The 72089-nt window shown below is 35.5% G+C and overlaps 1 protein-coding gene, 1 long non-coding RNA gene and 1 pseudogene across 7 annotated transcripts; 2 read left to right on the top strand and 1 right to left on the bottom strand.

The window, feature by feature from the left end:
• The first annotated feature begins 32807 nt into the window (after positions 1–32807).
• LOC149187667 (uncharacterized) lies at positions 32808–44140 on the top strand. 5 transcript variants are annotated; one of them, XR_016255786.1, is made up of 3 exons: positions 32808–33463; positions 42364–42391; positions 42577–42824. It is a non-coding gene; the product is annotated as an uncharacterized LOC149187667 (long non-coding RNA). The 5 variants fall into 5 exon arrangements; XR_016255784.1 differs by having other exon boundaries at positions 42574–42824; XR_016255783.1 differs by lacking the exon at positions 32808–33463 and adding an exon at positions 40616–41493.
• LOC149187668 (heat shock factor protein HSF24 pseudogene) lies at positions 36658–40613 on the bottom strand (annotated as a pseudogene). The gene is made up of 2 exons (XR_016255580.1): positions 40455–40613; positions 36658–37788 (listed from the first exon to the last, which is right to left on the bottom strand). The product of XR_016255580.1 is annotated as a heat shock factor protein HSF24 pseudogene (transcript).
• A 10792-nt stretch (positions 44141–54932) lies between the features above and the next one.
• On the top strand, positions 54933–57930 carry LOC149187666 (uncharacterized). The gene is made up of 2 exons (XM_089411437.1): positions 54933–55127; positions 56218–57930. The coding sequence occupies exon 2, from the start codon at positions 56470–56472 to the stop codon at positions 57652–57654; it is 1185 nt and encodes a 394-aa protein (XP_089267563.1). The 5' UTR covers positions 54933–55127; positions 56218–56469; the 3' UTR covers positions 57655–57930.
• The last annotated feature ends 14159 nt before the right edge of the window (positions 57931–72089 follow it).

The following is a 72089-nucleotide window of genomic DNA, read 5'->3' as shown; positions in this document are numbered from 1 at the left end:
TGTTGCAGGCCCATAATCTTCCTCTTAAGAAATTTGTTTTGAGCTGTCAATTTCTTGTTTTTCTTATACCACATACCAAGGTGTAGCAGGATTTTGTCATTCTGAGTTCTATGGATTTCATTTTGTTTTTTTATTACTTCATTCTCCTGCTTTAGATGTATATTCAGTATTTCTAATTCATAAATTTCTTGTTTGAGAGTTTCTTCAACTTGATGTCCTTTTGAGATATTAAAATGGACTGCTGCATTTTATCCTTGATTTGGGGATGATGCTATGTTTTTATATGTAACTTTTCTTTCCAAAGACTCTATATAGTCATAAATTTCCTGCTGCGTGGGATCAATCTTTGGGGTTCTTCTAACTAGACTGACAGTTTTGGGTGATGGCATCGGTGATGATGGAACTATAGGTTCTATTTATTCTTTCTCTAAATCAAAAAATTATGGGGATTGTCGAGGTTTTTCATGCAATTTCTTATTGAGCCTTGCACTTCTTCTTATAGAAGATGATGGTTTGGATGACAATTTAGTAATAAGGGGTTGCTTCTTAACCTTTCCTTGCTATGTTTTCTCTTTGGATGAACTTCCTTCCTTAGTGCTAGTTACCTTTCTCTTAAGATTTGTCTTTTTAAGATTTACTAACATATCTGCGAGAGGAGTCTCATCTTCTAAATTTTTCTCTTGTTCTGGAGGTGAATTGTCTTTTATGGGCATCTTCCTTATACTTATCTTATTTTTACCACTAGGCTCTTCTATTTATTCTTCCTATAAATGATTTCTAACTAAGAAATATTCCCAATTGTCTCCAATGTTTCTAAGATGTGCTTGAATCAATATTTTTACTAGACCATGATGATATAGAGCACTATCAATAGATCAATTTTTTCTTTGAATGCTACCATCCATTTTTCTTAAGCTTTGAAGTAGAAAATATGCTAGGTTAATTTCATTTCCATCTATAAAATTCATCATTAATATTTCATGATAAAAGAACATATTACCAAAGATCCCTTCACAAGTTATAAAATTTTGAATGATTAGCAGTAGGTTTCTCCATTTATTCTTCAAAGTCATGATTTATATTCCCTATTTAAACTCAGAAATATTCATACCTAGATTCTTGAGATTCTTCAATTATTTTGTTCTTAAACCAACTTTCTCCAATTCTTGGCAATCTTGTCGCTTTTACTATGAAGGATTACGTCAACACCATATTCATTTCCCTAATTTCTACTTTGATGTCGTCATATGCCCTAACAAAAGATTTTGTTACCTCCTTCTCATGGCCATCAAATTTCTCCACAAATTCTAGCCATCAAGCTTGCTGCAACATTTGTTTGACCTGTGGATATCCCTCCATAAACCTAATTCCATTTGGCTCTGACCTTACAATGACCCCCATGGTAGAGGAATTCTAACCCACAATCACTCTTTTGACAGGTTTAAGGAATGGGAAGGAATTTGAGTATGAAACGATTTAGGAAAACAGAGTTTAGGTGAGAACGGCCTCGGCACTAAAACAGGGTTGAGTGAAATGGAAGTGTTCGGCATGCAGAGGAATGATGAATGGAGAGGTGAGGGTGATTATATCACAATTAAACTCTGACTTGGTTGACAATACATTGATATTTTCATTAAACCAAAGTCGTGTGAAAACAATTAAGGGAAATCATTATGCAATATGACAGCAACATTGTTTACTCATCTTTTTATTTCATAATTCAAATGTTTTACATTTATTATATAACTCAATATTTACATACCTTTGCTCCTTTATCTTACTTATTTTTATTTTTCTTTTGTAGGTTGTCCAGTTGCTTCAGCTACAATCTTCATTGGATTTTGATTTTATCATCATTTCCATTTTCTCTAGTCACAATCTGCCAATTCAACTGCAGAATTTTGTTAGAGCTGCATATTGTTGACAATTCCGTAGCTGCATTATTTCAAATGAGAAAAAGAGGAATAAAAAGAAAGTGGGACTAGGATAGGGAAAAGAAAACCTAAGCTGCCAAGATCTCTTGGCTTTCAACTTGGATTTTTTGTATAAACATGCCAACAATGTTGGTTTTCATGTTTATAAAAATTTATTATTATTATTATTATTATTATTATTATTATTATTATTATTATTATTATTTGTGTAGATTTTCTTCCGGACCCATCGCATTCAATTTCTTTTTAGATCGACATTTCGAACTAGCAACAGTGGTTCATCTTCAGGATGTGAAATAATTAACTGCAAGACTGGTCTTATTTGTCAAATATATATAGAGATGCAAGAGATGCTTAGCTGACAAATCTTTAAATTATTTTTAATTGTTCTATTTAATTGTATTATTGTTAATTTTATTAGTATTAATTATTTCATGTTTTAATTCTATATATTTTAATTATATTTGCTTTAATTAATTTAATAATATTTATTTTTAAATTAATTGTTTCTTTTAATTATTTTAATTTTAATTAATTTATTAATTAAAATTAAAATACATATTATGTTTGATGAATTAATATTTCAATTAATTAAATCCTAATTAATTAATTTATTTTATTTTATTTTATTTTAATTAATTTTTTTTTTAAGAAAGTAAAAGACTAAGTTGGAGGGGAAGAAGAGTCTTCCTTGATCAACTTCAAATCAACATTATCTTGCAAATTTCTTATGAATTCCTTCCTTGTTAATGGTTTATTATATATTTGTAATCTATGACCATTTACAAGGAAGGCCACCTTCTCTTCATCATTGGTTTTGATTATGGCTGCTCCATTATCAAAGATAGATTCAATATAATATGGACCAAGCTAATGAGTTTGAAATTTTCCTTGAAAATATTTAAATTTTGAATCAAAAAGCAATGCCCAATCACCAAGCTGAAATTTTGTTTCTTTGATAAACTTATCACGCCACCTATATCTTTATTGTTGGACCATATTGGTTCTTTGAATAGCATCTTGTCACATCTCATCAAGTTCATTCAATTGCTCCATTCTTTGTCTTTGGGCTTTTGATAAATCAAGACCCAATTTGGTTGTTGTTTTAAAAGTCTTTATCTAGAACTCAATAGGAAATAGGACTTGTTTTCCATAGATAAGTTCCTCAGGTGCGTGTCAAGTTGTATATCTCCATGTGGTATGATATGCCCACAAAGCTTCTGGAAGCTTTTTTTCCCAATCCCTTCTATGAAAATGCACAATTTTGGTAAGAATTTCTTCAATTACTTTGTTGGTAGATTCAACTTGTCTATTGGCTTGTGGATGATATGGAGTTGACTTTCTATGTTTGATTTTGTATTCCTCCATTATCTTTTTTACCAGCTTGGATGTGAATTGAGTGCCTTGATCTGTCACAATTTCCCTTGGAACACCAAAACGAGTGAAAATATCCTCAAAAAGAAATGAAATTACAACATTTTCAGTAGCAGAAGAAAGTGCTTTAGCTTCTACCCATTTTGTGACATAATATGTACAAACAAGAATATACTTTTTTTTTCTTAATGGTGGATTGATTGGACCAAAAAAATCCAAAGCCCATTTTTCAAAAGGTTCAATAAGTACCTGAGGCTGTAAAGGCATTTCATCTGAAGGAACATGTTTTCCCATTCTCTGACAACTGTCACATCTCTTAACATATTCCTTGGCATCCTTAAAAACAGAAGGCTAGTAATACCCTAAGAGAAGTACTTTATAAGTAGTTCTTTTATTATCGAAATGTCCTCCACATGGTTCATCATGACAAGCCTTCAATATTTCTAGTACTTCATCTTCTCTAACACATCTTCGAATGATTAGGTCAAGTCCTATCTTGTACAATTCTTCATTTATCCATGAATAGGTTGCACTAGTTTGAATAACCTTCTTTTTCTCTCAAGGAGACAAATATGATGGTAACTTCCCTGTAGCCAAATAATTAGCAATATCTGCAAACCAAGGAGATTTAATAGATACTGCAAAAATATATTCATCGAGAAAATTATCCTCTATAGGAACATCATTATTATCATTTTAGATTCTACATAGAAAGTCAATAATTGTGTTTTGTTTTCCAGGTTTATCCAAAATATTAATATTGAATTCTTGTAATAACAATAGCCATCTTGTAATTCTACCATTAGTAATTGGTTTATTCATTAGATATCTAATTGCAGAATGATATGTGTGTATGAAGGTTTCATAACCAGTGATGTAATGTCTGAATTTATTGATGGCATGTACAACAACTAAAAACTCATTTTTCTATTACAGTGTAATTTAACTCTGCAGGAGTCAAATTTTCACTGGTATAGTAAATGGCATAAGGAGTTAAATCCTTCTATCCTAATACAACTCCTAAAGTTGTATCTGAGGCATCAGTTGAAATGTGAAAAGGTAGTTTCCAATTTTGTCCTCTTAAAATGGGTGCTTCAGAGATATTTTCTTTCAATGTTTCAAAATCTTTTTGGCAGTCAGAGTTCCAAATGAATTCACAATCTTTTGTGAGAAATTTGAAAAGTGGAGACGCTTGTAAAGTTTTTTATGAATCTTCTCTAATAACCAGTAAAACCAAGAAGACTTCTAACATCTCTTTGACAAGGTGGAACTAATAATTTAGAAATAACTTCCACTTTAGATGTATCCACTTTAATTCCATTTCTTGAAATATGGTGTCCTAAAACAATTCCCTCAATAAACATCATAAAACATTTTTCATGACTTAACGAGAGATTTTCTTATTTACATCCAATGAGAACTTTCTCCGAAATTTTAAGAGCTTCTTCAAAGGAATTTCCGTAGACAATAAAATCATCTATGTAAACTTCTACCCAATCATGAATTAAATCAAATCAAATGCCTAAAACTGCCCTTTGGAATGTTGTGGGTGCATTACATAAACCAAAAGGAAGTACTCGGTAACCATAGGTTCCCCATGGACAGGTAAAAGTGGTTTTTTCCAATGTATCTAAAACTTGATCTATAAAAGGAAGTGGAAAATGATCTTTTAAAGTAGCTTTATTCAACTCCCTATAATCAATGCAGACTCTCCATTTTCCATTATTTTTCGAAACAATTACCAGTGGTGAAACCCACTGGCTATCTGATATTGGATAAATGAAATTCACATTTAATCATTTTGTATTTCCTCTTTAACAATTTCCCTTAAATTTGGATTCATTATTCTCTGGGGTTGTCGGATTGGTTTGGAATTTTCTTCAATATATATATGATGTATACAAGTGTTAGGATCAATTCCTTTCATATCAGTGTATTCCCATGCATAAGCAAAGGAATGTTCTTGTAACATCTTTATCAATTCTTCCTTTTGATATTCTTCTAGATTATCATTAATATTTAAAGTTTTCCCTGGAAAATTTTCTATTAAATAATTGCCAAATTTCTCCATAGAATGTAAAGACATTTGACGAGATGATAGATATTAAATATTACATTGTTCTTGAAAACTTTGACTAGATTCATAATATGAAGAAGATTCATTACTTTCCATTAGATTCAAAATATGATCTTCTTCATCTATTTGTGAAGTAGTAAATATTTGTCGTATATCAATATCATCATTTATCCATTCTTCACTCTCTACCTCTGTTGTTGTTTTGTCAGGAGGATAGAATGTGAATTTATTTGTTGAACTTCCATCAAAGATAAACATATCACCAGATCTACAACTTATAAAAGCATCAATTGTAGCTAACCATGGTATTCCTAGAATCAATGGGTGTGCCCCTAAATTATTCTTGGGTGTCAAGATCATAAAGTCACCAAGATATTCCCAAGTATCTAAGGATACAAATATATTTTCTAACACACCATCAGGTTTGATAACAGATATATCTGGTAATTGCAATAATGTAGGTGTATATTGAATATTAGGGAGTTTCAATTGATTAATAGTGTGTTTGCTCATGATGTTTATGGCTGCTCCTAAATCAATCAATGTGTTGGAATTTCAATACCATTGATGTGTGTTTTCACAATGGGACTTCTAGGATTAAGATATTTCTGAATTGTTGTTTTTCCCATCGTGATATCTACAATTTTTCCGACTAACTAAATTCTTTTTACTTATTTTCTTTTTCTTCCAAGTTTTTTATACTTAACTCCCTAATTGTCTTTACAAATATTGGTATTTATTTGATAGCTTGTAACAAAGGAATTTTTATGCAAACATTCTTCATTTCATCTATCATATCATAATCAGGAAACACAATATGTTTTTCTACCCCTTTATCAATTTTCAATCTTTTAGGAAAATGTGGTGTTTGAACAGAAACTGAAGGTTGTTCTATGATGGGAGTTGATTTTATTGGAACATCATCAGGATGTGCAGGGGTGGTTTGTTTTTGAGAATTTTCCTCTTGATGAGGAGATGTCTCTTCCTCAGAGAGGTTTTCTTTTTTAGATTCCTGAATAACAATAGATGGTGACTTATTTTCCAATACTCTACCAGATCTAAGTTGAACATTGTTTAGATCTAATGGAGTTATCATGTAAGTTTGGAAATTTTGTCCTTCCATATTGTAAACAGGTTGTGAATTTTTATTATTATTTGGATTTGGAATTGGTTGGGTAGTAAATTGATTTGGTCATTGTGGAAATGGTAATGAAAGTTGTGTATTTGAATTTTGAGGTTGAGATGGTTGAACAGGTCCAGGAAAATATTGTGGTGGAAAAGCAGGATAAGGTTGTTGAAATTGAGGATATTGAGGATACTTGCCATAAGGATTTTTCCATCCTTGTTCCCAAGTTTGAAACCAAGGTTGCTAAGGCATGGGTATAGTCCAATTACTTTATGATGGTTGTGCATATTCTTGAGTTTTGAAACCCTGAGTCATATTTGATTATGGATTTTGCCATGGTCCCTTAGTAATAAAACAAAGGGGTTCTACTTGATTTGGTATTAATTCCTCTTGATAAACAAATTTAAGACCTCATATTGAAGGACATTCCTTTGATTCATGATTTTCTACACATATAACATAGGTTTCTACACTTTCTAATTCAAGAGGGCATTCTCTTAAGGCATGCTTCTTTCTTCCTTTTGGAAAAAGATAGATAAAGCAACATTTTCAACCTTTTGCTTGTTTTGTACTTTAAGGGTATCTATTTTCTCACTAAGACTCCCCAAAATATTTGTTTTAAAATTTTCAAGTGAATTTCCTATTTCATCCCTACTTACTATCCTAGTTGTAGATTTATTAATCCTAGACATAACAGGATCTCTTGGATTTTTCCCAATTCTTGCTTTACCTCTTGAAATGTGTATGCATAATTCACAAATATATCCAAATGATAACTGAGAATATTTCATTTACCCATTATATTGAGAAGACAAATCCACTCATCTCTAATAGATTTTAGTAAGAGAGATTTCAAAGTTTCTTCATCTAGATTATGCATTTTAGCCCTTTTAACATTATAAGAAAATATTTCAATGAAGTCTTCAATATTTTCATCTTATTTTTGCATCATTTTAAAGAATTCATCCTTAAGATTATGAGGAATACAGTAATTCTTGTATTTCTCTAAGAATGTAGTTTTCATTTGTTCTCATGTTCTTACGGAATGTACTCCTAAGCCCATAAATCATTTTAATGTTGCATCCTTAAGAGCGGCTGGAAACAATTTTAACTTCTAAGAATCAAGTAGGTACTCATAGGATCTACACAAGACTTTAAATTCAAAGAGAAATGTTTCAGGATCCTCATTCCTTAATCCATGAAAATTAGGAAGGATGGAGGGTGAGATATTTTTCATTGTAGTTGTGGTATCTTCATTGAGGATGGGAAATCCAAAGGTTTCTGGATCTCCTTTAACTCCTCCTCTTACTCTTCCTCCACCTCTTCCACCTCCAATCCTAGGTTGTTCGCCATGCACATTATCTGCTTCCCCTTCCCCTTCTCCTGCCATTGTAGATTCCTCAGAAATAATGTGAGGTTCCAAAATTGGATTTTCTAGTTCCTCTTATAGCTCCTCTGGTTCTTCTATCAATGGAATATTAAAATAGGTTCCTTCTTCTTCCTCCTCACTAGGGATTTCAAGTTATTTTCCTAAAATTTGTTCTCCGGTTGAAGATAGAAAAATTACTCCTTCTGTTGAGGATGTAGGATCCTCTTCTTCTATTATGGCTTTAGTTGATGAAGTTGGTGAATCTCTAGGTTGAATTTTAGATTTAAGAACCTCAAGAAGTTTTTGTCTACATGCAATGGATGGAATATGAGTTTGGGTGGATGGTGTGGCACTATGAGGTTGTGGTGGGGTGAGTGATGATGTTGGAATCAAATTTCTACCTCTACCTACAAATCTATCTCTAGAATATCTTTCCCTAATATGCATATCATTTTTATTATCTTTTAATTTTTTTTAAGAAAAGAAAAAGAAAAATACTCCTATATACACTTGCCCAGCAATAGCGCCAAATTTTTTGGTAATTTAATTGATGTTAAATTACTTACATGAATTATCAACCAGGGCTAGTAAACTGATGAAGTGTATGTGCACTATATGTGCTAAGAGTCTTTGTCACTCATTTAATTCCTAAGTTAATTTGAGTTATCGAAATGCACATGTTTTTCTATAGTTATGTAACTTATACAAAATGAAATCAATTCTACTTTACTTGCTTGAATAATGATCACACTCACACTTGCTTTAAAATAAAATCACTCTTGCTCTTAAAATCACACTTGCTTAAATATGAAAAATCACTCTTGAAAACCATAACTGCTTAAATGTAAATTACTCTCAAAACCACACTTTCTTAAATATGAATCACACTTGCTTGAATGAAAATCAGAAAACCACACTTGCTTAAATGTAAATCACACTTGCACTCAAATCAAATCACTCTCTGCAATAAAATCACACTTACAAATGAATATGTTCTAACTTAAAGAAGGATTAGTTCTGTAATTGAAAATCACTACAATGTAAAGCTTATACTCCTATTGCTATGTTAGATTGTACTCTATCCATTGGCATCTGAAATCTCTATTCACCTTAGCAATAAAATGATTAGCAGAAACAATCTCAAACTTAAATGAATTGACAGAAATCTATAGGAAATATAAATTGAAATACTAATTGTTAATGAACGAATACCTTACTATCTCGAGGGGGGACTCCTACAAGAAGAAGGTAGGACTATCAAGCTTTCACAAGTTAATTATCCACGCATCGAGATTGTACATCAAAATGGAATCGAAACATGGTTTTTTTATATAACAAAACAGAGTGCTTACAAATACAATTCGAGTATGTTTTAGCCATGTCGAGAGGCATATTTATAAAACCCTTACGCAATAAATGTTTTCAGAGATTTACGCCTATGCTAATTGACATTGGCTATAATTAACTGAAGAGATAAGATATCATAATCTTTGCTCATGATTTTCTATTAACGCAGCAAATCATGAGGCGGAAAATATGCATCTCACTTGCTCAATTCGCCTTTCACGAGAGTTGACTTATCCTTTGACCAAACTGATATAGTGCCTTCTTCATCGATCCATCTTCTGCAAATAGGAACAAATCGTTGTCGTAGTTAATTGGCAGCTACTCATGTGCCTTGTTTCTCAGCTGAGGCTCCGCAACCTATCGAACCTTGGACTTAGCTACAGAAACATTCATCGGCTACAGAATCGATGTAATTTAGTAGCTCAAGTAGATATTAAGTTAAATAATAAATACAAATGACATTTATGAAATATAATATGGTCATGTGCCTGTTATGCTTTCAAACTTGTAATTTGATACCCAAATTGCAGTTATGAAGGTCAAAAAGGAAGGATTTGATTGAAAAAGGATTGTAAAAAAGAAGTAGTTCCGGGGTTCAACAGAATGCTTTTTTTATTACTTTTGATATTTTTATTTTCAGTCAATATGTTTATGATTTCAATTAGTTTTGTTCCCAATACTTTAAGCATTAAGAGGTGGTGTGAGAATGTAAGGTTGCTTACATGTGTAATAAATTCATTTGAGTTTACTTAGTCTATAAAAGTTAATTTTTTACATTATTATTGAATTTTAGAGTTTTGTGTTTATGTAATATCCCCAATTAATAATTTTGCTAAGGGAAATTCTCAATTTTGCAATTTTCGCAAATAATAATATCTTTAGATAATAAAAAATAGGAGAAAAAAATTGTGTAGGTATTAAATAAATTTTGGAGAAAAGGAAATGGTTGGGACTTAGGAAAAGAAGAAAAAATAAATTGATCATAAGTTGTGGAGGTGACCAAAAAAGGAAATCAAACCATGGGAAGAATAAAATCATGGTATCAAAGCATAGTGTGAGAGAAATTGAACCATGATATGAGGAAGGGAAAGAAACAACAAAAGGAAGGCTAAAGCCTCATTTTGATCATTATATTTTGGCATTTCATTTAAGAATTGGAGAGTTTACTTGAGTTGCTTAGCTAATTCAACTAGTGTTGTTTATTACAAGGAATTTCTAAGTGGAGTCCAATTCAAGATTTCCACGGAGTTTTATTGCAAGTATTCATTCAGTTTTCCACTCCTTCGGCACAAAGGAAGTTTGAGTTCTTCATTGGAGGATTAGCTATTGTGGGTTGGATTTCCAACTATTTTGTAAGGGTTTGTTTTGTCGGGTATTGGAGCTGATTTTGATTGAATGTTCAAGGAAGAAATTTTGGAGGGATTTGGAGGAGTTTCCCTTCAGGGAAAGTGTGAATTCTTACATCAATTTGACTTTTGTAGCTCACTAGTAGATTATGAAGGGTTACACATGGATTTTGGGGTTTCAACAATTGGTGGATTCAACCCAAGAATTTTCTAGGTTTTGTGAGAGAAGTTTGTGGTTAATATTTCAAAATTTTCTCGGCGATATTTGGTTTGAAATCCTCATTCTTATAACAAGGTGAATTGTTGTTTTAGCTGGGATTTTCACACTATTTGAGCATTTCGAGTTAGCTGGAATTAGCTCAAAATATTTCAAGATTTTATTGGTTGTGGTGTGAGGAGCCTATCTCTAATTTTTTAGAATTTTTTGAGCAGTTTTGAGGGGTCATTTTGCAGTTTGCCTCTAGCATCAACAACATTTTTTCCTGGGTTTACACATTTTGGGGCTTTCCAAACCAGCTGAAATTAGCCCAATATTTTTCCGGGTATGGTAGATTTGGGTGAGAGAAGCCTCCAGTTAATTTTATAGAATTTTTGGAGCAAATTTGATGGCATAAATCATAGTTCACCTCTAACAACAACAAAAACAAATTCTAGGCAATGTATTGGGACAAATTGAGCCATTTCAATTGGAGTTTTTTTAGATCTTCATCTGGGTATTTCATGCTTTCATTAGAAATCATACATTCTATCATTTATTTCCATTTATGTACTCATTTTTTTGTATTAATAAAATGGCGTAGTTGTTTGGCTCAATTTCTTGTGTATTTTGATGTGCATATTTGGAATTTGTTTATTGTTATTGCTTCCTTGTACATGTCTCTGTTATTTGAAGTAAATTTGAATTTGGAACATTATAGTGGTATGAGAGCATGATCTTGGCTAGTTGTGGGGAAGTTAGCAAGACCATGGAGGTGTTAGACATGTATGCATAGTGATTGGTGAATTTATGGACATTCCAATGACACAAAGAGGGAAGAGTACATAGGGGATCATGGAGGAGTTGGTGAGGCAGAAGCAGCGTATTCTAGGGATGATGCAATAAATGGTGAGAATGCAAATAAATAACCAATAGAAAATCCATGCACATGCACACCCAATCCAGCAGAACATCACCCACACCCATGGCTAGCTTAGTCGACCTACCATGCCTCATTTTCTAGATGAAACAGATAAGGGGAGGAAGCCAATCACCTTTACAGATTTGATGAGGTCCTTTGTAGATAGGATTGATAAGTATGATGCGTCATACCCCAAGATTAGAAGGGATCTCATTTGAGGAGCATAGATCAGGAGCAGGATCATCATATTGGTGCACTAAGGGCAAGGCCCACTACATGGAGTTGATTCTAGACATCAAGCATGAGGAGGAGAGTGTGCATGAGGTAATCAACACTAGTGGTTGTGAGGAGGACATAGATTGGCCTAGCATGACTCCAAAGTCACCACCATTGGATAGCCCAATGACGGTTCAGTTTGAGCCATTGGCAAAGATATTAGAGCATGCACCTGTCGGGCCATCCATTGATGAGGTGCCAGTAGGCACAGAGGTACCCAGAGTCATGATTGAGTTTCCATACGACAACCACCTACAACATGGAGGGTCGTGAGCTATATGAAGAGTTTATGTAGGATGAGTTATCTGTGGAGGTGTAGCATGTGACTCATGTTGAGAGAATGGTGGAGGAGGACAGGAATTCATATTTTGGGCCAACCATCGATGTAGAGCAGACAAATGCACAGGTCATTAGCAAAGCTGCAGTACCTCAAAACAATATCTCTCTTCAAGCCTATATAGATATGGCTTACAACATTGTTAGGTTACCTCTTCACAGTGGAGAGAGAGAAACAAATTTACGTAGACATTTCACATACGTTGATCAGGTTGGTGGGATGAGGCGACATGAGTTGCGTAGGGCGCATCGGTCACAGGTTGGAGTTGTTGCATGTACAAGTGCACGTGCATTTGATCTTTCCCTTGAGGTTGGATGGCGAGAGATTTTGAGTTGGTACCCAGTGGAGTGCGCTAGATTTATGGAGATGGTGGTAGTCGGGAGTGAAGCTCAGCAAGAGCTTCTAGACATTGGGAATACTAAAGGCCCAGGTTAGAATTGGGATCCAGGAGGGGTTTCCTACCATATACTTGAGATATAGGATGATGGTTTTTTGGATCTAGGTGATATTATCCACCACATCATGGATGTAGGTAGTGGGGGCATTGGCAGTGTGACAGATCTAGTGACTGAGCATCCACAGGGTTTTGGTTCTCCATTAACATTACTGATGGGTTGGGTTGATAGGGAGCAGGTAGACCCCACGAGTTGTTTAATCATGTTGGTTGTGCATGGATTCACAGGATGATCAACATACTTTGGCGGGAGTTTGTGGGAGGAGGTGACATTGGAAGGACACCAAATAGTGTGTTTTATGGGGCTGAGGTTTCTTCCTAGTTATGTGGGGCACAATGGTCATGGAGGAGCGTCACAGTGGCATCGTCACTGATACATAGGGGGGTTCACCTCTCATGTCTCTCAAGGAGGTTTTGGAGGTGAGGTTCATACATCATAGGGTATGGTGATGCGACAGTGGAGGTGGCAATACCGGTAAGGTGTGGGCCAATATGTATTGTCTTAACTTTATATCATGGAATCTGGTGATCTAGACCTTGGGGGAGGCCCCCAAGATCTAAAAAATTGAAATGTCGGAAGAAAAGAGGAGAACATACAATAAACAAAACCACAAAGAAACCTGTTTTTTTATTAAAATAGAGAATAACTGTAAAAGATACATTGTGGTGGACCATTTGTCCTTTTACGCATCTTGTCTTGACATTCGAAACGCGTCGAAAAATGAATTTTGATGTGATTATCGCCAAAAACATGTCTCAAAAAATGTTACTTATTACATATAGCCTTTTTTAGTTACAATACCATAGGTAAATTCCATGGGTGGATAAATACCATGGGTGAATGAATACAATGGGTAGATTCCACTTACAATACCATGGGTGGATGCCACTTACAATACCAAGGGTGAATTCCACTTACAATACCATGGGTAGATTCTATGGGTGGATGAATACCATTGGTGAATGAATACCATGGGTAGATGCCACTTACAACACAATGGGTAAATACCATGAGTGGATAAACACCATGGGTGAACGAATACCATTGGTGGATGCCACTTTCCATTTGGGTCATTCCTCCCCCCTTAAGAAGTAATGGTCCCCATAATGTGAATTTCCCTTCTTAGAAGCCTTTGTTGAATATGAAGAGCCACTTAAGAAGGGTTTTGTGTGGCTAACCCATAACCATGATGAACGAAGATCCATGGATAGAGATACCCTGTGATGCTTGTGACCAATTGTGATACTGACAATGTGTAGCCTAGAAAATGGACTTTGATGAAGTGTGCATTTTTGGATGACCTATAACCATGAAAAATGAAGATCTGAGGAGTGAGACCCTATAATGCTTGTAACCAACTGTGATACTAACAATGTGCGGCCTAGAAAATGGACTTCGATGACAAGGGTTTTGTGTGGTTGACCAATAACCTTGGGTTTCTGGATGACCCATAACCATGATCCTTGTTAGTCTTCTTGGTAAAAGTATGGTGGCTTGTCTAGTATATTATCCTATGTAATGAGATGTTGTAAAGGTTTTTTTCACATTATAGACCTCTTGTTACAACTTTGTTGATAACTTCTACAACAGGCGATGAAATCAAATTCTTTCAAAAACCCATTTGAGGTATTGAATAGATATTTCTAGTGATATAAGACACTTGACCTTTGATGACCTATGGAGTGAGAAAATGAGTCTAGAAATTCATGGTACATGCGGTCGCACAACGTTCCAGACATGTGTAACTTCAATTGCTCATATCTCTCAAACCGGGAAACGAAATCAAATTCCGCAAAACACCTATTTGAGCTAACAGAAAATAATCTCAAATGAGTTATTTTGTAGCTTCTGAAATGATATGTGAAGGTCATAGCACTTGCATGAATTTTGCGGAATATTGCTGCAAAATTTTGAAACTAAAACATGCTTCAAACCCTCATTCCCGTGGAGTCGTAACCTGGCTCTGATACCATTGATCCGGATCCTGGGGGAGGCCCCCAAGATCTAAAAAATTGAAATCCCAAAAGAAAAGAGGAGAACATACAATAAACAAAACCACAAATATTTTTTTTTATTATAACGGAGAATAATTATAGAAGCTACATTGTGTTGGACCATCTGTCCTTTTACAAAATGACTTATTACTTATAGCCTTTTTTAGTTATAATACCACAGGTAAATACGATGGGTGGATAAATACCATAGGTGCATGAATACCATGGGTATATGACACTTACAATACCATGGGTAAATACCATGGGTGGATTCCACTTACAATACCATGGGTAGATTCTATGGGTGGATGAATACCATGGGTGGATAAATACCATGGGTGAATGAATACCATGGGTAGATATCACTTACAATACCATGGATCAATAAAAACCATGAGTGGATAAACACCATGGGTGCATGAATACCATGGGTGGATGAGTACAATGGGTGGATGCCACTTTCCATTCGGATCATCCCGTGGCATGTAGGAGCATGCATCATCGAGAAGTGGTTTGTACGTTAGCACATAGATGCATGGTGGTGTGTTATGGTGCGTGGATTTGTACCATGGAGTGGAAGGAGAGACTTACACCACATCGAGTTTTCTAGTGGAGTGATAGATGCATTGACACATATGGGATACCATATGGTACGTGGCGGTACAACAATGAGCGTTGGTATCGAGTGGTGCACAAAGTTGTGCCACGGAGTTCAGTGTTATCCAGAGGAGTGCAATGGTGCATATTTATATTCAACAAAGAATGATGATGCACAACAGGTCGTTGGAGTGTTTCCATCGAAGATATCTCCTAACGAGGATGCCAAGCACACCATTAGGTTTTGCATACCCATATTTGGAGAAGGAGTTGATCATAGGGTTAATCGTGAGCTTCCATTTATCACTCTCCGACATTGCACACTGACACAAGGGATTTGGCTCTTATCTCTTTATGCTCTCATCATTAACAATAGGACCTAGGAAGTTCATCTAAGATAGTTGGATAGGACATGGTGCCTCATGAGAGAAGCTTTCCAGCTATGGCATATGGTCAGGGTGTGAGTTGGTAGGTGCAGGCTTGGGGATGGTCCAATCTGCTACAGTGGTTGCACGTGCTCCACCCTTGAGCCCACATTTAGGGGGATGCATGACACCTATTCATTGAGACATTCTGAGATGTATCAAGAGAACATTCAGTGGTTGGTGTTTCGATATTTCAAGTGGATGTTTAGACTCCGGGCAGTTTTGGGTAGCACCTACAGGAGGCAGGATAGTAGATCTCACAATGTGGTATGTCAGGCACACAGAAATCTTGCACACACTAGACTAATTTAGGATGTATGGAGTACATGTTTTGATTGCATGCAGGGACCTAAGACGTGGTATGAGTTGGTGCTAGTAGTTCTGAGGACTTTGACACAATCGATATGGTTATGGGATCAAGGGATTCGATTAGATGATTGGTCACTCTATTTTGTGATGAGTGGGATCAAGCAAGAGAGTGACTCATGTCACTCTTGGTTTGACATATGGGGGAGCACCAAGTCCTTTGTCACATGGCAAGCCTAGTTTTCCTTGTTACTACTTTCTACCGAGATTGGCAGTAAATGGTTAGAAATTGATATCATGGAGATGTCAGGGCATGATGAGCTTGGCCTTCAAAAAATTTTCACCATAGGGTTCTAGGAGAGGAGGATACAGTCTGTGAATGATGGGCAGTATTTCATAGTTAGAGTGGTGCAACATCAGCATGGTGTCACCTTTTTTATACTTGTATGGGATCTGGGCATCACAGGATTTCACAGTTTAGCTACCCTTAGGTGTGATCCAGTTCCTACAAGGAGAGATCATTTAGATCTTCCATTGGGTTTTTGTGGTTTTCTATTGCCATGGGGGACTTCACCAGCATGGCAGGTTGGTCAGCAGGAGGATACCAGGGGAAGTTCATGTGGGAGAGACTACATCCCCATGAGGATTGTGTTGTGTCTTCAGGAGTTTACTCTTGGAGTGCATGAGGTGGACTACTCACTAGGGAAGCTTCATGGTGGGTTGGACACCGTTTTAAATTATCATGATGTTCTACTTATTACTAGTATTCAGACGGATTTTGGTACATGTATCTGGTTGGATAATGAGTGGAGCAAGGTGTGCTTCACATTGATTAGAATGGCTTGGGATTCCGGTATTTAGGGATTCCTTCGTGTCGAGACATTGCTGAGATTGGGGATGACTCAATCGTACATTTGGGACCCTAGTATTATTGATGGTTACAGTGGTGATCAACATTCAGAGAGGGAATTTGGTTAGGCACTGGTTGAGGACAAGCAATTTTTTGTGGGGAGGCTTGTAATATCCCTAGTTAATAATTTTGCTAAGGGAAATTCTCAATTTTTCATTTTTTGCAAATAATAAATATTTTTAGATAAATAAAATTAGGAGAAATAATTTGTGGAAGTATTAAATAAATTTTGGAGGAAAGGAAATAGTTGGGACTTAGGAAAAGAAGAAAAATTAAATTGATCATAAATTGTGGAAGTTACCAAAAATGGAAATCAAACCATGGTATCAAAGCATAGTGTGAGAGAAATCGAACCATGGTATGAGAAAGGGAAAGAAACAATAAAAGGAAGGCTAGAGCCTCATTTTGATCATTCTATTATGGCATTTCATTTTAGAATTGGAGAGTTTTCTTAAGCTGCTTAGCCAAGTCAACCATTGTTGTTTAGCACAAGGAATTTCCAAGTGGAATCCCACAATCATTTCAGAGAACTTTGAGTGCCTCCGTAGTGAAGTAATTTGGGGAGTCCAATTCAGGATTTCCACATAGGTTTATTGCAGGTATTCACTCAATTTTCCACTCCTTACGCACAGAGGCAGTTCGAGTTGTTCATTGGAGGATCAACGAATGTGGGTATGATTTCCATTTATTTTGTAGGGGTTGAGTAATAGTTTTTTTTCAGGTATTGGAGCTGACTTTGGCCGATGTTTGAGGAATAAATTTTGGAGGGATTTGGAGGAGTTTCCCTTTAGGGAAAGTGTGCATTCTTATAACAGTTTGATTTTTGTGGCTCACTAGGTGCTTGATCCGGACTTAAATAGGAACGCAACAAAATACAAAGATAACCATATACACAAAGATGCAGCGGAAATAATACTTCATTTCATTAATGTAAAATACTGAGATATGCTTACAAACAGAAAATGGACATAAACAGCTAAGGCGATGGTAGCTTATCTCTGAGAAGAGATGTGGTGGCTACATGCCTCTGAATTATCTTACAATGAGGCTCTAAGGCCTATTTATTGCTGAGAAAGAATGGAAAACACTTAACATCCCAAAACCTAACCCTAGAAGATGAAATGCCAAATTGTGGGCCCCGTTTGGGTAAATTGGTACATCAATTTCCCGGGGTCGTAACTTTGGCATACGATCTATGTTTGATGCGTATAATAGCTCGTTAGAAAGATCTATCTGAGCACTACCACTTTTGGAAGGGCAACATCGGTCCATGGACCCATGTTGTCCCCATATTTCCAAAAAGACGTCATTTAGGGCCTCAAAACGGCTCCAGAAGTTCAGGACCCGAAAAACTGCTAAAAATAGTAAACTGTGCTACAATTTAGGAAACTGAAAAACTGAAAGAGACAGTTGTGGGGGTCCAAATGGGATAGGTGGGTGGCCACCAACATCCACCTAGATCATTCCTCCCCCCTTAGGAAGCAATGGTCCCCATTGAGTTGAGTTCCTCCATTTGCTGAACTTGGTCGCTAGTGAGCTGTTCTGCAATCTTGGATGTGTCTAGTAATGGTGGGAAGCATGGTCGAGGGTCGTACACATTGAACACTTAGTGCATGCGAAGGAATGGGAGAATGTTGTGCTCCAAAGCATTATTTCCCACAGCCTTAGTAATGGTGTAAGGACCATGTCGGTGTGGTTAGAGCTTCTGATGGGCTCTTGTAATGTGTTTTTCTGCAAATGCAACTAGACTTTGTTGCCTACTTGAAGCCTGTGTGGTACCCCTATGGGTGAGGAGAAGTTGTTCCTATTTTCTGTCATGACTGTATTCCTTTGTTGCTTCTGTTGTGTGGAGGAATCCTTCGCGAGAGTCATGGATGTGGTGACGATCTTCCCCTTACTTTGGGAGCGAACCAGATAGAAAATAAATTTCCTAGTCTGTGAGATGAGCTTGTTGCCTTTCTTGGCAGTGATCAAAGAGGTGGCAGTAGGTGGGGCTACCTCCGGTATCCTGTATAATGAATTATTCAAAGAAATAATGACAGCATGAGGCCTTAACTCATACACAGCATGTCGCCTCCACAAGTATGGCTGGCCTAATAGTACATCACAAACATCTAGAGGCGTAACATCACACAATACCTTGTCTGTGAAGGGCTTGATGTTGTAGGGAAGGCGGCACTACTGGCGAACTTTGAGATCTCGTCCTTCATGAAGCCACCCGATACTATACGGCTGTGGGGTGTGGTGTAGTCGATAGGCCCAACCGCTTCACGACCTCTGTTGAAATGAGGTTCTTTTGGCTGCCACTGTCGACAATGAATTACAGCAGTGAACCCTTCACCCACATCTGTGAGTGGAAAAGATGTTCCCCCTCCTCTGGATCTTCGAGTTCATTCTTATGGATCTTGGTGGTGGCAACGGTGGTGCTGGGATCCGCATCAATGATCTGCTTCCCTTTTCCATTCCCCTTGTTGGGTTCTGGCTCAAGGTCGAAACATGCATCTGATTCTGAAGCCTTCAACTCGGCCACCAGCGACTGCTTGGTCCAACACTCACTTGTGTTATGAGTGGGACTCTTGTGGAACTCACACCACTTTCCTGTGTCCTTCTTTGGCTTCGTGGTGTTGTTCTTTTCTTGTGGCTTTGACAGGTTGTCTTGGGTCACCCTGCCTTGGCTTTGTCCTTTGGTCTTCTGCTTCGCAAATCTAAAGTCTCGGTTCTTTTGTTTGAACTTTTGCTCGATTTTGACAGCGTATCGGTACGTCGTGTCGAGCGAGGAGATGTTCAGGAACTCCATCTCTTCCTAGATGTATCTATGTAGGCAGCCGTGGTATTTTAGTACCAGATGCATCTCAGAATCTTTGATACCCAACTGTGTGAGAAGGGTATGAAAAATGTTGGTGAACTTTGGCACATCTTGGTCCCTTCCCTGCCGCAGTGTGGTCCAATTTATGTATTTGTCCTCGTAGCTTTTGATAGGGTAGTACTGCTCCTTGATGGCATCCCAGAATGAATCCCAAGTGGATGTGGCTGAAAATAGTGAGCCTGTGCTTTCATTCTTTTGCTTGCAGTAGGTTTCCCACCAGTCCTTGACGTGGGGGGCTGCTTTGAGAAGAGCGAAAACAATCTTTTCCTGACTCAAAAATTCATGAACAGAAAAATATCCTTCTAGCAGATTTAACCACTTATCTACGACATCTGCATCTATTTGACCCTCGAAGATGGGGATTTCAAAATTAACTTGTACCTTAAATGGTGTGGCATTTCCAAAGTAGCTATTGGAAGCTGATGTGTCGCCTCTAGGTAGCCGCTGAAGAATCTGCGCAAAGCTATCCATCATCGCGTTCCTTTGCCGCTCGAGGGCTTCTTCGAGCAAGATTTTGATAGGATCTCCTACCCCCTCATCTTTCTTTTCATCCGCCATGGGAGGCCGTCGAGATTTGCAAGGCTGGTCTTGCAACGGTTCGACCAGTTCAAGCCCTAACTCCTTATATCCTGACCTCGTTGGGGACATGCAAAGAAAAATAGAAAAAAAGCAGACCACTCTGATACCACTGATCCGGACTTAAACAGGAACGCAACAAAATACAGAGATAACCATATACACAAAGATGCAGCGGAAATAATACTTCATTTCATTAATGTAAAATACTGAGATATGCTTACAAACAGAAAATGGACATAAACAGCTAGGGCGATGGTAGCTTATCTTTGAGAAGAGATGTGGTGGCTACATGCCTCTGAACTGTCTTACAATGAGGCTCGAAGGCCTATTTATTGTTGAGAAACAATGGAAATCCCTTAACATCCCAAAACCTAACCCTAGAAGATGAAATGCCAAATTGTGAGCCCCGTTTGGGTAAATTGGTACATCAATTTCCCGGGGTCGTAACTTTGGAATGCGATCTTCATTTGATGCGTAAAATAGCTCGTTAGAAAGATCTATCCGAGCACTACCACTTTGGGAAGGGAAACATCAGTCCATGGACCCATGTTGCCCCCATATTTCCCAAAAAACGTCATTTAGGGCCTCAAAACAGCTCCAAAAGTTCAAGACTAGAAAAACTGCTAAAAATAGTAAACTGTGCTACAATTTAGGAAATTGAAAAACTGAAAGAGACAATTGTGGGGGTCCAAATGGAATAGGTGGGTGGCCACCAAAATCCATCTGGATCATTCCTCCCCCCTTAGGAAGCAATGGTCCCCATTGCATTGAGTTCCTCCATCTGCTGAACTTGGTCGCTCGTGAGCTGTTCTGCAATCTTGGATGTGTCCAGTAATGGTGGGAAGCATGGTCGAGGGTCGTACACATTGAACACTTGGTGCATGCGAGGGAATGGGGTAATGTTGTGCTCCAAAGCATTATTTCCCACAGCCTTAGTAATGGTGTAAGGACCATGTCGGTGTGGTCGGAGCTTCTGATGGGCTCTTGTAAGGCGTTCTTTCTGCAGATGCAACCAAACTTTGTTGCCCACCTGAAGCTTGTGTGGTACCCCTGTGGGTGAGGAGAAGTTGTTCTTGTGTTCTATCATGACCGTATTCCTTTGCTGCTGCTGCTGTGTGGAGGAATCCTTCGCGGGAGTCATGGATGTGGTGACAATCTTCCCCTTACTTTGGGAGCGAACCAGACAGAAAATAAATTTCCTAGTCTATGAGATGAGCTTGCTGCCTTTCTTGGCAGTGATCAAAGAGGTGGCAGTAGGTGGGGCTACCTCTGGTATCTTGTATAATGAATTATTCAAAGAAATAATGACAGCATGAGACCTTGACTCATACACAGCATGTCGCCTCCATAAGTATGGTTGGCCTAATAGTACATCATAAACATCCAGAGGCGTAACATCACACAATACCTCGTCTATGAAGAGCTTGATGTTGTAGGGAAGGCGGCACTGCTGGCAAACTTTGAGATCTCGTCCTTCATGAAGCCACCCAATACTGTACTGTTGTGGGTGTGGTGTAGTCTATAGGCCCAACTGCTTCATGACCTCTGCTGAAATGAGGTTCTTTTGGCTACCACTATCGACAATGAATTGCAGCAGCGAACCCTTCACCCACATCTGTGAGTGGAAAAGACGTTCCCCCTCCTCTAGATCTTCGGGTTCATTCTTCTGGATCTTGGTGGTGGCAACGGTGGCACTGGGATCCGCATCAATGATTTGCTTCCCTTTGCCATTCCCCTTGTTGGGTTCTGGCTCAGGGTCGAAACATGCATCTGATTCTGAAGCCTTCAACTCGGCCACCAGCGACTGCTTGGTCCGACACTCACTTGTGTTATGAGTGGGACTCTTGTGGAACTCACACCACTTTCCTGTGTCCTTCTTCAGCTTCGTGGTGTTTTTCTTTTCTTGTGGTTTTGATGGGTTGTCTTGGGTAACCCCGCCTTAGCTTTGTCCTTTGGTCTTCTGATTCGCAGATCCAAAGTCTCGCTTCTTCTGTTTGAACTTTTGCTCGATTTTGACAGCGTATTGGTACGTTGTGCCTTGCGAGGAGATGTTTAAGAACTCCATCTCTTCATGGATGTATCTGTTTAGGCAGCCACGGTATTTGAGTACCAAATGCAGCTCAAAATCTTTGATACCAAATTGTGTGCGAAGAGTATGAAAAATGTTGGTGAACTTTGGCACATCTTAGTCCCTTCCCTGCCGCAGCGTGGTCCACTTTATGTATTTGTCCTCGTAGCTTTTGACAGGGTAGTACTGCTCCTTGATGGCATCCCAGAATGAATCCCAAGTGGGTGCAGCTGAAAATAGTGAGCTTGCGCTTTCATTCTTCTGCTCGCAGTAGGTTTCCCACCAGTCCTTGACGTGGGGGGCCGCTTTGAGAAGAGCGAAAACAATCTTTTTCCGACTTGAAAATTCATGAACAGAAAAATATCCTTCTAGCATATTTAACCATTTATCTACAGCATCTGCATCTATTTGACCCTCGAAGATGGGGATTTCAAAATTAACTTGTACCTTAAATGATGTGGCTTTTCCAGAGTAGTTGTTGGAAGCCGATGTGTCACCTCTCGGTAGCCGCTGAAGAATCTGTGCAAAGCTATCCATCATCGCGTTCCTTTGCCGCTCGAGGGCTTCTTCGAGCAATATTTTGATAGGATCTCCTACCCCCTCGTCTTTCTTTTCATCCGCCATGGGAGGCCATCGGGATTTGCGAGGCTGGCCTTGCAAAGATTCGACCAGTTCAAGCCCTAACTCCTTATATCCCAACCTCGTTGGGAACATGCAAAGAAAAACAGAAAAAAAAAAGCAGACCGCTCTGATACCATTGATCCGGACTTAAACAAGAATGCAACAAAATACAGAGATAACCATATACACAAAGATGCAATGGAAATAATACTTCATTTCATTAATGTAAAATACTGAGATATGCTTACAAACAGAAAATGGACATAAACAACTAGGGCGATGGTAGCTTATCTCTGAGAAGAGATGTGGTGGCTACATGCCTCTGAACTGTCTTACAATGAGGCTCAAAGGCCTATTTATTGTTGAGAAACAATGGAAAACCCTTAACATCCCAAAACCTAACCCTAGAAGATGAAATGCCAAATTGTGGGTCTCGTTTGGGTAAATTGGTACATCAATTTCTCGGGGTCATAACTTTGGCATACGATCTTCGTTTGACACGTACAATAGCTCGTTAGAAAGATCTATTCGAGGAATACCACTTTGGGAAGGGAAACATCGGTCCATGGACCCATGTTTCCCCCATATTTCCCAAAAAATGTCATTTACGGCCTCAAAACGGCTCCGGAAGTTCAGGACCCAAAAAACTACTAAAATAGTAAAATGTGCTACAATTTAGAAAACAGAAAAACTAAAAGAGATAGTTGTGGGGGTCCAAATGGGATAGGTGGGTGGCCACCAACATCCACCTGCATCATTCCTCCCCCCTTAGGAAGCAATGGTCCCCATTGCATTGATTTCCTCCATCTACTGAACTTGGTCGCTGGTGAGTTGTTCTGCAATCTTGGATGTGTCCAGTAATGGTGGGAAGCATGGTCGAGGGCCATACACATTGAACACTTGGTGCATGCCAAGGAATGGGGGAATGTTGTGCTCCAAAGCATTATTTCCCACAGCCTTAGTAATGGTGTAAGGACCATGTCGGTGTGGTCGGAGCTTTTGATGGGCTCTTGTAAGGCATTCTTTCTGCAGATGCAACCAGACTTTGTTTCCCACCTGAAGCTTGTGTGGTACCCTTGTGGGTGAGGAGAAGTTGTTCCTGTGTTCTGTCATGACTGTATTCCTTTGTTGTTGCTGCTGTGTGGAGGAATCCTTCACGGGAGTCATGGATGTGGTGACGATCTTCCCCTTACTTTGGGAGCGAACCAGATAGAAAATAAATTTCCTAGTTAGTGAGATGAGCTTGTTGCCTTTCCTGGTAGTGATCAAAGAGGTGGCAGTAGGTGGGGCTACCTCCAGTATCTTGTATAATGAATTATTCAAAGAAATAATGACAGCACGAGGCCTTGACTCATACACAGCATGTCACCTCCACAAGTATGGCTGGCCTAATAGTACATCACAAACATCCAGAGGCGTAACATCACACAATACCTCGTCTGTGAAGGGCTTGATGCTGTAGGGAAGGCGGCACTACTGGCGAACTTTGAGATCTCGTCCTTCATGAAGCCACCTAATACTGTACAGCTGCGAGTGTGGTGTAGTCGATAGGCCCAACCGCTTTATGACCTCTGCTAAAATGAGGTTCTTTTGGTTGTCACTGTCGACAATGAATTGCAACAGCGAACCCTTCACCCACATCTGTGAGTGGAAAAGACGTTCCCCCTCCTCTGGATCTTCGGGTTCATTCTTCTGGATCTTGGCAGTGGCAACGATGGTGCTGGGATTCTCATCAATGATCTGCTTCCCTTTGCCATTCCCCTTGTCGGGTTCCGGGTCAGGGTTGCAACATGCATCTAATTTTGAAGCCTTCAACTCGGCCACCAGCGATTGCTTGGTCCGACACTCACTTGTGTTATGAGTGGGACTCTTGTGGAACTCACACCACTTTCCTGTGTCCTTCGGCTTCGTGGTGTTGTTCTTTTCTTGTGGCTTTGACGGGTTGTCTTGGGTCACCCCGCCTTGGTTTTGTCCTTTGGTCTTCTGATTCGCAGATCCAAAGTCTCGCTTCTTCTGTTTGAACTTTTGCTCAATTTTGAAAGCGTATCGGTACGCCGTGCCGAGCGAGGAGATGTTCAGGAACTCCATCTCTTCCTAGATGTATCTGTGTAGGCAGCCATGGTATTTGAGTACTAGATGCAGCTCAGAATCTTTGATACCCAACTGTGTGCAAAGGGTATGAAAAATGTTTGTGAACTCTGGCACATCTTGGTCCCTTCCCTGCCGCAGCGTGGTCCACTTTATGTATTTGTCCTCGTAGCTTTTGACAGGGTAGTACTGCTCCTTGATGGCATCCCGGAATGAATCCCAAGTGGATGCGGCTGAAAATAGTGAGCTTGTGCTTTCATTCTTCTGCTCGTAGTAGGTTTCCCACTAGTCCTTGATGTGGGGGGCTGCTTTGAGAAGAGCGAAAACAATCTTTTCCCGACTCGAAAAATTCATGAACAGAAAATTATCCTTCTGGCAGATTTAACTATTTATCTACGGCATCTGCACCTATTTGACCCTCGAAGATGGGGATTTCAAAATTAACTTGTACCTTAAACGGTGTGGCGTTTTCAAAGTAGCTGTTGGAAGCCAATGTGTCGCCTCTAGGTAGCCGCTGAAGAATCTGCGCAAAGCTATCCATCATCGCGTTCCTTAGCCGCTCGAGGGCTTCTTCAAGCAAGATTTTGATAAGATCTCCTACCCCCTCGTCTTTCTTTTCATCTGCCATGGGAGGTCGTCGGGATTTGTGAGGCTTGTCTTGCAAAGGTTCGACCAGTTCAAGCCCTAACTCCTTATATCTCGACCTCGTTGGGGATATGCAAAGAAAAACAGAGAAAAAGCAGACCACTCTGATACCACTGATCTGAACTTAAACAAGAATGCAACAAAATACAGAGATAACCATATACACAAAGATGCAGCGGAAATAATACTTCATTTCATTAATGTAAAATACTCAGATATGCTTACAAACAGAAAATGGACATAAACAGCTAGGGCGATGGTAGCTTATCTCTGAGAAGAGATGTGGTGGCTACATGCCTTTGAACTATCTTACAATGAGGCTCGAAGGCTTATTTATTGTTGAGAAAAAATGGAAAACCCTTAACATCCCAAAACCTAACCCTAGAAGATGAAACGCCAAATTGTGGGCCTCATTTGGGTAAATTGGTACATCAATTTCCCGGGGTCGTAACTTTGGCATACTATACTCATTTGACGAGTACAATAGCTCGTTAGAAATATCTATCCGAGCACTACCACTTTGGACCGGACCCATGGTGTCCCTAGATTTCCCAAAAAACATCATTTAGGGCCTCAAAACGGCTCCAGAAGTTCACGACCCAAAAAACTGCTAAAAATAGTAAACTGTGCTACAATTTAGGAAACTAAAAAATTGAAAGAGACAGTTGTGGGGGTCCAAATGGGATAGGTTGGTGGCCACCAACATCCACCTGGATCAGTGCTGAATGTGGATTTTTGGGTTTTAGTGACTGGTGGATTCATCCCAATAATTTTATGGGTTTTTTTAGGTTTTGTGATAGGAATTTGTGGTTAAAATTTCAAAATTTCCTGGGCGATATTCGAGTCTGAAATCCTCATTCTTATAACAAGGCGAATTGTTGGTTTAGCTGGGAGTTTCACACTATTTGAGCATTTTGGGTCAGGTGGAATTAGCTCAAAATATTTTTGGGTTATATTGGTTGCGGTGTGAGGTGCCTCTCTCTAATTTTTGAGAATTTTTAGAGCAAATTTGATGGGTCATTTTTCAATTTTCCTCTTGCAGCAACACTAGCAGCAACAACATTATTTTAATATGTGTAATTTGCACATTTTGGCACTTTCTAGACCAGCTAGAATTAGCCCAATATTTTTCTAGGTTTGGTAGATTTGGGTGAGAGAAGCCTCCAATTAATTTTGAGGAATTTTTGGAGCAAATTTGATGGCATAAATCATAATTCACCTCTAACAGCAACAACAAAATTTTTTGGGTAGTGTATTGGGATAAATTGAGCCATTTCAATTGGAGTTTGCTTATATCTTCACCTGGGTATTTCATGCTTGCATTAGCAAACATAGGTTCTATCATTTCTTTCCATTTATGTACTCAGTTTTCTGTACTAATAAAATGGCTCAATTGTTTGACTCAATTTCTTGTGTATTTTGATGCGCATATTTGGAATTTGTTTATTGTTGTTGCTTCCTTGTACATGTCTCTATTATTTGTTGTAAATTTCAATTTGGAACATTACAGTTTAGAGTGTTCCTAGAGGGATTCTAGTGGATAAAAACATTCAACATAATGACATAGGATATTAGCTTGTACAACAAATAGGTGATATGGGTCAATTGTCAATATGTAGGCTTGACCTTCTTATTAATACTAAAAACCCCTACCTTGAGTAGTTCAATGTGATTCTACAAGTCTTCATAAATGTCTTTCTTTGTTTGAGATTGCATTTTTATCATAAAATGTGTATAAATCCAATAACTTTATGCAAAAGATTGCTTTGATATTAACTTGATCCAACTTCAACGCTAACATAATTAATAAAACCGAAAACAAAAATTTAAAGAACTCAAATTGCATATAAGTAACTATATTATGGCACAATAAATAAGTTCTAAGTTAAAACTGAAAGAAAAAATGAATTCACAATTCAAACAAACTTATTAAAATAATAATATGGAAAATGATTCAACTTTAAATTCCATTAAATGAATTACATTGTATAACATGAAACTTTACAACAACTATCAATCCAATTATTACTGAGCAAATTCTTTTACATTCTAAAAATGATATAGAAATTCTATAACTAAAAGGAACATATATCAATCCAATTTTTATTGGGAAAACCCATTTACATTATAAAAATGAAGTATAAATGATATATCTTAAAGGAATATGAAACATTTCATTTCTCATCTATTTAAATTTTAAAAATTTAGAATTATATAAATAAGATTAATAGTTGCAATGCAACATAGTCCCTATCTCTACCACTAATTAATTGTTTAAGGTTGTGTGGAATGTGAGAGAAGCACAATGAAAGCTTTCTCCACACTGCCACACTCCACACAATAACATTATTGCAATGACAATCATTTTCAATCTATGTTTTCTCATAGAAATTGATAAAATTTACTAATAAATAAATTTGATATGGTCATAAAAAATTAGATTTGATTTGGTCATAGTCAATATTTCATTGTGTGGAACTTTCACTATGTAGAGGAGGCTTCCTTCACACAATGAAATTTGTCATTGTAAGCTCCGCATAAGAAAGCTCCACACAATGAAACATTGATCCCTGCAACTTTGTCTTCCCTACATGCATTCATTAAATGATATGAATAGCAGTTACTCAACCAGATAAATGTTAGAATTTCCTTTAGCTTTGGATTTCTTTTGGTATGATTTATCGAATTCCTTCTTTTCTGTTACAGTAACATGTTTCTTCGTAATCATATGTAAATACGTGATCTGTATCAATTCAATAAGCTTCTCCAAATGTTTTGATGTAATTATTTGTAACTATGTGATCCGTATCAATTAGTTCCTTCCAATGTTTTTCTCTAATTATATGTAAATACATTATGAGTATTAATTCAGTTAACTTGGGAGAATTCTAGCTATTGCACAACATTATTCTCCATATCATCATAGTAAATATAATGTTAAGAATTTTTTAACATTTAAATTGTGCAAAATTTGCAAATCAAATTTGTTATTCTCAAATAACAACTTTCATAAATGACATTGAACTTATTTTCATAATACTATTAATTGTTTTTAGCAATTAATAAATTTTATTATTAAATAAATTTGATTGGGTCATAAAGTTAAATTATTTTGATTTATATTTATGATTTTTAGGTTTATAGTTTTTTAATGAAAAATTTCATTGTAATATTTGTGCAAAGAAAGCTCCACACTCCGCATAATGAAAACTTTCATTGTAAACCCCACGCAATGAAACATGCTCCTACAATTATGGTTCTCTCTTTGCACAACAGGCTTATGATCACAAAAATAGTGTTTATTCTCCATGTGCACTTTGACAAGTTAAATATTTAATTATTTAATAAATACTTAAAACTTTGATAAAATTTTATATATGTGCAGAGGGAATATGTATATACAGTCCGAGTTCTTTACATTCTTATTTGCTTAAGAAAAGAAAATGTACATGTATAACTAAATTAATTACAAAGACTAATTTAGTATTGACTATTGCAAAATAAAATATGGAGTTTTTCACAACACTTTGAAAAAGAAAGCCCATAGTTTAATGTATTATGGGATCCTATTTCCAATTTCAAAATAATTTATTGTATCATAAGTCCCTAGAGTTTTTAGAAAATTGATAAAATTTATTATTAAATAAATTTGATTTGGTCAATGTTTCATTGTGCAGAGGAAGTTTCATTTGCACGATGAAAGCTTTCATTATAAGCCCTGCATAATGAAACATTATTCCCTGCAACTCAGGCTTCCCTACATATATTCATAAATGACACTAAATTTGCTTTCATAATAATATTAATTGTTTTTAGCAATTGATAAATTTTATTATGAAATAAATTTGATTTGGTCAAAGTTAAATTAATTTTATTTATATTTATGATTTTGAGGTTTATAGCTTTTTCAATGGAAGTTTTCATTGTGTGGAGATAAAATTTCTTATTAAATAAATTTGATTTGGTCATAAAGTTAAATTAATTTAATTTATATTTATGATTTTTAGGTTTAGAGTTTTTTAATGAAAGCTTTCATTGTGTAGAGGAAGTTTCCTCTATACAAGGAAAACTTTCATTGTAAGTTCCATACAATGAAAGCTCGGCACAATGAACTTCTTCAAATTAAAATAGAGATAAAGTCCCTTCACACAATGAAAACTTTCATTGTAAGCTTCGCACAATGAAACAAACTCCTATAATTGTGATTCTCAGTTTGCACCGCAAGTTTATGATCACAAAAACAATGTGTATTCTCCATGTGCACCTTGACAAATTAAATATTTAATTACTAAATAAATATTTAAAATTTTGATAGCATTTTACATGTGCAAATGGAATATGTATATATATAAAGTCTAGCACAAGTTCTTTAAATTCTTATTTGCTTTAAGAAAATAAAATGTACATGTGTATAACTAAATTAATTACAACAGCGAATTTAGCATTAACTATTGCAAAATAAAATATGGAGTTTTTCACAACACTTTGAAAAATAAAACTCATAGTTTAACGTACTATGAGATACTACTTTCAACTTTAGCAAAATCATTTATTGTATCGTAAATCCCTGTTTTTTTTAGAAATTGATAAAATTTATTATTAAATAAATTTGATTTGGTCATATTAGTCGATGTTTGATTGTGCGGAGATTTCTGTGTGAGGAAATTTCACTATGCAGAAGAAACTTCCTCTACACAATGAAAGCTTTCAATGTAAACTCCCCACAAGGAAACATTGATCCCTGCAACTCTGGCTTCCCTACATGCATTCATAAATAACACTGAATTTGCTTTCATAATAATATTAATTGTTTTTAGCAATTGATAAAAATGATTTTTAAATAAATTTGATTTGGTCATAAAGTTAAATTGATTTAATTTATATTTATGATTTTTAGGTTTATAGTTTTTTAATATAATATTTCATTGTGAGATGATAAAGTTTATTATTAAATAAATTTGATTTCGTCATAAGGTTAATTTAATTTAATTTATATTTATGATTTTTAGATTATAGTTTTTAAATGAAAGTTTTCATTGTGGGAAGGAAGCTTCCTCTACAAAATGAACTTCAAATTAAAACATAGATAAGTTTCCTCGCACAAACATAATGAAACAGACTCCTACAATTATGGTATGTTGTTTTTAGAAATTGATAAAATCTATTATTAAATCAATTTGATTCCAACATAGCCAATGTTTCATTGAGTTGAGGAAGCTTCTTCTGCACAATGAAAGATCTCATTGTAAGTTCTACACAAGGAAGCTCCACACAATGAAACATTGATTCTTGCAACTCTAGCTTCCTTACATACATTTAAAAATGAAATTGAATTTGCTTTCATAATTTAATATTAGTTGTTTTTAGAAATTGATAAAATTTATTATTAAATAAATTTGATTTGGTCATAAAGTTAAATTAACTTAATTTATATTTATGATTTTTAGGTTTATAGTTTTTAATGAAAACTTTTATTATGTTGGGGAAGCTCCCTCTCCACAATGAAAACTTTACTTTCATTGAAAGCTCTACACTTATGGTTCTCAGTTTTCTAGGTGAAAGTTTCTTGTTCTTTTTCACCTCTGCACTTCGCACAATGTATCAACCTTATGGAGATTTGTTAAGCACCCCTCACCATGTGTGCACCTACATGAAGGACCTACAACCGTGTCAATTTTGGCATCATTAGGCATAGCATTACGATAACAATGTCAGTGTCAGAGCACTCACCGACATATTGACAACTCACAAAATTAGTTTTTTTTTTTCAAATGAATTATTAGGCACTGACAAATACCAAAAATAAAATGTCCTCCACTAAGGGAATTATGTCTCATCAAAGCATAACAGTGTCAGTGCCAGTGTCAAAGCACTCACTGACATAATGACAACTCACAAAATTAGTTTTTTTTTTTAAATGAATTGTTAGGCGCTGACAAATACCAAAAATAAAATATCCTCCACAAGGGGAATTATGTCCCATCAGTAAAATAAAATATCCTCCACAAGGGGAATTATGTATCATCAGTGTTCGCTCAGCTAGTCTAAAATTAGAAATAAGATTTACAAAAAATTAGAAAATTATTTCTGAAATTATGGGAAAATAGGAATATTCAACATGTTCCCCAAACTTTGGTTAAAATTACAAAAAACACAACATAATAATAAAAATTCAACACAATTGTGATAAGAATGCTACAGTTCCTAGTGAAACGAGGACTAATCATAAAAATAGGAAAAGGCAATAAAGATAGTGATAATGCATAATATTTTTTATTTTCATACAAAATAGTTCTTTAGATAATTTATCAATATTAATATGCTTTATTAAATTTGAATATAAAACATTATATATAATAATAATAAATAATAAAATAAACCGACAAAATTTAAAGAAAATCAAAATATAAAATAATAAAACTAATTTCCAATATTAAAATTCCATGAATAATATAAATACATTCAAATTGAACATCTACTGTTTTTTCAACCATGGGATCCTCTTCACGAGGACGGGTGGCAGAGGCTTCTTGTTTAGTAACTTTTTCGATCGTGGGTTCGATCTCTGTAATTTTCACAGCTTCCTCGACAGCTTTCACCTGTTCTTCGCCTTGAATCAATTCAATTGGATCAGTGGTAATATGCACAAGCAAACAATCCATCGTGGGATTACCCATAGTCATTGAAGACATGCAGAGAGCAATTGATCTACCTCAACCCTAGCCATATTTAGGCCGATAGGCCTTCCCTTTGAAAGAGACTTTCATCGTCCCTTTCATTTTGAGGATGACACCTGGCGTCAACATCTGGCGGGCATACAGCAGGGAAATTGTTAATGTTGAGCCAATTGCTGACACGTGGAGAGTTCTGCACCGCCTCTAACAACCTCCACTGCGTCTAACTACCCGACTGTATCGGCTAAGTTTGATCGGTTTTGTAGGTTCTTTGTTTCTCTGGTAACGGTTTGTTTCTTTGGTCACAAGAGCTCCGCTGGGGCAGCAAGCTGGTCATGATTCTCGTCTCAGTGATGGATCGGCCCTGGACTGGAGTGATTTTTGTTTAATACTTGGACGAGGAACAGGCACTTGGTATCATGGAAAGGCCAGAGGGGGGCAGCGTTGAGGAACTAACATCCGCTAATTTGTTCGTATTCTGCGCAGCTAGGGCTTTATCCTCCGACTTCCAGCGGTCTTTGACGCGGTTTTATATTTATTACTTAATATTTTTAATTTCTGGTTATGCAGTAAATAGTCGAAGTCAGGGTTTGATTCATCTGCGTGATCCTTTTAACGGAGGCCAGGGATCTTCATAAATACCGCGCTTTTGAAAGAGAAAATGAGATTTGGTGTTGTTGTTTTCTTCATCGGTATCCTTGAAGGACAAGGAAGAAGCTTGCGGTGATGGGAGCGACCGTGGATAAGAATTGGGGGAGCAGGTGCTCGGCTTTCCTTGCACATATAACTTACATCTACTTGAAGGATATACTTTAGATATTTTATCTCAATTACAAAGCACAGAATTGATGGCCTTGCCTAGCATAGTAGGGGTTATAAGAGCAAGATACACACTTCAGCCTGATTGGGGCAAAAAAGAATCCATTTTCATGTGAGTAATACCCAACCGTCGTTAGTTCAACCTAATATACATAATGATATTTAATTCTACCTTTCAAGCATGCATTGATGATCTAGGTATATGGAATATAAATTGGAAGTTTCTTGCATTAAAACTGATAAAGGTATAAAGAGTGTATAAAAAAGAAGGTAATGCATTGTGTTAGTAGGAAGATTGGGTGACATTTGGCAGATTTGTTCTTTGTACTTCTTGCATGGAAAAATAGTTACAGTAGAATTTGTTTTTATCATTCAACCTATAGCTGTGTTTAGAATTTGTTTTTATCATTCAACCTATAGCCGTGTTCAGAATTTGTTTTTATCATTCGACCTATAGATGTGTTCCAAGTTAGTTTAATGCAGGTTCATTACACCTGTCTTCAGTATTAGTTTAATGCAGATTTATTTTTATTCTGTTATGTTTTGCCTTTTACTTTATTATATATTTAGATAATGTTGTAAATTTCTTACTTTCCCTTTAAAATGATATCAAAACCAGTTTTCAACGGTGGACCTATTGGTTATGGGATGTTATGTTTAATTTTATGTTGATTATGTTTTCCCTTGGTTTTATTACATGTAAGATAAGCAGATTTCTTTGCTTCTGTACAATATGGTATCAAAGTTAGGTTTTAATGGTGGTCATTAGTGATGTTTAATGAAAATGCAGTGTTTATATGAAGGCGGAGTGTTGAAAATATCAATATCATTAAATCTGTGTTTTAAAAACAGAGTGTTATGTTTTGAGAATGTGGAAAGTTTCTCTTAGAGAATTTGGAGAGTTACTTGTATTGTAATTTACAGAGACACGGGAACAGGCATAAATAGTTATTAAATAAAAGTAATGCAATGCAGTAGTTGGAACAGTGGGTGAGAATAGAGGTTCTTTCTGTCTTTGTACTCGTTGCATGGAGAATGATTTTTTTCTAGTAATAATATTAGTCTTGATTATTCTTGTCTTATCAGTTTATTTGTGAGTGAGTGCATGTTTCCTTTGTGTTGAGTATTTGTTGCTTTTAATTATATTAAAAACTGTATTTTGATCTCTTCATTCTATCTTTTTTCAACATGATATCAAAACCACATGATTTGGTTTTGGAAGACTCAAGAGATTTCATCCTGGGAGTGCTGAGAGATGAGGGAATTTTTATATGTCTTCCAGACATGTGGACTCATGTCTCTGTATGAGGTGAAGGACAAAGTCATCTGTGCAGTCACATTAGAGATCTTTGAGGTGTATACAATATGTGACTTTAGAGATGTAGTTGTCAAAGATGGAGATTATCCAACTAAATATTGGAAATGGACATGTGTGCTCGGGAAAAACTCCAAACCTAAAATTCCAACATTAAGGTGTGGATTTAATATGTTGAAGAGTATTGAAAATAAAAATTAAAGTAAATTTACAGTTTTGCAACATGGAACTATGTTTTATGATTGTGGGAAGTTTTGTGGGTTATGATTTTGAAGTTTCTTATTTGAAGCATAAAGACTTTATAGAAGGAAAGTAATGCATTGTGTTTGTTAGGAGCTTGAGTGAGATTGGATAACCCTTCCGGTGGAGATTTATCCTATGTTTCTCCTGCAGGGAGAAATAGTTTTGTTGTGATAGAATATAGTTTTGTTGTAATAGAATTTATCTATGTTATTTTCTTCATTTTCCAGTTGTTTAGGTTATGTTGTATATCTTTTTTTTCTTCAACACTGGATTAATGTTAGGTTAGGTTTTGATATTGAGATACATATATGAGATGTCAGTTTTGATGAAGATGCAGTCTTGCTTTTTAGAGGAGAATTGAAAATAAAATTATTATTAAATTTGTGTTTAATAATATGTTTTTATCTTTTAAGAATGTGGAAAGGTTTTATTATTGTAATTGATAGACACAAAATTATTTTATAAAAGAAGGTAATGTATTGGGGACAGTGGATTATGGGATGTCATTCAGTAATAAAGATTGAGTGATGCTCTTAAAGGGAGAGTTGAAAATAAAAATATTATTAAACTTGTGTTTAGTATTATGTTGTTGTATTTTAAGAATGTGGAAAAGTTTTTGTATTGGAATTGACAAACACATAACTATTTTATAAAAGGTAATAAATTGCATTAATAAGAAGATTGGATGAGATTAAAGATCATTTGTGTGAAAATGTATTATTTGTACTTGTTGCAAGGAGAAGTAATTCTTTACTAATAATATTAATCTTTGATTATTCATGCCATATCAATATATTTATATTGCATAATATATTATCTTAGTATATATTTATATCCTCTTATCTTCAACATGGTATTATGACCACATATTTTAGTTTTGGGAGACCCAAGGGATTTCATCTTTGTGGAAATGAGAGATGAGGGCATTCCTTATATGTCCTTCAAACATGCGGGAAATGTGATGTGAAAGACAAGTTATCTATGGTTGTCATGTTTTGTATGTAGCTTCAGAGTAATTGTATGAGATTTTTGGAGACGTTGTAATCAACTCAAATGATGGCATAGTTTTACTTTGCAAGAGTTTGGACAACTTGTGGAGGAGTTGGGAGCAGGGATGAAATCACATAAAGGATGGAGGTGACCTCTAACTTTCACTAAATGGTCTGGTCTTTCACATTCACTTGAAAGGAATGGAATGGAAGACCAGAAACCTTAGGCAAAATAACAATATATCATCTCAACATCACGCTCTAGCTCTTATAGAATGATTAGGCCGATAGGCCTTCCTTTGAAAGGGACTTTCGTCGTCTCTTTGTTCCTCATGCTGACACGTGGCATCAGATTTCGAATGGCACAACCGGGAGTTTTGCAGTCTCGTGCTAACACGTGGCGTCAGAATAGAGCAGGACAGTTCTGCGAGGGAATGGCGTCGTGTATTCATGGATATTCATGTTCTGCGGTTTCCTTCTTGCATCAAACTCAAACTACCGGCAGCGATCAATGTCACAGAGTATACCACTGTTCAAACTGACAGAGGAGCCTGGTTTAACAATCTCACGAACGGGTCTCGGAGCTGGAAATCGTTAGCCGGAGCTGTTGTTTAGAAAACGTCAACATAACATCATTTCTTCCAGGTGAGGTCATCGTCTCTCAATCTAGAATTCTGCTTTTGTGATTCAAGCTCTGGTAAGACGAACCTCAATTTTATATCTCCAAATCCCATGTCAGACTTTGCCATGTATACCACATAAAATGAAATGATGTTTCACATCTATAGTTTAATTTCACCACAATTTGTTTCATGAGGTGATTCAGAATTCAAAAAATTTACAGCTGTTACAAGAAGCGCAATGCTCTCATAAGAAGCATTCATGTCCTGGAATTCTTGACAAAAATTGGCCAGAAACATATATATATATATATATATATAAAGATCAACATAGATTGACCGTTTAACATATAGTAAAGATCACCATATAAATATAAAACGAAAGGTTTAAGTCCTTACAGCAGGCATTTTACCGGAGATGTAATGTTCTTCAGCTGCAACCATTTTGGCTACAGGAAAAACAGAGAGCGTAGTTCAAAACAAAGAAAAAACCTCCCTTGTGGGAGTGAAATCAGTTGGCACACCTTCCAATTTTGCGAATCATCGGTTCAGGTTGCCCATTATCGTTAGATCCTGGAAGGGGTCTTTTGCTAGGAAGCAGAGGTACGCCAAACAGCTTGGGGTTTCCTTTCTCGTCATCATCTTCTATCTTTACAGAAATGTAACTTTTCCTACCTACTTCTCTACATGCACCATCTACAAAAGGTGGCCTCTTTGAGGCCATGCTTTCTTTTGCCGAGCTTGAAACAAAAGGGTCGTCATTTGCCATAGAAACTCCCGAGCTCAAGGAGCTACCAGGAAAATCTCTTGAAATCTCCTCTCCTCCATATTGTTCCAAATAATCTTTTAACCGTGCCAACATTGACAACCCTTCAAAAGGACCAACATTTTGGGACAGAAAATTTGCAACATGATCTGCTGATGTGATATTTACACGCCTGGATAAGAAGAGCAAAAGCTGGTTGTGGAGCTTCTTCATTTGTGTCAGCTCAGATACCAATAACAGATTTTCCTTTTTCAGTTTCTCATTTTCTTTAATTGCATTCTTATGGCTAAGAGCATCCACCCCCGTGGAAGAATTAGGAGAGGAGGTGGAAGACCACGTTTGCTCATCACCAGAGTTAGATGGTGAAATAGATCTGTTCTCAGGTGGTGGAGGAGGTTGTATTAGACCTTTTCTTCTGTGTATTTCAGAAAGTAGCTGCTTTTCCCCCTTGTGAAAAGACTCATTTGAGAACTCCCATCTGTCTGGTACAATCTTCCGAAAGCCCTGTATGACGGAACATAGTGTTACTGTAAGTTTCCACAATAGTACTTTTGTAATTGCTGATATTCAACAAATAAATATATGTGATATACACCACAAAAGCATGCCATTTGAAACCTGCTTTTAAAACACATTCATAACAAAAATTTCATTAAAACTAAAGGTTCATCTATTAACAACAGCTACAGGAACAGACAACAGAATTTATATGAATGTGTGTAATGTTTAAAAAATAGAACAAGGTTAGTTCATTAACAACAACTACATGAATAGACAACAGATTTTATATGAATGTGTAATGTTGAAAAAAAAACAAAAACAAGCTGTAGCTTTAACATGGCCACAAATTAACTAAAACGAGAACAGTTGTGCTAACATATCAATATCGCAAAGAACACCATCTTGATTATATTACATCAAAGCTAACAACAATGTTTCAAAATATCTTGATTCAGCATGGTTGGGACAAAATTGGAATGGCTCTGTAAAATATTGATAGAAAGTGGAACTAGATCAGAAAATTTGGAAAAATTAGGTAAATTAGGTCAGAAAAATGGAGGACATTATCTGCTTCTTGGAATTTTTTCCACACTAGTTAACAAGAATTGCAATATTTTCAAGTATTAATTGAATTCTGAACCAAAAACTACAAAAACTTGTTATGTAGGGGATGTCAAGCAAAAAATGTTGTTTATTGTGGTATTCGTTAATTTATATACCTATTATATTAAAAATTATATAATCTTTTGCAAAATAACATTTAGATCATAGTAATCAGTTTCCAAAAGTTCAGTAGGTTTCAAAAAGTTTGGGATTTCAAATAAAATTTGTAGGCTTGAAGAAAGGTGCAGAAATATGTAACCTACAAAATCATACTTCTAAATGATAGACCACGAGGAGCTTGACTAACAGATTCAGAGTGGGCATAGTTCAAAGAAATAGCTGAGAGTTAAAATGGAAATTTAAACATCTACAAAATCATTGGAGGCATAAGTTAGAATCTTGGGCACGAAACATCTCTGATGGATCATAGGTTTGTTGTTTGGTCTGGGGTTGTATGTTACAGTAGATTGAGACTCTTGACCAATATTATGCATCTTATTTCAAGCAAAGAATGCCTGTCTGATTATAATACGTGTTTTAAGGCTCCAAGTCGGGGATTGCACGTTAGAATGGACTGAGACTCTTAACCAGCATTATGTATGTTTGGCATGTATTAAGGGTTCAATTCAGGGTTGAGATTGTATAAGCCATTTACAGAGGAGGGTAGGTTCAAATAAATTTAGGACTGATCCACGTTACTTTCCCACAACATTCTTCTGCAGCACTTTGTGAAGTTAAAAACACAAAACTTTAACTAAAATCTATAGCGTTTGACTGTTTCTTTTACGATCTTGTGACTTAACTGATAAGAAGGTCGGAAGCAGCCCTTATTTTGATTAATCAAATTAAGGTTCGGCGTTTCGTTGCCACCAATGGATAAAAAGCAATACACTACAGGCGACAATTTCGTAATGTCTTATTGCGAATGTAGATATACATCCTTGGAAAATAATGATAATGAAATCAATCCAAAAACCAAAATAATAAAGTTAATATGTAGCATTACATAACGGAACTATTTAGACATGAGGGAAAAAACAAATATCCCTGTTAAAAATTGTCTACCATCTTTTATATTAATATATACTCTAAACATGTATGAGCCATAGAAAAGACAACTCTTGTTATAATATCTGAATGCGAATGTAGATATACATCCTTGGAAAATAATGATAATGAAATCAATCCAAAAACCAAAATAATAAAGTTAATATGTAGCATTACATAACGGAACTATTTAGACATGAGGGAAAAAACAAATATCCCTGTTAAAAATTGTCTACCAACTTTTATATTAATATATACTCTAAACAGGTATGAGCCATAGAAAAGACAACTCTTGTTATAATATCTGAATGGCTAATCCCTGTTAAGGGTTGTCTTATGTCTCATCTATACACAACTCGTTAAGGCGATTAGCCACAAGTATATTCTATAGACAAGGCAACTCTCTTATATAGGAAAGAGCTCTGGTTATAATATCTTAGTAGCTACTCTATGTTAAGAGTTGTCTTGTGGCAAGCGCACACATATATAACTCTTTACAGGCAGGGACTAGCCAAGCATATTATATGTATTCTACAAAAATAAGAATATATAAAGAGTAGCTATTAAGAGCTCTGTAAAAACATTATCGAAACTCAACAAACCAAAAACCATTACAGAGTTCTTAAGTGAAATAAACTTATGTGTCTTCATAAATCCTAAAGATAGATAAGCCAGTAGGATAGGGTTTTAAGAAGACGGACAGAAAAAGAAAAATAAAAAGCGATGTCAAACAAAATAGTTGCTGAAATCGACCAAAATTTATCGAAAGAAACCCTTTGGCAAATACCTCAAAATCCTTCGCGGATGCTTAAAACTTCGAAAAAGAAAGGTGTAACAAATTGCACAAATCGAAATACGTTTCATATTTAGCTTGCTCTGTCAAAATGATACTCTTAACATGAATAAACTATTTAAATGCAAAATACTTACATATGTATTTAGTTGGTGAACAAAACTTGAGAAATTGTTGTGCTTGATACTCTTAACATGAATAAACTATTTAAATGCAAAATACTTACATATGTATTTAGTTGGCGAACAAAACTTGAGAAATTGTTGTGCTTGAAGTAATTCGGCAATAAATCTCTTGCGAATTCTGCAGGCCGCCAAACAATAAACGTTGTACCCACTTCATTCCATGAAATTATATCATCCGTGTTCGAATCATCCACCAGTTTTCGGAATTAAGAATTTAATTAACAAACTTTGGCAGCAGAATAGCTCTGCAGTTGTCCTGCCTCAGGAGTGTCTGAGGTGTGAGCACTATGTGGCAACAGCTACTTATTTCAGTTGCATCTTCCTGTGTGTTGGAACATTGTTGGTAGAAGCAAAAATGCTAGCAGCAGCCAGTTCTGAAGACCTAAATGCCTGTATCAATTAAAATCCAATAAATGATATAGTGTAGCAGATTTCTTCTAGGAGCTTCTTGGTATTCAAACAAACAAAGTATATCATTATCACTGTTATTAAAATCCATCTTGTATTCAAAGCCATGCTCATCTTCTTGGGTCTGGATGTTGTTGTTTGGATGGATCAATCATCAAACAGTGTAATTGACAACTATGGAGATGTGGGCCTTGATAATAAAACTGTTTTAAAAGAATGGTATCTCATTCTCATCTTCTTGCTAACCTTCATTCAAATATTTATTTTAGCTGTCTTTTGCATTTTCCTGTGCGTTAGGAATAACTCCTCCTCCAACAACAATCACACCAACAACCCCTACTACCCCAATCACAACCCCTACCACCCCAACAGTTACCCCTTACACCCCTCCCTCAACACCTACCACAACAACACCGACAACCAGCTCAAGCCAAAGTTGGTGTGTAGCAAAGCCTGGTACCCCTGATTCAAGCTTGCAGGTTGCTCTGGACTATGCTTGCGGGCTTGGAGGTGCAGACTGTACAGCAATTCAACAAATTGGCACGTGCTATAACCCAGATACTGTTTTTTTTCATGCTTGCTATGCTTTTGACAGCTACTACAAGAAGAATGGCATGGCCCCTGGTACTTGTGACTTTGTTGGCAATGCAATTGTGACTACTCAAGATCCAAGTAAGCTATATGCCCTTATGCGAAGTTTGTTTTTTACCCCCTGTTTTTCTTTTCATTGAATTTCTCAGTTTATATGGATTCCTATGGTCCTGTGGTGACGATAAACGTTTTACCCACTTTTACATAGTTTGTTGTCTGCTTGTTTTGTTTCGTTGTGTCAACTTCTTGGATACCTTCTGTTGAGTCTCATCTTTACATTGTGTTAGATGATAGTTGAGTTGCATGCTTATGATTCATCTACCCACTTCCATGCCTGGTTGAGCTCATCTGAATGCAAAGACATCCTCCGCTGATATACATTTTCCCATTGTAGGTTCCACCATGATAAGTAAGTGACATGATTATAGACCCATTTCTTGCCTATTGTCTGTCTTAAAACTACATGCAACCTTCAAATGTAAACACTCGTTATGGATAACTTGTATTGTTCAGGATATTTCCTTTTGGTTTAATGATGGAACTGTTTGATGTATTAACAGAGAGTTATATTTGTAGGCAATCTGCTCTTCTGCATACAACATAACTTTCATTTATGCATGGGTATATTGCATATTATTTTTTTCTTTATTGATTTTGTTATGAGAAGCTAAGGTTATGCATACTAAGTTTCCTTTATACCCACTCTGTCTTCTGCAAATTTTACTGTTCCAGTTTATATGAATATAAAAGACATTTTTGTTTTTTGTGCACCGTTTTGGTTCTACTAGATTCAAGATATTTGACTGTGATTAATATGCTTGACATTATACATTTTCGAAAATCTTCCCTTCATGGGTTAACATGATATACAAATTGAGCCTTGAAATTGTGTGAGACTGGAGAATGCATTGCACTCATGCAAATCTTCCTTTATGGATTTTGTGATGACAGGTACTGGGACATGCACATTTCCACAAAGGTATATACTAAGGAACCGCATTCCTCCTCCTATCTTTTGTTCATTTTTTTGTTCTACAATAAGTACTTTTTCAAGTTTTCATACAAAATTGAGAATCAAGATTTACTGGATTTTTGATATATTTTATGTTATATCTCAGCTTATAGTTTTGTAGCATTCTGATTTTTCCAAATTACTTGCAGCAGTAGCAGTTCATCACTTCTTAATACAAGCATACCTGCATCTGGTGGCTTGGGTGGTACTAGTATTCCACCAACATCGGGCAATAATGGTGATGCAACATCCATATTCTTCTGTGTTCCTGTTTTCTTTGCTTTGTTTTCTTTGATTGTATCTATGATGGTCAAAAAACAACTTTAGATGATATCGATCTCTATTGGGTGAATCGAGGAGAAACATCAAGATGTTTTAGTTGGAATAGCTAGTGTAGACAGAGAGCTAGAGGATGTACAGGAGAAAATCTTCGGAGTTCGATCCCATTTGTCCCAACATTTTTTTTGATGTAATGGGGGGAACGCTAGGAGAGACTTTGAAAATGGGTACACCAGTGAAGTTCAGGTAATTCTTTCACTTTGTAGGAAAGAGAGGTTAAATATAGTTGGTATGCAGGTTTCACTGGGACAAATTGGTTCCACATTTTTTAGTTCACTTTCAAGTAAAAGCTTTACAAGAGCAAACAATTGTCCATTTTCTGCAGCGTCCGGATTTCATGCTATACTCCTTAGTTTTCGGAATTAAGAATTTAATTAACAAACTTTGGCAGCAGAATAGCTCTGCAGTTGTCCTGCCTCAGGAGTGTCTGAGGTGTGAGCACTATGTGGCAAAAGCTACTTATTTCAGTTGCATCTTCCTGTGTGTTGGAACATTGTTGGTAGAAGCAAAAATGCTAGCAGTAGCCAGTTCTGAAGACCTAAATGCCTGTATCAATTAAAATCCAATAAATGATATAGTGTAGCAGATTTCTTCTAGGAGCTTCTTGGTACTCAAGCAAACAAAGTATATCATTATCACTGTTATTAAAATCCATCTTGTATTCAAAGCCATGCTCATCTTCTGGGGTCTGGATGTTGTTGTTTGGATGGATCAATCATCAAACAGTGTAATTGACAACTATGGAGATGTGGGCCTTGATAATAAAACTGTTTTAAAAGAATGGTATCTCATTCTCATCTTCTTACTAACCTTCATTCAAATATTTATTTTAGCTGTCTTTTGCATTTTCCTGTGCGTTATCGGTGGGGATGTATTTTTCACCGGAACCAACAGCTATATCTAAATACCCAATTGCCTGGTCATATGTTGTTAACACAACATAATGGTAATAGTGCAGTAGTTTTTTCTTAATAGATATTGGCATTTAAGCAAAGAGTGTGGACTGGACACCATTTAGAAGCAGGCATGCATGCAATGGAGTATTAATATGTAAATTGTGTGTGCAGGCGAGTGCCATTAAATTTCTGTTATGAACTCGTTGCAGTGGGAGATATTTTTATAAGAAAAATTGCAGCCTTGTCGGACAGTTCTTGCTTTATTGTTTCATTGCTTATACATGGATATTCAGCTCATACAAAAGGTTGTATCGATCTGGTTGGTATTGAGAGTACTTGGTCTCAGGTTGTATCGATCTGGTTGGTTTTCAGAGTACTGGGTCTCAGGCCTTTTGCAGTTTGGTTTGCCTTTCATAATTTTTATGATGTAGAACTTTCATTCTGTATCAAGTAGAACTATCACTCTGCAAGTACAGTTTTACTATTAGCTTTGTAAATATTTTTCCTTAGCAATAGCTTATGGCTTGGACAAGAAGGGTGGAGAGGAAAATATTGTTGTTTTCGATCTTGGCGGTGGCACGTTTGATTTCATTGTTCTAACTATTGACAACAGAGATTTTGAGGTTTTGGCTACAAACGATGATACCCATCTTGGAGGTACTCTGTCGGAACTCTGTCTGGCAGTTTTACATTATGAATTTGAATACTTGAACAGTTTTACATTATGAATTTGAATACGTGCATGCTGGCTATGATTGACTTTTTTGGTTGGCTTTCGAGCTTTGAACTTACTAGGATGTACACTAATATGCAGGTGAGGACTTTGACCAAAGGATAATGGAATATTTCATCAAATTGATCAAGAAAAAACACGGACATGATATTAGTAAGGATAGCAGAAATGAAATAAGACATTCAATGTGTTCCTTGTAATAGAGATATAAACAAAACATCTAAAGAAAAGTAATTGCACAATGATCCAGTCCAAGAAAACAAGGTTTTCCACAAACCAATTAACTCTTTTAGAAAAATTCAAAAATTCCAATTAAATAATCCTATCGGCCTCTCTTTGTACCTTTTGGGACAATTGCTAGTCTACTATATCAAGATCTTTATATAAAATTCATAAAGGAGTTGGCTCTGCTAATTCAAATCGAGATTCAGTCAATCGGATTATGAGTAGCGTGGGCTACTCATAATCTTCCGTAGCTCGAATTCAAAGCCCCGATAGCTCGCATGGGCTACTTATAATCTTCCGCAGGTTCGATTATCGATCGGATCAGAAGCTCGATAGCTCGCATGGGCTACTTATAATCTTCCGTAGGTTCGATCTCTGTAATTTCGATCTACTGTTTTTTCAACGACGGGATCCTCTTCAAGGGGATGGGTGGCAAAGGCTTCTTGTTTCATAAATTTTTCGGTCGTGGGTTCGATCTCTATAATTTTCACGACTTCCTCAATGACTTTCACCTGTTCTTCACCTCAAATCAATTCAGCTGGCTCAGTGGTAATCTGCACAAGCAAACAATCCATCGTGGGATTACCCCATAGTCGTTGAAGACATGCAGAGAGCAATTGATCTACCTCAACCCTAGCCATATTCTACTATATCAAGATCTTTATATAAAACTGATAAAGGAGTTGGCTCTGCTAATTCAAACCGAGATTCAGTCGATCGGATCAGAAGCTCGATAGCTCGCGTGGGCTACTTATAATCTTCCGCAGGTTTGCATGAGAATATTTCGCAGGGTTATCTTCCAGGTTTGCATTCTTCCGTAGGGCTTTTTCATTCTTCCGCAGGGGCATACATAAGCTTGGGAATCATCGATCCGCCTTGATCCAGATGGCTCCCAGCTTCACAAAGATAGCTGCTGGCTCAGTTCCGTCCGCCTCTTGGGGGCAAGCTCCTACCCATATCATCAGTGAAGCCCCAGCTCCCACTGTCCAGGTGGTCCAGGCCTCACTCGATGAGGCTTTGAAGTTTTCTGAAAGTGCCCTAATCTACCGGTTTAATGGTTTTTGGCCGCAGCTGACAGCTCTCCACAGTTGGATCTCGGAGGTATGGAAGCTTATCATTTCTGATGAAATTAATATCTTCCCCTGTGCTAGGGGTTTCTTTATAGTAGATTTTGAGAACCATGAAAGCGGACAATGTATTCTAAATTCTAGCCCTTGGTTTTGGGAAAACTCAGGGCTATTCATGAAGCCATGGAACCCATCATTTGATCCCTCAACAACAGTCATAACCTCAACACCAGTTTGGGTGAGATTTCCAAACCTACCCTTGCATCTCTGGAATTTCTCCTCGCTAAAAGCCATTGGAAATGCAATTGGGAAATTTTACTACAGGTGCCTAGAAACATAGGAATATTCCAGAACCACCTATGCACGCATCTGTGTGGAAATGGACTTCGGCGTCGGATTCCCAACTGAAACAAACCTAACAAGTAAAGATTATGTGTGGAACCAGAAACTCGATTATGAAAGTGTCCTCTTCAAATGTCGATCCTGCTTTGAGACAGGCCATCTAGCCAAAAATTGCCCAAAAGTCTCCCAAAAAAATTCTGCTAGAAAGAATCACCACAGATCTACATGGCAGGAAGGAGCACAAAAATAACATTACAGTGTCATCAAGGAAGAATACTCTCCAGAAAACTTTGAATCGCAAGAAATCGGGCAAGAAAGAAATAACTCTCAAGACAAGCAGGGGGAAAGCCTCGCCCAACAGCAAAAAAGTGAACTCGACAACCCCTCAAGCATCAATAGTTATGAGGATTCGAATACCGCACAAAATAAATCTTCATTTAACAGCAAAGCAAATATCCCAGACCATATTTCTTCTCTGACTATCTTCAAAAGGATGAACACAACAGATCGCGAAGCTAAGACACCAATGTCCCAAGAACCAGAAGAGATGAAGGAGATGCAAGATAAAGGAAGCTAGAAGACCGTAGAGGAAAAAAAGAAAGCTACAACACCAATCTCGCCAAGAAAGACGAGAAGCCAGACAATTAAGAACTAAGAAAAGTATAGGTCCGATAGACCAATTGGGCTCAGTAGACGTTAACCACCATCATCATCATCATCAAATTACCATTCAAATATAATGTGAACCATATACATTTTCTCTTCATTAAAAATGGTTTACAACTTAATCACTCCAATCCAAATACTAGAACTACACACATACCTAAACAATTTCTTGCCAAACTTCTTTTTAATATCCTTTTCATACTTATCTAATCGATTTTTAACTCTTTAATACCCTTCTACCAAAGCAAATTAATCTTATCAAAGTTAAAACTTCTTATTTTTATATAAGCATGTACAATAAACATAATAGAAATTTAATAAGAGCATAAAGATAATGCTTTCTTTAATATGGAAACAAACATTAACAAAGGACTTGCACATCAACCTCCTTTATTCATCCAATCATTACCATTATTCACTTAATCATTCTATCGGCGGGGAACATTCTTTCACCAACCTCTATTATTTATCCAATCATTCATGGACCGGTAGAATATTCTTTGCTCATTTACATAATCATCACACGCATCATAAGGCTCTCATCATTAATCCTCGTTATTGAGATTCATTACCATTATTACTGATTTTTAAATAAAAATAAAATATTATTTTTTTATTAGGTAATTTTTATTATTAAAATAGTGAAATATATATATATATATATATATATATATATCAAAAATTTAATTGATATATAATAAATTTAAAATAAAATTGAAGTTATGGTAATTATCAATTTTGTATTCACTTTAAAAAATTATATTTCTATTGTAAAATTTAAATATGCAAAATAAAATATTAAAATATTTTGTTTGTTATTTATATTTTTTTAAATGTAAATTATTTTGAATAGGATGGGAATTATTTATTTTTTTATTTTCCATTATAAAAATGTTTTTCCTATACAATTAGTAATTTCTCTCATAGTAAGATGTAAAAAAAATTGTTAAAAAACATTATTTTTATTTTTATAAGCTAGACTTGAATTATGTTGGGTTGTAGGTTCAATTTCCTCTTCATCCCTAACTATGAATTCAAAGTTTGCTTGCTACTTTCTTGGCCTAGATGGTCATCATGTGGCCCAGTTTTATTAGTTACAGTTGCAAAGAATTTACACAGAGGAGGATCTCCTGTTGTGCTTCACTTCTTTCTATTGGGACTTTTCCCATGATGGTTTTAGTTTGCTAATATATGTCAATAGCCTACATGTATTGCATCTATCTCAAGCAAGCATTGCCCAGGTTTGAAATCCATTGCCCAACAATTTCTTCAAGTTCTCTATCTAATAGGAAAAGTCTTTCCACCTTGGCCTATTTTTTTGCCATAGTAATTTCCTCTCTCGTAGCCTTGGAGGTTGTAACCACTAGTAGAGGTCTCAACACTCGCTTTCGATCTACAATGGGTTGGTTCCCATTATCCATGTGTCCTATGATATCCATGCGAGAATATGGGTCATGACATGTCGTGCAAGAGAATGAAGATTGGATGGATGGGAGCACTACTCTCAAGGGGAAGTGAACATGGAGAAATCAAACACAACAGAGACCACCACCTAGTTGAGCGCAAAGGTATGGCTTGGGAGAGGCAATCCAGGCAGCATTATGATAAACCCAAAGACAAAACAAGAGAAGACAAGTTGTGGAGGGTCGGGTTGGGGATACTAAAGAGGGAATACCTCCTAATGAACTAGCTAGAGAGAAGTTCCAACAAACATGCAGAAAGGAGTTGAGGAGTGGAGATAAACAAAAAAAAATTCTCATATTTAGAAAAAGTGTATGATGATGCATAAAAAATGCATCGCTCTTGAATCCTACCCACCAACAATCTAAGAATACCACCATCATGGCAAGGAGAAGCATCTAAACTTAATCATACTTATAAATCAATGCAAAAGCTAACATTAATTAATGCCATCTAGGTCTAAGGTGATGGGCCTCAACTCTCTTCATATGTTCACCAACTTCAAGATCTAAACAAGCTCTTAGGTGGCATTGGCCCATGATGCCCTCTGTGAAACTTCATATTAAATATGGAGGGAATTACATGTATTTTTTATATTAAGTTATGAATCCACTTTTACAAACGATTATATTTTTAAAAGAAATTAAATTTTGATAAAACTAGCACAACTATATAAATTAAATGGTTGGTAAATGCATAAGATGCATCAAGGCACTTACTCATAATGCATTTCACTTTACCTAGATTAGAAGAAAATCATAAAAAATAACTAAATCAAAACTTTATTTTAAATTATAAATATTAATTATAAAAGGAATTAACATGTGAGTGAAACACACACACATATATATATATGAGCAAATCGGAAATCTTTGTTATAACAGAAAATAGAACTAGCCATGGCGTAAAACAAACTTTGTAAACAAACTCAAGTTATGTCTAAAACGAATATAAAAATCAAGCATCTTTTTCAATTAATATAACAACGACCACAGGAATTGACAAGTGGCAAGAGTTGAGTGGTGTCAAAGAAATGGATATCATAACTTTTAATAATGGGCACAAATGAAAAACGTCGATATTGGGAGGCTGCGATATGGAGTGGACGCAATATCTTATTAAGCTCCTGTTAAATAGTGTATCAGGTCCGGATATCGAAGGTGATTGGATTATCGAAAGTCGGAAGTCGGAGGGAGATGATTATCGAAGATCAGAGGTTGGAAGGATTGGTTATCGGTGTAGTGCCATATCGAAATATCGGCGAGATATGAATATCGAAGGTCGGAGCGAGAGGCACATTGGATATCGAAGATCGGAGGAAGTGTTGTATCGGAGTTTTTTTAAATGTGTCTCGAAAAGGAAATCTCTGATATGCGAGAATAATGATGTGGAAGTGGGCCCTCCCTCCAATAAACTACAACTACTGTCAAATGGGCCCAAGACTTATGATATCGGGGATTTTGAAAGGAATCTTCCAATATCGATAAGTTCTGAGGTTCTGATATGTTATAGCCACTTTATCAAAAGACCACATCTGCTTTATAATATAAGCCAAAGCCACTATTTGGAAAATAAAATAATATAGCCACTATTAATGAAGATCTTGGTCTCGGGGGCTATTTAATTAATTATTAATTAAATTTTAAAACAAAAATAATATTTACAAATAAATAATAAAAATAATGTACATTTTATAGGTTTTATAAGGCCAAGGTAGTGAAAAATATCCAATCTTCAATTAGGTGTCATTTGCAAACCAAACGACCAAATGAGATCAAACGAGTTTTGATAGGAAGACAAAAACAGATCAAGCTCATTGAAGCAATCCAAACTCAGGAAATCAAATAGTAATATGACCAACCATTCAATCAAAGGGTCCTCAAAATGATAATTAAGTGAAAAATGGGGGGGGGGGAGGGGGGTTGTGTTTTTACCACAACACATCATTAAACAGAGCATCCGTGAAACTGTTTCCATATCCAATATTCCTCACGTCTAAGCCACCCCCCCATCCTCTGGACTAACATATTCTCCATCTCTCGGATCTACACAACCTTTTCTAGGCCACACCAAACCCTTCATCTGCATCCCCCAAAGCTCCTGACTATTGGTACCCCTTGGAGAACAATGTGATAAAATTGAATTATGATGGTGGAACCAACGGTAACCTGGGAGCAGTGAGCTTTGGTGGTGTCTTCAGAAATGCCAAAGGGCAGATTCAATGGGTTTACTTTTGGAAATTAGGGACTGCCACCAATAACGCAACGGAGCTCCATGTTATGGAGCATGGTCTGGTTATCACAAAAGAGTATTGCTTCGGCCCCGTGATTGTGGAAGGAGACTCGATGTTGGCAACTCTCGCTGCCCGCAAGCTCTATCAAGGCTCCACGGTCAGCAATGTAACAAACAACTGGAGATTAACCACTACACTTCATCATATCCAGCAGCACATCAAGGACCTTAGTTGGATCCACTTTCAAGTGGTAAGAAGGAAGGTGAATGGAGTAGCTAACATGCTTGCCAACGAGGGCACAATTAGCGGTGAAAGGTTGCAATCCCTTGCATGGAGGGAGTTAGGGGAAGGCCCCATTAGTTGTGAGTGTGCGGCAATCAATGCAAAGGACAAAGAAGGCGACAACAATAATTATTCTGCCATAGGACAACAAATCTCCCAGGATTTGATTGTACATTCTTCCTAATTCGATGTGATGAACCTCGCCTCTTGTATCAAATCCAATTATTCTGTCATGGGACCTAGGATCTCAATCATGTTTCCGGGTAAAGAGTGTAGCCCTCTCCACCCAAGCACCAACAAAATCCCTTGCACCCCTACTGATTTTGAGCACTTCACTTTGGAAAACACTCATGGTTTAATTATCACCACCTTCCTCCTCGACTTCCTCATCTCCACATTGTTCTATGAATACCCTAGGCTCGTAGATATCACCCATCATTCCCTTCACTCGCAGGCCCTCTCTGTTGATCCCTTCCATGCCCCTGGTTTTTGTCCCCTACTCAGATCAACCTGCAAGTCTTCTTTTACCTCGCTCACAAGCATGGCCCCTTACCAAAGAAATGCTCCCTCCACTAGCCATTGTAGAGGAAGGAAAATGGAAAGGTGGAATCAAGCCAACATGCGATCGAGAACTAGAGAAAAGGCAGTGGCTAGGTAGGTTTCCCTCAATTACAATGACATTTTCCCCCAAGGAACTCAGGAGTGCATCTCATGTAGAAAATCTTGTAGATTCACAAGCTAATGCAATTTGCTAAAGCAAGAGACAAGAATCTACTTCTACTCTTTACAGCGGAAGCCCATAAACATCGAGCAAACAATAATCAATAGAGGAAGAGAATCAAAGGCACATAACACAATAAATATCTGGGGAAAGCCACAACTCAAAACCCCACTACTATATTGTATTAATCTGGAAAATCAAGATGAAATTACAATGCTTGTTCTCTCTAGAACAATCCCAACACTCAGCAAATTCAATCTCCAACTCATAAGCAAGCTCAAGGCCAAAGCTTAGCCTCTTCACAAGCTCTCCAAGTCTCTATTCCAATGTGTAATTCCTATGAAGGATAGCTTGTATTTAAAGGGAAATAATGTAGGTTCTAACCTCGTATAAAAATTACCTGCATACGAATTCTAAAAACAGAAAATAAACAATGGCAAGAGCATAACACATAAAACAAATATACACAGAGATTTTCCCCTAGATCCCAAAACCGGGACTACCAGATTGATTTTTCATTATGTTCATTTCAATGTTACAATACATATTTATACATGTTGAAGCATCTATAAACCCCAATCCATTAACCTTGGATTAGAACATAATCGTAGTTCCCTTAACCGGATCTACAAAATACCATAGACTGAAAACCATCACGCCCAAAACCATGTGCGAGATCCATGCACAAAACCATAGGTAGGTCCGCCTACCTAGTATAGGGTCCAAAAAAAATTTCCCGGGGCACTGCCCCTGACCCCGTATAGGGGGGCTACCACCCCCCCACCCCTATTGTGCTTGACGCAATGAAGGGGGTGCTCCCTGGCCCACTCTAACCCCCCAGCTTCACTACTAGGTCTAGTCGTGGAAAGAATATAACAAAACCCAACAAATAAATCCTCTAAAAATAGCGCAATCCCTCAAGGATCAGTTCTTGATTGCATGCACTATCAGTGCAACTCATAAAAATCTAAAACAAATAGTACATTGTCCCTGCACTCTAGTCTCAACTGGGTCTTTCTCATAATCGACATGCATGAGTTTCTGATGAGTAAATATTCAGTTAACTAGAGTAGCACTGGTGGAGTTCATTAGTGTCACCACTGACTGTTAACTCACTATTAGTTCTCTCAATCAATTTGAGAACTAATTTAACTGAACTGACTCATGAAACTGAGTCTTCTATTTTACAACTCACAATTAACTCACATTGGACTCCTACAAAGTAGGGAGAACATATACATGACTTCCAAAAGACTTCCAACTCGAATTTCCTAAGTTAAGTAAGTTTAATAAACTTAATTTAACTATTTTAAGTTGCTATGAGAATAGAATTCGAATTTAATTCACAGTTTAATTCAAGGACAAATTAAACTGGAATTTCTTGTTGCCATTTCTCAACATCTCAGAGATGGAGAATCGAGCTAGAGTCATTCGGCGCAGGACAAACACTAAGGACATAGATGCTCAGTTTGAGTGGATACTCGATCTGGGGTTCACCAAGGCCAAGGAAAATTTATACAACCGCACCATCGAGCTCTCTTGGCAATTGAAGACAATCCTTGGCTTGGCGCTATAGGAAAACAGTCAAGCCAACAAAACCCTAGAGGATAAGATGGACAAGCTTAATGATAAGTTTACGATGTACGTGGAAATTTTCCACCACATGTGTTTCGTCACTAAGGACTCCCCACACTACGCCTTGCTTAAAAGATAGATGACGACTATGTAGGTTCGACGTGAGAGCACACCCATCATCAAGCAGGAGACGGGAGGTGCTTCGACTAGCCACCCTGCTTCTGAGGACACCCTCGCTGGAGGAACACCAAAGAAGTTGATTGTGTTGGAAGAGGACCTCATGTTGGAAGAGGACCTCATGAACTGATTTGTTTGATGCATTCTGAAACCCTTTTGTCTTGTTTTTGTGTCCTATGGGCCAGTGATTGTTTGTTTTGCTTACACTATGTAGAAAAGCAAGTGACATGCAAGAGTAAAGGTCACCATGTAAAGGATATAATTGTCACTAATTTTGTTAAAGTCCCTAGTTCTGTGAATTTCTTCACTTATTTGTAACAAAAATGGTGAATCCCTAGACATAACTAATTTTGTTAAAGGCCAAGATAAAATACATGTTTTGTAAAACCTAAAAAAGCAATTTTTTTTATCATTGGTCAAGTCTAGAATCTAACCAACTATACAAACTTGAAAGCAAATGTAATCTTTAATTTCATATAATATAAAACATTTTATTTCTTAAAAATAAGAACTATTGATACAAATATTAGAATATATACAAATTCCTTCCATCCATCTTTTCAAAATAAATATATTCTTTATAAATTAAATTGAAAATTGATATAATAATATATTAGTAAAAGAATCTTAATATATAAATTAATTTTTAAAATATAAAATTAAATTCACTTCATATATTTAATATTTTTAAAAGTTATATAAAAAAACAAAAACAATAAAAAAATTTAAGAATTTAGGGAGCAGATTCACCGCTAATGAGTTTTGATTATTATAATAAAATAGCATATAGCATCTCATATATAAAAGGAAGGTCAAGGCCGCCACTCAGAATATTTAATTCTTCAATGAAATAATATATATTGTGTTATAATATATAAAAATTGTGTTATATTTGTTAGGTGTTACCACTGTAGTGAGACTCTTTGGGGTTGAATTGTGTAAATAGGGTAAAAAGTTGGACACTATAGGTAGATGTGACAGTGCTAAAGACGAAATAAGATAAAGGGAAAAGAAAAGAAATGCTAGAATTAAGGTCAAACTAAAGTAAAGTTAAAATTGGCCATGAATAATAATAAAAATTTGTTCAAAATTACCGGTTAGTTTTATTATGAAATTTTAATAAAAAAATATTTTTTAAAAAGCTAATACAAAGACGGTCAGAAGAAGTGAAACTTAAATAATAAAAATATTAAATTAAAATAACTAGTAACGGAAATAAAATTTAAATAATAAAAATATTAAATAAAAAAATTAGTTCGGGAAGCTTTTTTCCAAGCTTTTTGAGTATAGGAATAAAATCTTAAATCAAAATAGATAACTTGTTTCTTTAAGTCCGATAAACCATTAACCACCACCATCATCATCATCATCATGAAAATGATTTAAAAAATAATTTATGTGATATTTTAATATTATAAAATATTTAATAAATATAATCCAAGTGTTTTAAAGAATTTTTAGGAGGTTGAATCTATATACAATCAAAAAATTATAATATAATTTCAAATTTCATTTCAAATTTTCCACAAAAGACTAAAAAATCCAAAAATCATACATAAATAAAATTCTAATACCCACATAATTTTCAAAACACTTAATTACTTTATACACTTTTATTTAAAGATAACTAAATAAATAAATTACCATCTAATGGCTCATCCATAATTTTCTTCACCTATGTTTTCCTAGATTTTATTATTTTTAAAAATGTGAAAAAAAAAAATCTACGCAGTCAACCATATATTTTATTCTAGTTTTTCCAAGGTGTATAACAACAATAAATATTTTATTCTGAAAATCTTGTATACCTCCGTGAGCGGAGCTGGAAAAGCTTTACAAGAGTCGTGGAATTGGTGGAGTCTGAGACTCGCATCAATCGGCGCGTGACATCCCTTCAGAACGAAAAGCGAGCTCGCGACCTGCACAGGTTTCTGCAATAATCCTCTGGGGAGAAGGCATCTTACGCATTCAAAGATCCCCCGTTCGGTATGTGTTGCCTGTTCTTTTTAGCTGAAAGGAATGCACATTACCTAGGTTTTGATCCAGAAAATTTCAGTCTGAAAAATATAACAGGTTGTATTTGTTTTTCGGAGAAGAATTTGAGGATAAGTCTTTAATTTTGCAGAGGAATTTTTTCTTTTTTAACCGGGTACTTTTCCTTTTTTCTTTAAATCTTTCGCGAAGATCCTAACAGCTTGCTCTGTATTATCACCGCCACGAATCTGGAATCTCTCAGATGGCCCGCCCTTTTACTTTCTCCCATAGACGATAATGCTGTCTTATTTTTAATATTTAGAGTATATTGTCTTTAAATTTTAGTATTGGGATCGATGCTAAATTTTCAGTCAAGTTTTAGCTTTAATATTTGGAATGACGAAAAAAGTTTTCAATCTTTCCATTTGAACAGCAGTTTTAACAACTTTTGGTTTAAATGAAGCATCTTTACTGTTTGCATTGTCGCGGCATAAATCTTCTTTCCGTGAGCATTTAGCTGTATAAGCACAGTTCTCCCTCTGTATTTTTAATAGTTTCCTACAATGATTTTCCAATTCAGAAAATGAATTTGACCTGCTTGAAGTGTCTAATTTGTTTGTAGGTTTTAGATTGAGGATTATTCTTTGTAGGTTTTAGATTGAGAATTATTCACCTACTTTCCTTTTATTTTTATGAAGTTTTAGATTGGGAATTATTCTCCTACTTTCCTTTTATTTTTATGAAAATATATTAGCATAGGATTTAAATATTCTATTTCAATATAATATTTTACGCCATTATTTTATTTTGAAAAAATCATATATTTAAATAGGTAGATAATAAAAATATATAATTTATTTACCATTTTTCTGTATGTATATCTATATATTATTTTCTTAAGTTTCATTATATTTATTAATTTAATAATAGTTTATATAAATACTTAAAATTTTAAAGGGGAAATATATACGAAGTTGACTTATTTTTGGGGAAAATTTGACAAAAATAAGACAGCAGTATATAATTAGTTATATCCCAATGCAAATATTGAAAAATTTTGATGTCAGGGTCCAGTAAACTGGTATTGTGCTTATTTTTTCAGGTTTTGTGCAAATTGTGCGACGGAGATTCTCCAGGTTCAGCTATTTTGTGTCGACAGCTTAAGGCCGGTATAGGTGGCTTCTTACAGGTCGAAACCTTCTTTGTTGAGAATATTGACTGGATGATTCCAGGGAAACGATTTTATCGTTATTCCTGTAAGTTTTCTGCAAACTGTGCTGGGAACACTCTTCAGGCTCAACTACTTTGTGGAGAGAAGTCATAGAAAAATTCGTTTGCTTTACTCCTAGAAAAAATGGCCGAAGTAGAGAAAAATTTCGTGGAAATAGTTGATGATAACTTGGATATTAAAAAATATACAGATTTAGTAAGGAGTCCAGTAGCAGAAGCGATAGCTACCTTTATTGGAACAACAAGGGATACATTTGAGGATAAGCAGGTTCTGGAGCTTAGATGCGAGGCTTATATCCCCATGGCCCTTAAACAGCTCAAAGCCATATGCTCTACAGCTAGAAACCGATGGAAATTAATGAGACTTGCATTGGCGCATCGTCTGGGCGTTGTACCTCTTGGAGAAGAAAGTGTTTTTGTTGCAGTGTCCTCTGTCCACAGGAGAGATGCTCTTGAACCCTGTGAGTATGTTATAGATGAAATCAAAGCATCAGTTCCTATTTGGAAAAAGGAAGTTTATACTAATGGTGAAGTCTGGAAGGAGAATTTTGAGTTTTTCCTGCGAAAACCCAGGGAAAGTGGAAAGGAGGCAAGTCTGAAACAGCATAAACCTCATGAGCATTCCAGGTGCTGTGGCCGCAAGGAAAGAGTGTTTGAGAATGGTACTGATGGCAATAGCCATTCCAGATTCAAAATTGTGGAGGAGATTGAAAAGGAACCAAACAGAGATTCACATTGTGCAGGGGATGTTATTTCTGACAGTCATATAAAGGGGCAGAAAATTGATGCTCTTGAAGCCTGTGAATATGTTATAGATGAAATCAAAGCATCAGTTCCTATTCGGAAAAAAGAAGTTTATACTAATGGTGAAGTCTGTAAGGAGAATTCTGAGTTTTTCTTACTAAAACCAGGGGAAAGTGGAAAGGAGTCAAGTCTGAAACAACATAAAGCTCATGAGCATCCCAAGTGCTGTGGCCGCAAGGAAAGAGTGTTTGAGAATGGTACTGATGACAATAGCCATTCTAGATTCGAAGTTGTGGAGAAGACTGAAGAGGAACCAGACGATGATTCGTATTGTGCAGGGGATGTTATTTCAAACAGTCATATAGAGGGGCAGAAAATTGATGTTCTTGAAGCCTGTGCGTCTGTTATAGATGAAATCAAAGCATCAGATGCTATTTGGAAAAAAGAAGTTTATACTAATTGTGAAGTCTGGAAGGAGAATTCTGAATTTTTCCTGCGAAAACCAGGGGAAAGTGGACAGGAGTCAAATCTGAAACAGCATAAATTAGCATCCCAGGTGCTGTGACCGCAAGGCAAGAGTGTTTGAAAATGGTACTAATGACAATAGCCATTCCAGATTCGAAATTGTGGACGACACTGAAAATCAAACAGAGATTCGCATTGTGCAGGGGATGTTATTTCAAACAGTCATATAGAGGGGCCGAAAATTGATAGGGTTAGCTGTCATGCTTATTCTCTGGATGGCGAATGTATTTCCTTTTATTGGAATCTGGATTGCATCCTTCCAAGCACTTGAGATCTCTTGCTATTTTGTTATAAGTTATTTTATGCTCAAGCTTCAGAGGTTGTTCTTGAGGTAAGCTCAGTGATCGATCTAGTTTCGAGTGAAAAAGTACAACGGGAGAAAAAAATTAATTGTTCAGTTGTTTTTCTAGATATGGAACTTTGTTCCATCCTCCTTTCAATGAGGTGAGGCTGCAGTCCAGCTCCGATTTTCATCTGATATGATGATATTGTAGACGCATTTAAGAAGCATATTTCAGGTTTATTTTTAAATAAATTACCATATATTCCTCTGAAAACGTGTTTGGTTTAGTGTTTCCAACCGCTGAAAATCACAATCGTGTGGTACTCATTGTGGTAGTTAAAATCATGTTTTGAGCATATATGTGTATTATATTATTCTTGATTGTATAAGTTTAATGATTTCATTGTGAAATTATTGGAGTTGTCTACAATGCGATTTTTTTGGAGATTTGGGTGACGGAATCCGGCAGAAGAAATTGAGAATAAATCTTGATTTGTTGCAGTTAAAATGGTTTTTTAACTGCATATTTGGATTCAACACCCTGGAAAACCCTGGGACGCTTTGATTGTGCAGAAACTAGGTATCAAACTTGCAATTCCAATAAATCGATTCCAATAAATTGCTGCCGGATTTTAACTGGAAAAACCCACCGGAAAAGCTTCCAAAAAATAGCATTATAGACAACTGCGAAATTATTATTTACTATTTTTTCCATTGATATAAGTTTAATAATTGCATAGTGAAATTATTATTTAATATTTTCCCATTTATTTTGAACTGTGAAGTGAAGGTATATGTAATGCACTAATTATATATTTATATGTAAACGATTTTCTCAGTATGGTGTTTGGAGTTGTTATATTTTATGTATCATTGTATATTTCAATCTTATATGTTTTAAAGTTTGAATTTTGTTAATTATTTTTGTGTTTTAAAGTTTGAATTTTGTTAATTATTTTTGTGTTGTTAAAATGTAGATAGTTTATAAAAAATGGTTCAATGTGTAGTTTTGGAAATGTCAATTATTATAAAAACAGACATTGTTGAAGGGATTAAGTTTCATGGAATTAATTATATATATTATAAATTTATGATATAAATGTTAATGGAAAAGTGGAAGGGAGTGACACATAACTTACAAATTTAACAATTATGCGACAAACTAAGAGAAAGTCTCAAGGCAAATGTAAAAGTCAAGTTGATTCAAGGAGATCTACAAGGGAAAGAAGCACACTAACTGGGGATAGAAACTAGTTCTCACCATATCTCAATTGTTAAGTGATCAAGAACCTCACTTTTCCTAAGAAGTTCGTAAACATGAGATTTGAGTTGATGTTATGAAAGAGTATTTTGATACATTGAAAAATGAAATATGGGATTTAGTTGAGCAATCCAAAAACAAGAATATAATATTGTAGCAAGTGGGCATGAAGAATCAATTTTAAATTTGATGGTAGCATTGATAAATACAAAACTAAACTAGAATGGTTATTAAGGAGGTGCTCAAGTACAAGGGATTAACTATGTTGATACTTCTAATCTTGTTACAAAGTTACATACAATTTAATTGTTGATTGCCCTAGTAGTGATGGTTGGAATCTGCATCAAATGGATGTTGAAATTGTTTTTCTTAAACATAATTTACAGGAGGAAATATATCTTAAAAGACTAGTAGATTTTATCAAGAAAGGAAAAGAGCATCTTGTTTACATGTCAAAAAACAACTTTATATGCATTGAAGCAAGTACCGGGAGAATGATGTGAAAAGATGGATGACTTCTTCAAAATCTAAACTTTGACTAATAGTAGCAACGATTACAATTTGTATGTGAAGAAGGATGAATCTAGTATCATTAAACTTATTTCATTATATATTGATTATTTAGTGATTACTATAAATTTATAGTTGCTTATTGAAGAAATTAAAAATGATTTTTCAAGTCATATTGATATAAACGGTCTAGGCCCTTTGCATTATTGTTCAGGAACTAGAATATGAAAAGGTGAAAATGTCACAATATTACTAAAACGAAATATGTATTAGGATATTTTGACACCAAGTAGTTAAGACCAATTTGGTCTAATGCATCTTTAGGTAAATTGTTTCTTTAGTGTGCATTTCTAATCATATAATTCAATGGTCACAATTATGTTATGGACATAAAGAGATTCAAGAGTTCATCTTCTCCTCGATACTAACAACTATTAATCGATGACTTAATGGTCCATGAGGGTTATATGTTGGCGATCAACTATGAGAAAATCATAAGTAAATTGTTTTCCTTTTGTATTGATATATTTCCTCAAATGGTTGCATCTACTATGGTCATGGACTATTTGTCTCTTTGAGTGCTTTAGCCACGTAATACACTAGTGTCTTGATCTTTGATCTATTTGTATGAATGGTTGTATTAAGGTGTTTGACTTGTCGTCATAAACATTGTTTATCAAACATGGTATCATAGCCCCTTTGAAGACTCACTATCATTGTTGATAAAGATATTGAACTTTTGCCATTACATATGTTAAAGAACTTTTAACTTACTAATAAAAAGATGATTCAATTACCATAAATGTTTTAAAAATCAAATGAGACAAATTATATAATAATGAAAGTACTAATAAAATGTGAAAAAACATTAGAAAGGTTGAGGTGAGTGAGAGAGATTATATATATATATATACAAGAAAAAAAATTATATAGCATCTCTATATAGTCTTTAATGCTCCACAAAGATATTTCTATATAGAAAGAAAATATGTCTCTCAATGAACAACCCTCCAACTACAACTTAAAACCCATATCATAGTATTGACATAAACTTTATAGAGAAAGGCTAAAACACCTTACATCATGAAGCTATTAAATACAACCAATAGCCCCTCACATCATGAAGCTATTAAATACAACCAATAGCCCCTCCTCTAAACTCTTGAGTAATCAATTAAACTTTTTGATCCAATGCTTGTTTGACAACCTTTTAGTTACGACATTGAACTCATTTAAACACACACACACACACACAACATTGTTGAAAATAACATCAAGAAAGATCATAATTTAATTTGTCCTTGAATTAAACTGTAATTCTATTTCTCATAGCAACTTGTAATAGTTAATTAAGTTAATTTGACTTAGTTGACTCAGTTAATTCAAGTTGGGAGTCTATCTAGAGTCATGTAGAGTGGTTCCTAAATTTTAGGGGCCCAGGTTGAGTTCTTTTGAGTTGTAATTATTTAATTCAGTTTAACGGAGTTAAATTCAGTTAAACTAGTTCCAATTGATGGAGGAATTAGTGGGAGATCCGGTAGTGGGGTGTAACCTGCAATAGTGGGGTGTAACCACCATTGCTCAACTAGTAAACTGAATATTCACTCATAATTAATCCATGCATGTCAGATCGGAGAAAGACCTAGTTGAGATTGGAGTTCAGGGACAATGTACTATCAGTTGTAAAATCATCTAAATTAAATAGATGATGCGTGCAATCAAAAGAAGGCCTAAAATAAATAATTCATCAATTAGAAAACTCACTAATTTTAGCCAAACGAATTTCCTTTAAAAGGAGGAATGAAGGCACAAGTTTAATCATTGTTTTGGTGAGTACGAGTTGGTGAGACCAAGCAATAGGAAGCACAAGTTTGTGCATGGAGCTTATGAGAGAAAAGTGTGCCAAGAGAAGCTTGTGCACAGGTTGGTAGTGAGATAGATAGAGATAATGCAAAGGTTGCTCGGGCTTGAGCAAAGCATTGTAATCTTCTCATATTTTCTTATTAATGCAATATACAGATAGTAGGAGTTTTTAGTTGTGGCTTTTCCCATAAAATTATTGTGTTATGTGTGATTGAATTCTTTCTCTTTTATGCTTCGTGATTTCATCGATCATTTATTGTTTCTGCTAATGAGTAGAGTAGATTCAAGTCAATTGTTTTAGCATATTACAATATGTAGTTTGAATCTACAAGGAATTTTTACATGGTATTAGAGCTAGATTTGTAGAAATTTCTACATGGTATCAGAGCTAGATTTGTAGAAATTTCTACATGGTATCGGAGCTAGATTTGTAGAAATCTCTACATGGTATCAGAGTTAGATTTGTAGAAATCTCTACATGGTATCAGAGTTAGATTTGTAGAATTTTCTACATGGTATTAGAGATGAAATCACAATAAAAGAGAAGAATTCGAAAGTTATCCTTGCAGATTGATGGAGCTCTAGTTTAGGGCAGATTCAGAAGACCCTATGTGCAGACTTCTTAATGGAGCTACAAGATTACTAGTGGGCAGATCAATGAGCCAATGTTTAGTGACACAAAAAAAAGAGTTTTGATCATTGATATTGGTAGATTGAGGAGCAGAGAGATTTCCCATAGGGAGATCGAGACTCAGAGGGAGTCTAGTTTCAAAGGGAGCAACCCTATGGAAGCTAGTACTTCAGGATCTAGGGAGATCAGACTCATTATTGCAGTAGTTGCAGCAACAGCACGAAAGCAGCAACAGAGTAGTAGCAACAACAGTATGAGTAGATTAGATTTAGCTCATGCATGTAAAGCCTTGAGGAGCAAGGAAAAGACTAGAGATTTGGTGGTTGAGAGGGAGCATGAATTACCTCTCAACATGCAGCCTCAGAAGCAGCCTCAGCAAGTTATGGAGTAGCCACAATTGGAGAAGCAGAGAGGAGACCAAGTGGAGACATCCACTCAAGCAGAGACCTCTAGTAGGGGGGAATTTCGAGCCAAGTGGGTAGAAGGAGCACATGCAGCCATACTTCTAGGTGAGAGGTGGGGTGATGTGAAGCAATAGTCCCAAAAGTGCAGAAATTTGGGCAGGATCCATTGAGGTGTTTTTTTGTCCCATGGATCATTACCTTGCTATGGGGGCCCACAATATTCAGTGGCAGGAGGACTAGTATCAATTAGATATTGAGGAGTGCAGAGAAAAGTTGACAACAAAGCAGGAGGCTCAGTAGTAGAGTCAGCAGCAACACAATTTTCCTAGTAGACAGTTGTAGACACAGTTGATTCAATTTATTTTGTTTGGATGCTTTTTGGTTGCAGATGTTGCAGTAGCAACAACAATAGTGACAAGAGTTGCATGCAGAACATTCCAAAGGTACCAGATCGGGATAGAGTTGAATTCCTTTCTTGTTGAGAGGGAGTGTTGAAAATAGCAACAAGAAATGTTAAAAATAGCATCAAGAAAAATCCTAATTTAATTTGTCCTTGAATTAAATTAGGAATTAAATTCTAATTCTAATTCTCATAGCAACTTGTAATAGTTAACTAAGTTAATTTGACTTAGTTGACTCAGTTAATTTGAGTTGGGAGTCTATCTAGAGTCATGTAGAGTGGTTCCTAAATTTTAGGGGTCCAGGTTGAGTTCTTTTGAGTTGTAATTATTTAATTTAGTTTAACTGAGTTAAATTCAATTAAACTAGTTCCAACTGATGGAGGAATTAGTGGGAGATCCAGTAGTGGGGTGTAACCAACACTGCTCAACCAGTAAACTGAATATTCACTCATAATTAACTCATGCATGTAAAATCAGAGAAAGACCCAATTGAGATTGGAGTTCAGGAACAATGTACTATCATTTGTAAAATCATCTAAATTAAACAAATGGTGCATGCAATCAGAAGAAGGCATAAAATAAATCATTCCTTTATTGGAAAACTCACTAATTTAAGCCATTCGAATTGCCTTAAAAGGAGGAATGAAGGCACAAGTTTATGCGTGGAGATTATGAGAGAAAGGTGTGCCAAGAGAAGCTTGTGCACAAGTTGGTAGTGAGATAGATAGATATAGTGCAGAGGTTGCTCGAGCTTGATCAAAACATTGCAATCCTCTCATATTTTCTGATTAATGCAATATACAGATAGCAGGGGTTTTAGTTGTGGCTTTCCCCATAAAATTATTGTGTTATGTGTGATTGAATTCTTTCTCTTTTATGCTTCGTGATTTTATCGATCGTTTATTATTTCAGCTGATGAGTAGATTAGATTCAAGTCAATTGTTTTAACATATTACAATCTCGAGTTTGAATCTACAAGGAATTTCTACTTTTTGTTATGAGTAAGGGAAGAAACCTTGGGGTGAAGAAAGATGGTGGAAAACATATGGAATTAGTTGCAAAAGTCAGGGAAAACAAGTATTCTATAAATAAGAGGGTGATATTAGGATCATTGTGATTATAGAGGTGATATATGATTAATTGAGTTTTTGGGTTTTTTTATTAATGTTACAAGGATTCTTTCTAGTATATACAAATTCTTTTATAAATTTATAAATTTAATAAGATAATGTGAAATTATGATAAAATAAAATTTATTTTGATTGAAATATACATAACATTTACAATTTCCTTTATAAATTTAATAAGACAATGTGAAATTATGATAAAATAAAAATTATTTTGATTGAAATATACTTGATGCTTAATTTTATTAAATTACTTAAAATAACATATTCAATTGTAAGACTTTAGTAGTAAGAAAAATGTTTCTCTACCTTATGATTGGATTTTAGTAGTGACAAGTTGAAAGACGAAACTTTGATTGGATATTTTAGTATAGTGAAACCCTCATTGTTAAACATAATTCACTAGATAGGAAAGACACAGTTATCATTAGCAAGAGGTAAAATTAAAATTTCGTCTTTATGTAATGGTTTTTTATTGATAGCACTATCCGAAGAGAGGAAGTTACCAAGGGGGTTCTATGGTTGTATGGGGAGACTAGTCTTATGCTTATTCCCTATAATTAATATGTTCAACTAGGGGTGGAAGGAGGTGGAGGGGTGCTTTATAGCCCCGAGGAAGTTAAATTTGTAGAGTATTCATGGGGCTTGGTATGCATGACAAACAACCATGTTGAAGCTTATGCCCTCTTTCGAAGGATTCAGTTAGCCAAAGAAAATCAGGTAGCTTCTATCAATGTTTTGGAAGACTCCCTCCTTATTCAACATTTGGTGAAGGGCTCATCTCTGAGGGACAGAACATTAGAAAGTCTTATGAAAAGAATTAGGAAAGCAATGAAAGGGTTCTCTTCAATAGCATATTTTCATGTTCTTTATGATCTGAAGAAATATTGGACTTGTATGCTAATGAAGGGTGTAAATTAAGATTGGAAGATTTAAAAATCAATGGTTGAATCAAGCCCTATCCTATTCCTTAGAGCTAAATGTGTTGGCACTGCGTAGTTATGAATAATTGCATTATTTGAAAACAATTTCGGAAGGAATCACGTTGGTAGATTTAGGTCGACGCGTTTCGAATCAACCAGTGTGGTTCATCATCAGGACAAGATGAAAAATAAGATCATAGTGGTAAATAGGGAGTCAAGACCTTCCAACGGCTATACGGAAAACTACTAAAAAAATGACTATTTTTTACTGGATAAGAAAAAGGGACAAAATATTTTTATTTATGATTAATTAATAATAAAATAATAAATCAAATTAAATATTAAATACAATATATAATTATATATAAAATCATATACAACTAACATGACCCTCGATATATAAAAATAATAAGACAAAGGACTATAATAAACTCTAAATTAAGGATAGCAATATTTAAATAAAAACAATAATTTAGTCAAAGGGGAAAAAATAAATAAAAAGGTAATAGAAATAATATTAAAAATATAATTAATTAGTTATAAAATAAAAAGAGAAAAAATAATTATCATGGTTATAAATTAAATGTAAATGTAATATGTTTAATTAAATTTTATTTTAATTTTAATTATTTATTATTTTATAGTTATTCGAAGAAAAAGGAGAAAGAAATTAAAAAATATATATAAATAAACCAATCTAGGGGAATAAGAATAAAAGAAAAACTGAAAAGAGGAAAAAGAGTAAAGAAAGGAAGGGAGCTAAGAGGAAAGGGCCAGAATCCAGTAGCTATTAATTTTCCAACCGTCGTCCCTATTAAGATTACTAGGCCTCCTCTCAATTTCTATGGCTTCCCTAAATTTACGGTGATGAAAGTGAGAAATCTTCGCAATGACCTTAGCCTCCTCAATGCATATCTGATGTTTGGTCTTCTCAGCATGCTCTACTAAGGCCGAAGAGTGGGTCCTTCCATGCTTGATATCGGCAATGTGTTCCTTAATCCTTTGATTAATGGATCGGCCTGTTTCGCCAATGTACGAGGTTCCACAAGAGCATGGGATGACATAAACACCTTTCATATCCTTGGATCCCACAAGGTCGTTTGCCGATTTTAAGAAACTTCTTCTAGTGTTTAGGGGTTGAAATGTAGAGGGAACGTTGTGCTTGCTACATATTCTCGCAATCCTATCAGTCGTCCCTTGGATGAAGGGGAGGTGAACTCCAGAACTACGATCATTAGGGTCTTTCTTAACATTGGTGAAACAGGCCAATCCATTAATCAAAGGATTAAGGAACACATTGTCGATATCAAGCATAGAAGGACCCACTCTTCGGCCTTAGCAAAGCATGCTGAGAAGACCAAACATCAAATATGCATTGAGGAGGCTAAGGTCATTGCGAAGACTTCTCACTTTCATCATTGTAAATTTAGGGAAGCCATAGAAATTGAGAGGAGGCCTAGTAATCTTAATAGGGATGACAGTTGGAAAATCAGTGGTTGTTGGATTTCGGCCCTTTCCTCTTAGATCCCTTCCTTTCTTTACTCTTTTTCCTCTTTTTGGTTTTTCTTTTATTCTTATTTTCCCCCTTAGGTTGTTTTATTTATCCTTTTTTTTCTTTTCTTTTTTCTCCTTCTTCTTCGAATAACTATAAAATAATAAATAATAAAAATAAAAATAAAATTTAATTAAACATATTACATTTAAATTTAATTTACAACCATGATAATTATTTTTTATATTTTTATTTTATAACTAATTAGTAATATTTTTAATATTATTTCTATTACCTTTTTATTTATTTTTTCCCATTTGACTAAATTATTGTTTTTATTTGAATATTGCTATCTTTAGTTTAGAGTTTGTTATAGTCCTTTGTCTTATTATTTTTATATATTGAGGGTCATGTTAGTTGTATATGATTATATATATAATTATATATTGTATTTAATATTTAATATTTAATTTGATTTATTAATTTATTATTAATTAATAATAAATAAAAATATTTTGTCCCTTTTTCCCATCCACTCAAAAATAGCCATTTTTTTTAGCCGTTTTCCCTATAGCCGTTGGAAGGCCTTGACTCCCTATTTAACTTACCGCTATGATCTGATTTTTCATCTTGTCCTGATGATGAACCACACTGGTTGGTTCGAAACGCGTCAACCTAAATCTACCAATGTGATTTCTTCTGAAATTGTTTTCAAATAATCCAAATATGGATCACAGAAGCTTGAATTTAAATAATTTCATTATCAATCAGTAATAGCATGACATGTAAATTTTGTGTTTTGGTGGGTTATTTTTGTAAGGTATATACCTACAAAACCCTATTTTTTGTTGTCAAGTTTGGAGTCCCTCTAGAAAAATTTGTAGCTGTGTTGGATAAGAAGGCTCAAGAATTCTTTTTGAAGATATAGCTATGTACTACCTGATGTATTTGCTACAATCTAGGCATAGACTTGCATATAGATATAAAATTCTCATTATAGTTTAAAACTAAAAGAGTGAACAGTTCAACTTTGCTACAACAAGAAGAGATCTACGATTTCTATGGTTGTGTCTTTCAAGGCTATAGCTTAACTACTAAAAACCAAAGATCTTTAAATCCATATGAGATACTATTGACACTTTTTAGTAATCAATGTCTTGAACTCTTCAAATGGTAGGGGTCCCTCACCACTTTGTTCTCATAAGCACACATGAGGGATTGTTAAACAAAATTAACCTAGAGATTGAAAAATCAATTTAGTTTCAAGGTATCTCCTCTAAACATTAGAAAGAAATGGTCATTCCATGAAATGATTTGAAGTTTGTTGTGGACTATAAGGCATCAAATGGACCACCTTCAATCTCTCATGTTGGTCCTAAGGATTCAGAGAAATTGTTTCTTGACTCGAGTATGAAGGAACATATTTATCTCAAGTGAGATTCTAGAAAACCTAGAGCATCAACCTCCTCATTGAATGTTGAATGCTTAAGTGGATATTCTAATTCCTAGAAAATGCTCTCCAATAATGAATTTTCTTGGGAATTGTTTTAGATAGTATAAAATATCCTTTCTTTTCTATGTTTTTTATGTCAAGATAGACGAGAGCATATGGAGCCAAAGATATAAAAGAAGATGTTTGAATTCTTTGATATCATAAGAGAAGTCTATCTTTCCTTTATACAATGAGATACCTGCTATTGTGAACAACAATCTTGCTTTGTAAACATATCTAAATTTTGGGTTTGAGCATATTTCAAATTTAGAGTGGGATTCAAATGAGGAAGTTTTGAATTATGCAAGAAGTACTTGGAAAGAAGCAAATAGCCATGAGGTCTCCACTTAATGAACTTGTGACATGGCATATGTATTTGTGGGCTATTAAAGATACCTCTAATTTCACTAGATATTGAGAAACAACTCTCAAAAACAATTTATTGTCACTCGAGTTTCAATACATCTCTCCAATAAAGGGAAACCCCAATTTTTACTAGATATCCCATATCTTTACCAAATACCCCTTTTTATACCTTAATACTTATAAACCCCCTAAGCTACTGCCCCCACTACTTGGAATATATTGACTTTAATTTTCACAATTTTAAAACCCAACCTACAAGATTCTATTTTATTATTGTCAAAAGTCATGAAAGCCAAGCACAAAGGTGTTATATCTCTTGATGCTCATACAAGAATGTGAAAATTTTAAGTGAATGGAGTTACATCTAGTTAAAGTAATAAATTCCCTTGAAATTAATAGTATTTTTTTTTTTTTTTGTTTATTTTAACTTATTATATTAAAATATACTTAAAGTTTTATTTGTAAAGATATTCACAAGCAAATTTCTTTACTTATTTTTTTCCTAAACATATTTAATGTATTCAATTATATATATTAGAAATTCAAATTTATTTTATTTTATTTTATTTTTAAATTTGCAATAAACACTTTTGCTCCCTTCTAGTTTTTAATAAATACAAAATACACTTAATTATTAATTTTAATATATAATTATAAATTCCTTATAAATATATTCAATTAATTTTTTTCTTATAAATATATTTAACTAAATCTTTTTTCTATAATTATATTCTACTAAATCTCTTTTTCCTATAATTATATTCTACTAAATTTTGGAATATATGAATATTAAATTTTATCAATATATTACTTAGACATACCCTTATCAATATATTCCGTAGACATACCCTTTCAAGGGTAGATATATGCAACGAATAAAGGAGAGGGTCAAAATTCCTTACATATATGGCCCATGGAAATCCTAAAGGTCAAGAACGCTCCTTGTCCGAGTTCAAACTTGGTGAATGACAGAAACTCTCCGTTTCAACTCAACTTCTCGCCACTAACTTCATCCACCCTGTGGGAATCGAACCTGAGAACTCTTAGTCAAATAAATTTGTCTTGTACTTAGTAGTGCTCGCTGGTGGAATATGAGAAAACCAGTCAAATAAATTTGTCTGGTACTTCGTAGTGCTCGCTGGTGGAATATGAGAAAACCAGTCAGATAAATTTGTCTTGTACTTCGTAGTGCTCGCTAGTGGAATATGAAAAAAACCTTTACAGCGGGGTTGAATGGGCGAAATTTCCCACTCGCATCATAATGTTCTAAAGAAAATATGTTGTAAAAATATGTTGTAAAAAAATATGTTGTAAAGAAAAAAAATGTTAATTATAATAAAAAAATTGAATATATTGTAAAGTAATCAGAAGTTAAAAAAATATGTGAGTAAAATGTTTAAATAAATTTAGTTATTGATAAAATGCTTTAATAAGAATTAATATTGACATATACTTACATATATGTGAATAATAAAAATTATTTTAATTTGCGTCATAAATGTCTAGATTTACATGTTATGTAAAATATTTTAATATCAATTGTCTATACATTATATATCATTTTTAAAAATTATGTATATATCATGAAAAAAATAAGTTTTATGGTTAAAACGTTTACTTGGTCCTATATATACCCTATTTAGTATTCAAAAATACAATTTCAACAATACAAAATAACACATTGTACCTCTCTTGGCTCATGTTAAATCCCTACTTAAAATGGATCTACCGTGACTATGAATCTGGAATCTCTTTCTCACGGTCCTTATTTTTGTCATTTCCTCGATTTACCTATAATATTGTCATATTTTAAAGTTATTTGTATTTGTATTTTTTTTAGTTTTGTATCATTTTCTTTTTTCGTTTCATACGCTAAAAGCAATTAAAGTTTAGTGTCTTTGAAGGGTGCATTATCTTGCACATTATTGATCATACATCGAGGTGCACTCTGATGTCAATTTTACTATTTAAATTGACGGAAAAAATAACCTTACCATTTGAAACAACGATTAGCTTTTAACGATATTTTTAGTTTAAATACCTTGATGGGGTGCAATCTTGGCTTTGGATGGTGTGCCATCCTACCCATGTCTATTTGTTGAGGTTCGTGGGAAGTTGAACAAGGGATTTTACTGCTTAAATTCTCTATGCAGATGGTGGGTTTGTAGACATATGAGGCATGTGTGTGAGGAGGCGAGGTATGCTTTTCGTCTTCCCTATTCTATCTTAATCTGGTTTTCTTTTGTTTGAGTTGCTACTTTCATGAGGGGCTTAGTAACTTATGTTGTCAGTTTACATGTCTCAGGTTTCGTCTCTCTATTTTGGTTAGACTGTTCATTTTTGTCAAAATTGTCATTTCTCCTTTTCTGGATAGGAGTTATGATCTTGGCAAGTTTGTATGTTTATCTCACTTGCCTGTTCTCTTGAAGGTTGTTTCTCCTCTGCTTTGTCTATTTCAGTCTTCACAGGTGCTACTTCTTTGGGATACTTGTATTTGTTCCTATGGTATTTGCATTCAAAAAGTTTGTAAAGTTTGGGTCTTTTGTCCTGAATTTTTGGTTTTTTGTCTCGTTTCACTTAGATAATTATATTCAGAGCCTGGTGTTTCTTGATAGAATTAAGGTCCTTTAGTACTGCTTAAGCCCCTTTAGCTTAGTTCCTTGTTTCAAAGAATTCTTCGATTGGTGGGTGGGATTATGCCATGTCCCTGAGATGTAGGGAACTAGACAATTTGTTAGAATTTGGTCTTATTTTATGGTGCTTGGGGGATGATTTGGTAATTTTCAGGTCTTGAAGTGAAGGTGTTGTAACTCGTCCTTTTCACGACATTGAAGGAAAATGTTATTTTCATTATTAGGTCCAGTGTTTCTTGGTTGTTGTTTCAATGGCTTCTAGACAGAGGATGGCTAGTAGAAGAGGTGGAGGAGGTAATGTCGAAATGAAAAGAGATCGACCTTTTTTCGTTTGACTTTGTAGCTACTTTTTTTTTGTTTTGTTCTGTTGGAGGTTAGGAGGGATATTTTATTGCTGGCGAGAAAAGAGGCAGGGGATAGACCTTATCATTTAGATTCTGAATTAGCGAGTGATGATATGAAATGGGTTCCAAACCCTAGTAGATTTAGGAAGAGAAGGCTTCATTTCTTGAATTCGTTGGCCTTACACTAGCAAATGGCCACTCTATTATGCTTGATATTCAAAGATAAACAAGTGGAGAACTATAATATTTTCTCCTCTTTGGAAGATATAAACTGAATGCTTCACAATCTCAAGTTTTGTTTGGACAATGTATAAGTAATACACCCCCTTCCAACCCTTACCAAAACACAGGTTAAGAGGAAATGGTTACTATGTTGACCCAAGATCCAAGGTGTTGTTTTGGAAATGGGTTCTAAAGTTTTGATTTCATCAAATTACTTAAAACCTAGCCACGTGGCAACCACGTGGCTATACCCACCTGGTTAGCTTCCCGACGCCACTAAGAAATTGCTTATTGTCTACTGACTTGTTCATGGGTTTGAGTTCTGCAACCCCACATTATGCATTAAAATGAAAATTATATATATATGACCAACCACACGACGAGTCGTTATCTGTCGCCAATCTTCCCATCACCAAGGCTCTGTTACTCAAACCGTTGTTATGCACATTCAACATTTGATCCAGGATTGACCCTCTAATTGTCCCATTTATGGGTTCACACATAATTCATGCTCCAATTAATG

This window comes from Pinus tabuliformis, chromosome 3_1 (assembly GCF_031772625.1).
Source record: "Pinus tabuliformis cultivar Carrire ecotype Pingquan chromosome 3_1, CPIR1, whole genome shotgun sequence".
In the NCBI taxonomy this organism is placed as follows: Eukaryota; Viridiplantae; Streptophyta; class Pinopsida; order Pinales; family Pinaceae; genus Pinus; species Pinus tabuliformis.
The sequence above is the reverse complement of the archived record's forward strand: the minus strand, read 5'-3'. Positions and strand labels throughout refer to the sequence as shown.

What these genes read in the sequence shown, in the direction of transcription:
- LOC149187666 (XM_089411437.1), top strand. Translation starts at nt 56,470, where the DNA reads ATGGCCGAAGTAGAGAAAAATTTCGTGGAAATAGTTGATGATAACTTG.